The sequence below is a fragment of the Macaca fascicularis genome, chromosome 15 (assembly GCF_037993035.2).
Source record: "Macaca fascicularis isolate 582-1 chromosome 15, T2T-MFA8v1.1".
NCBI classification, from domain to species: domain Eukaryota; kingdom Metazoa; phylum Chordata; class Mammalia; order Primates; family Cercopithecidae; genus Macaca; species Macaca fascicularis.
The window spans coordinates 115,742,871-115,814,959 of NC_088389.1; the positions used below are offsets into that span (position 1 = coordinate 115,742,871).

Here is a 72,089-nt window from a genome sequence, read left to right on the forward strand (position 1 = left end):
AAATCATGTTAATTGAACCATATTCAGTGTGTGTAGTGAATTCTTACAATTTTATGTTGCCTCAGGATTCATTTTAAGTTGGACTTTCTCATACCAGAAGCAGGGCTCAGTCACCCTTGACACGGTCTCCAATTCTCCACCTCCTCTCAGTTCCTCAAGGTGGTCAGATACGTGCTTTATGTAACTACCTCCTGGTGACTATCCTTGTATGGGACAACTAGTTACAACCTACTTGACACCCACTGACCCCCATATTTCCCATGGACTGCATAGATATTTCACAGTGACCCCCTCTCAATCACAGCATGTCTCCCCAGAGCTCGTGCCCGCTTCCTTCCATCCCACCAGCAAGAACTCCTTAGAACTCCCTGTGAGAAACTTGCTTGAGTCATGCCCAGGACCCCAGTAAAGGCGTTCGCTCTCAGGTCCCTCACTCTCTCTCTCTCACTCCGCACCTGCCTGGTTGAGTGTACATATCCTGCCCAGCTCTTCCTGCCCTTGGCTCTGTAAGGTGTGCAGCCCTCTTATCTCTAGAATCTGTAAGTAGTTAAAAAAACAAAAAAACAAAAAAAACCCCAAAGAAACCCGCTTCTGTTTCTCCACATGTTTTGCTGTGCTGCCTCCTCTGTCTCACCTGACAAACACACCTGAACCCAATTTCTGTCCTGGACAGGGCTCTTCTAGCGAGTGGCTACCTTGGATGATGGCCACTCTCAAAAGAGAGACCTGAAGACCAAATTAGGGGAAAATCCAACATCATGCAAGTCCACACATTTTTGCTCCTGCCTTTGCTACGGTCCTTCGGATCTTGACCTGGCCTCTAGATCTAGCTTCTGAGGCTTAAATCTATGATGGCTCCTCCCCTTGGGTTTCCGTGAGGTCCCGTGTTGGTTTGCCTGAAATAAATTCTTCTTGACCTTCGCTAAGTGTGTCACTATTGCTGGCAGCTAAAACTAGCCAGTGGCTTCTTCAGGAGTCAGCTCAGCAGCTTTCCTTCTACTATGGACTACACTAGTGTTATCCAAACTGTCAGTCAGTTCAACTGGGGTAAGAAGCTTGCACCAGAATGTGAATCAACACGCTGCTTCCTTCATCAAGAAAGTTTTGTTGCGAATTTCAGCTGAGTCAAAATGTGTATTTAGTGATGTAATAATAGATTTACATTCCCTTGCAAGTTCTTTGTCTCGTTAACAGTAACCACCATTGTGAGGACTGACAGCTGATCCACAGATCTCACTTAAAGTAGCACTGGCTGTTAGCCCACTTCCAGCTATCCTGTCTCCCACCTTCACCTTTCCCAGCCTCTCGTAATCACTAACCTGCACTCTACTTCTACAAGATCAACTTTTTTATCTTCCACATGTAGGTGAGATTATGAGTATTTGTCTTTGTGCACCTGGCCTATTTCACTTAACATCGTCCTCCAAACTTGTCCATGTTCCTGCAAATAACAGGATTCCTTCTTTCTAATGGCCGAATAGTATTGCTTAGTGTATGTATTCCATGGTGTGTGTATATGTGCACCACATTTTCTTTATCCATTCATCTCTTGTTGGCCACTTACATTGATTCCATATCTTGGCTATTGTGAATAGTGCTGCAAATAAACTCAGAAGTGCAGATATCTCTATAATATATCAAGTTCCTTTCTTTTAGATATATGCCCATTAATAGGATTGCTGGATCACATAGTAGTTCTAGTTTTAGCTCTTTGAGAAACCTCCATACTGTTTTCCATAATGGCTGTACTAGTTTACACTCCAACCAACACTATATAGGAGTTCCCCTTACTCCACATCCTGTCCTGTACTTGCTATGTTTTGTCTTTTTGGTAATAGCCATTCTAGCTGGGGTGAGTTGACATTGCAATGTGGTTTTCATTGGCATCAGTCTGATGATTAATAATGTTGAGCTTTTTTTTTTTACCACATACCTGTTGGCCATTTCTATGTCTTCTTTTGAGAGATGCTTTTCAGATTCTTTGCCCACATTTCAGTTGGATTATTATTTGTTTTGTTTGAGTTCCTTGTATATTCTGGACATGAATTCCTTGTCAGATGAACAATTTACAAATATTTTATCTCGTTTTGCTGGTTGCCTCTTCACTCTGTTGATTGTTTCCTTTGCTGTGCAGAAGCTTTTTAGTTTCTTATAACCCCATTTATCTATTTTTGCTTAAGTTGCCTGTGTTTTTGAGATCTTCTCCATAAAATCTTTGCCCAGACCAATGTCTTGAAGCATTTCTCCAGTGTTTTCTTCTGAAAGTTTCATGGTTTGAGTCTTACATTTAAGTCTTTAATCCATTTTGAGTTGATTTTTGTACATGGTGAGAGATAGCAATCTAGTTTCATTCTTCTGCATGTGAATATCCAGTTTTTCCAGCACCATTTATTGCAAAGACTTTCCTTTCCCCAATGAATGTTCTTGGCGTCTTCATTAAAATTCAGTTGGCTGTAAATACGTGGATTTATTTCTGGGTTCTCTATTCTGTTCCAGAGTTCTAGTGTTCTATAGCACTGTAGGATGACTATAATTAACAACAATTTATTGTATATTTTCAGATACCTAGAAGAACAGCTTGTGCATGTTCACATCACAAAGAAATGAGAAATGTTTGAGATATGAATATGCCAATTACTCTGATTTGATCATTACACATTGTATACATGTATCGAAATATCATACTGTACCTCATAAACATGCATAATTAGTATGTGTCAATTAAAAATATTAATAAAAGCAAAAAAAAATGTAGTATTGGCCTAAAGTTTTCCTAGGCTAAGAGAACTCTAAGGATGTGACTGGTTCTGCTCTCTTCCATCTTTTCTTCACAGAATGCAGAAACAGAGCAGGAGAGAGGAACATTTTTTGCATTAGAATGATGGTGCTAGTCTATATACAATATACCACTTTCTTTTTAATCATAGGGAAATAGTTTTTTTTTCCCACTTTACCATTAATTTTGCCCTTTGAAGTCAAATCCTGTGCTAAGTCCAATTTGCCAGAATGGTCTTCTGAAATACTTTTCTTGGCCTATTTCTAATGCAAAACTGCCTCGGTCACTGAAATGAATCAATCACATGCACTTGTTTGCTACATTTACCAGAGGGAAACATTAAAAAAAAATGAAAAATCAGATTCATAAGACTTAAAGCAGAAACATAACACAGCTTTGCTGTGCTCCATCTTCCCGGGGACAGGGAATGGATAGATCTGGGAGTAGTTTTAAAATTGGGACATTTCTTTTAGGTAAAAGGAAGAAGTCTTCACTTCACTTGTTGGGTCTGTTAAAATTTTTCACAACAGTGTGCTGTCAAGTACCTCAAGGCATCTGCTAAAGACAGGAGGACACTTCTTACTCCAAATGAAACCGGGAATGGAAATGGCAATGAGTTAATTAAAAAGCATTAAGTTGAGGCCTTCCAGGGTTCATAACACTGTATCGGGCACATACGTATGAAAGGAGAGAGTCAATTCATTACAGGAATTAGAAATAAGCAGACAAAAATATATTCCAGAAACTCACCGAAATGAGACAGAAACTATATAAATGCCAAAAGTATATTTTCTTCAAACCCTGAAAATAGATGTGTTGACTTTTCTTGGAAACAGTTCTTTTAAACTGTTGGAAGACATACAAGTAAACCCAAAACTAATAAAGGGGCCTGTGTTGGAAATGAGGCCTAATAGTAAGCATTTTGGGGGGTTATTAAATTGTTCTGTGCTCCCAAATGCTTTATTAAAGTATGTGTTATTCATTAAAACTAAATGTGTACCACGAACTGGGCCAAAGAGAAGCATCCAAATTCTCAACGTGCACTTGAAAAGATTGGGTCCCTCTGCGATCTTTGCCAGTTTTGATTCACGCCACTCCAGGATTCTCCTCACTTCCAGCTTTCCTATGAACAGTTACTTTACATGGTATCTGCCTTCCTTATAGGACAGTAAGGGATGAGCCTTAAAGATAAAATGCTCTTCCACATATTCACTTAATAAGTTATTACGAAGGACTAATCGTTGCCATGTAATCATTGCTACATATCCCTTAATGGACACACAGACCAGGTCCCAGCTCCCGTAGAGCTTACACTGTGTATAACTGTGAAAGAAACCACATGGACAAAGGGAGAGTCCTGTTCACACAGCATTCTAAGGATAGAACTCACCTCCCACCTGATCTGAGTATTTCAGAATCTCAATGGCAATTTTAGTCGGAGACTATCTGGTTCAGATTTATCCCTGTAACCTCATCCACAGGTGTCATTTAAGTTTATTGTATTTTTATTTTCCGACATCATTCATTCATTCACAATGAGTCACAGCACGTAGCCAGCATGGGGCAGAGCATCTTGGAGGGCAAACAAGTGATGCCCTGGCTCTTCCTAACGTGTCCTTTCAATAACCTGTTGACATTCTGATATTCGTTCCTTTGTTTGTAATTTGTTTTGCCTTTTCCCCCGTGATGTATTTTTATTGTTGGTGTTTTGAAGTTTCACAATGATATCACTAAGTTTGAATCTTTTATTATTTATTAAGATAGACATTTGTTGGGCCTCTCTAGGAGGGGAGTGTGTCTTTGAGGTCTTATAAATGTTTTGATATTACTTATTTAATAAATATCTCTGCTCCATTGGGTTTTTCATTTTGTTCTTCTGGAATTTCTAATAGTCTGATGTTATATTTCCTAATGTAGTTCCCTAATTTAAAAATATATATATTTTTTCTTTCATATTTTTATATCACTGTCTTTGGTTATATTTTCCTGAAGATTGTCTGGGCTTTATTTTTCAAGACTTTCACTAAATTTTTAATTCAGTTTAATTTCACTTCAAAAATCATCTTATCGTGTTCCTTGTTTCTTCCTTCTGGTGTCCTATTTTGTTTTGTTAACATATATAAGGTCAAGCCAGTTTGCAGGGATAAATAGACAAGGGACCAGGATTAAGACAAGGCAAATGAGACAGTCTCCTCTCATGCCGAATTTAAGGTGGCACCAAAAAACTCAGCAATCAAGAAAAATACTGTTCTTAATATCTTATGTTTTTTTTTTTTTTTATTTTTTGAGACGGAGTCTTGCTCTGTTACCCAGGCTGGAGTGCAGTGGCACGATCTCGGCTCACTGCAAACTCGCCTCCCGAGTTCATGCCATTTTCCTGCCTCAGCGTCCCAAGTAGCTGGGACTACAGGCCCGCCACCACGCCTGGCTAATTTTTTTGTATTTTCAGTAGAGACGGGGTTTCACCGTGTTGGCCAGGATGGTCTCGATCTCCTGACCTCGTGATCTGCCCGCCTCGGCCTCCCAGTGCTGGGATTACAGGCGTGAGCCACCGCGCCTGGCCTAATATCTTATTTTTTAAATCAAAATTAATGTAAAAATGCATGATGAACAAAATTTCAAAATTTTCAGTAAGGGTAGCCCCAGTAAAAGTGATGTGCCAAGCCATACTAAAGGCAAAGTCAAAAGGAAACATCAGTATATTGATCCTGTCTTTATTTAAAATTGTGATATTTCGTTCAGTAGGTGTCTTTTGAAATTAATTTTTTTAATGTTATATTAAGGTATTATTTATCATGGTTACTGAGTTTTTTGGCACACTTTTACATTTAGGGCTGGAAATGAATGCCTCATTTGACTCATTCCCTTCATCATAGTCCCATCCCTAAATGGACACAAATATATAATGACTCAGCAGCTGCAGCTTCTCTTTCACAAAGCGGTTGAACTAGAATATGATTCAGCCATAAAAAAGAAGGGAGTGCTGAGGCGGCTCATGAATAAACCTTGAAAACATTATACTGTAATAGACATAAAATTATATGATTCCATTTATAGAGATATCTAGCATAGGCAAATCCATAGAGACAGAAAGTAGATTAGTGATTTCCAGGGACTAGGAAGAGGAAGAATGAAGAGTGACTGCTTAATGGGTACAGAGTTTCCTTTAGGGGTGATGAAAGTGTCCTACAACTAGGTTGTGGTAATGGTTGCACAATATTGTGAAGGCACTAGTTAATAATAATGGTAAATTTTATGTTATTTGTATTTTGCCACAGCAAAAAAAAAATTGGAGAGAGCAAAGGGAGCTAAGCAGAAGCAAGGTTTCTATACTTCACTTTTAAGTGGTTAAACATTGATACTAGCAGATAAGGAACATATTCCTTTGTACATATTACTAAGGTACAAAATTACCTTGTCTTCATTCTATCTATACTAATTCCTTTATCAAAGGGTTGCTTGGCCACACTCTTTTTTTGTTCTTTGTATGGCTAGGCTGCAAACTTTACATTCTGATTTCCTTTAAATTATGAATTCCATACTTAAGCACTGCTCTCCTTTCTCATTTTATTGTAAGCAGTTAAAAGAAGCCACACAGCTCCTTCAATATTTTATTTAGAAATTTCTTTCAGCAGATATTCTACTTCATTGCTCTTAAGTTCTGCCTTCTACAAAGCCCTCAAGCCTAAACACAATTAAGATAAGTTCTTTTCTGCTTTATAACATGGATGGCTTTGTTCCAATTTCCAATATCTTGTCCCTCATTTCCACTTAAGAATTCATCCAAATGGCCTTTACTGTCCATTTTTCCACCAACATTCTGGTCATGAACACTTTGTAATCCCTAAGAAGATTCAGGCTCTCCTTACACCTCTTGTTCTCCTTCTGAGTCATTACCAGAATCACCATGCCATGTATGGCAATCTAATCTAGGCATTTTATAGACTGCTCCTTGAAATTTTTCTTCCAGCTTCTACCCATTACTCAGTTCCAAAGCCAGTTGCACATTTTCAGGTATTTGTTACAGCAACAGCCGCACTTGTCTATGCCAATTTTCTATCTTAGTTTATTTTGTGCTGCTGTAACAGAGTATCACATACTGTGTAATTTCTAATAAACAGAAATTTATTTCTCATGATTCTGGAGGCTGGGAAATCTAACACTGAGGAGCTGGCATCTGGAAGGGCCTTCTTGCAGCATCATCCCATGGTGGAAGGTGGAAAGGCAAGACAGTGTTCACTCATGTGCATGAAGAGAGAGAGGAAGAGAGAGAGAGAGAGAGCAAGATGGGACTGAACTCGTTTTTATAAGAAACTGACTCTCAAGATAACATATCCACACTCATGATAATGACATTAATGAGGGAAGAGCCCTCAATACCTAACCACCTCTTTTTTTCTTCTTCTTCTTTTGAGATGGAGTCTTGCTCTTTTGCTAGGCTGGAGTGCAGTGGCATGATCTCAGCTCACTGCAACGTCTGCCTCCCAGATTCAAGCGATTCCCCTGTCTCAGCCTCCCGAGTAGCTGGGACTGCGTGCACCACCACGCCAGGCTAATTTTTTGTATTTTAGTAGAGACAGGGTTTCACCATGTTGGCCAGGATGGTCTTGATCTTCTGACCTCGTGATCCACCTGCTTCAGCATCCCAAAGTGCTGGGATTACAGGCGTGAGTCACCGCGCCCAGCCATCTAATCACCTCTTAAAGTTCCCACTCTCAATACTGTTGCAATGGAGATGAAGTTACCAACACACAAACTTTGAAGGGCACATTCAAACCATAGAGTAACTTCATTCATAATAGCTGAAATCTGGAAACTACCCAAATGTTCTTCAGTTTGTGAATGGTTAAACAAAATGGCACATTCACATCTGACATACAAGTCAGCAATAAAAGGGAACAAACTCCTTTTACATTCGACAACTTGTATAAACCTCAAGTTCATAACAGTTGTATAAACCTCAAGTGAGTGAAACTAGCTGATCTTAAATTTACATACTGTATGATTTTAAGGATAACAGTCTCAAAACAAAATTATTGAGGTGGAGAACAGATTAGTTAGCTACCAGAGGTTAAGATAGGGTGAAGATGGGGGGAATAAAAAAGTAGTACAAAGAAGCTTTACGGTGCTTGTGCAATTTTTATCTTGATTATGATGGTCCATACAAGAAACTATACACATGATAAAATTAGGTAAACCTATATGCATGCTCACAGTAATGAATGCGTATGTAATTGACAAAATCTGAGTAAGCTCTGTGGATTGTTCCTGGTTTTATATTATACTACACTTGTGTGAGATGTTACCACTGGAGAAGGCTGAGTGAAAGGTTCAGTGAATCACTTGTACATTTCTGCGTATCTATGAATCTATAACCATTTCAACATTTAAACATATATTAAGACATAAGTAAATGGACAGGAAAGGTATACCAGATATATATCTATATACCAAAAAAGTTGCCATAATATTAATATTGGAGAAGGTAGAATTTATGTCACAAAATTAAGACAAAGAAGAGAACTTCATTATGCTAAAATGAGTATTTACAATATGCAATTATGATTATGAACATATATCCTCCCAATAACATAGATTCAGCATTTATTAATTTAAAAGACTTCAAAAGACACAAAGAGAAAAAGAAATGCACACTTAGTTTGAACTTTAATTCACCTTTCGCAGTCGATGATGATCAGTGACAAAAAAAAAAAGCAAAATTTCAAAGGAACTAAATTATACAATAAAGTTGTTATATTTAAAATTACATACTCTGAAAATAGAGAAAAAGCTGGTTTTCTAGTGCCCACAGTCCAGTCTTAAAAATTGACCTTAAAAATTGAGACTACAAAGAAAACATTGACATATTCTAAAATGTCAAATAGTACAGATCATAGTGCAAAAAAACTAAAATTAGTTTTATTTTCATTATTAGTTTAATTATGATCTCTGATCATAGTGCAACAAAACTAAATATTAACAGCAAGATCATGAAACTCATAGATCAAAAAGGAAATGCCAACCAAAATGTTTTCTAATTCAAACATCACTTTAGAATAATTAGATAATGCTAAATAAACCTGCTCAAAGTTCACAGCCTTAAATAATGTCAGTAGATGAGAATGAAACGATTTAACTAGAAAATTTTGAAAAAAAAAAAAAAACAGAAAATTTAAACCAAATGAGAACAGAAGGAAAAATTAATGAAGATAGCAAAATTTGAAAACAGAAAAATACTAAAATTAATAAAAATTTTCAAAACCTAAAACTGTTTAAAAACTAATAAAACTGATAAATCAAAAGATAATCTAAAAAAGAAAAAAGTACAATTGTACAAAATAAGAGAAGAGAAAATTAGCTACATAAATTAGGATATTAAAGAAAAATCCTGGCCGGTCATGGTGGCTTACTCCTGTAATCCCAGCACTTCGGGAGGCCAAGGCAGACGGATCATCTGGCATCAGGAGTTTGAGATCAGCCTGGCCAACGTGTTGAAACCCTGTCTCTACAAAAACACAAATTAGCTGGGCATGATGGTGGGTGCTTGTAATCCAAGCTTCTTGGGAGACTGAGGCAGGAGAATCTCTTGAACCCGGGAAGCAGAGGATGCAGTAAGTCAAGACTGTGCCATTGCACTCCAGTCTGGGCAACACAGTGAGATTCTGTCTCAAAAAAAAAAAAAAAAAAAAAAACAGGAAAATCCTAAGATACAACTTTGTTCAACTCTATGCCATATGTTAAAACCTGGGTAAACAGACTAGCTCCAGAAAAAAATTGTTTAGCAAAATTGACCTCAGAAGAGACAGAAAATCTCAATAGACTGATTTTCATAGAATACGGTAAATTTGAAAAAAGTGCTATATCCAGATGGTACCACAGGAAATTAGCCAAGTCTATAAAAAGCAGATAATTTATTTAACATTCCAGAACATAGAAAAAGAAGTGAAAGTTTAAAATTCATGTTATGAGGCAAGCATAATTGTGATATCAAAATTGATGAGCAAAAACAATGAATTTCAAAAAAATCTAAAAGAAAATATTAGCAGGCAGAGGTAGCATCATAAAAGAATATAGTATGTCCACGTGGGATTTATTTCAAGATTTTAAGGATGTTTTCATATGAAGAGAACAATTAATTAAATTCAGGACATGTATTGATCTGAGGGAAAACATACATACATACACACATAGTTTTCTACAACAACTAAAAAGCATTTAACAAAATATAACATCTGTTTATAAAAGAAATAATCAACGATTACTTTTGAAAAGTGATTCTAAAATTGCTCATTCATTCCGTTTACCTCATTTTTTAATGGGACAACATTAGAAGCATTCCTACTGAAGTCGGGAATAAGACAAGAATACTCTGTAGTGGTTGTGATTTTTGTTTGCTGTGTTTTCAAACTAGACAGGTCAATCCTAACGTTCATGTGCCAAAATTAGTACAAGTAGGAATATTCTAAAAATAAAAAGTAATGATAGTGTACTTCAGGCATTAAAAGTTGCACTAAAGTTTTAGTAATTAAAAACAGAGTATTATTGATGCATGAATAGACCAATGGAACAGAATTTTAAAAATTTGGAAATACATTCTAATATAGGATACTTTAATATATAACAAAGGTTTCACCCAAATCAGTGTGGGAAAAAAATGATCCATGTTGTAAATAGAATGAATGGGCATGATGTGCGTGGGGAAAAAATTAATTTGATTCCATACCTCATATGATACCCAGAATGAATTATAAATGCATCAAAAATGATATGCAATAATCTAGCTCATAAAAACTATATGAACATATAGCATTGTATTTTACAAACTTATATTGGGAATGGTCCGTCTAATTATTACACTAATCCAGAAACTCTTAAGGAAAAGACTGTTAAATTGAGGATATAAAATTCCAAAACTTTATTATGGCAAAGAACACTAAAAGTAAAGTTAGAACACAAATGAAAATTTAGAAGCAAAAGACATATTACGGACAAAGAGCTAATCTCCTTAATATAAGAAATGATCCTAGAAATAGGAGGAAAAAAGACCACTAAAATGTAAATAAGTGGAAATAGGTACTAAAACTTCAAAAAAAATTTTTTTTTTGAGATGGAGTCTCACTCTGTCACCCAGGCTGGAGTGCAGTGGCACAATCTCGGCTCACCGCAAGCTCAGCCTCCCAGGTTCAAGCCATTCTCCTGCCTCAGCCTCACGAGTAGCTGGGACTACAGGCACCCGCCACCATGCCTGGCTAATTTTTTGTATTTTTAGTAGAGACGGGGGTTTCACCATGTTAGCCAGGATGGTCTTGATCTCCTGACCTCGTGATCCGCCTGCCTCAGCCTCCCGAAGTGCTGGGATTACAGGCATGAGCCACCGCACCCAGCCAACTTCAACTATTTTTTTAAAACATAACAAAACATAGAAAAGTGGGCATAAGATACAGCAGAGAATTTATGAGAAATGAAATAAAAATTGCAAGTAAAGGTATGAAATGACATTTCATCTCACTCACTGGCATTTCATGGTGAGATGGAAATGATAATGGTTATCAATATGAAGCTAGCTAATAAGAGAGAAACTAAGAAATGTTTAGAATTAGAATGCCCTGTGGATTTGTCAGAAGAAAGGAAGTTCCCCAGAAATCCACAGAAGTGTTAGGAAGATACAAATCACAAGGAATGAAATGGGATATTAAGATAAAAAGCAACCACTGAAAGTGAGAGGTGACTTTTGAATAGTAGACTGGGATGCCTTTGAATGGAGAATCTGTTTTCTTAAGCACATTTTGTGAAAACAACCATATGCAAACGCTTCTACAGCATTCTTTTGGTGCATGTGGGAAGGGAAGTCTTCTACTGCTTATGTATGAGTAGTAATTAGAGGGGAGGTCTTAAAAACAGCAATTGCTCAGTCCATTAGTAGAGTTTGCAGGCTTGCAAGGCTTAAAGTATACCAGCCACCAAATTCTATTTCTGGATGTGCCTCCAACTCCATGTAAGTTCTGAAAGAAAGTTATCCCTTTTCCTGCTCCTGTCTCCTATGTTAGATTGCAAGAAAGTGCTTCAGACATGACAAGTTCTTACCAGGGCAATGGCATTCACAGTTAAGAGGAAGCAGTTATCAGAAGCTTTAGCACAAGTGAAACAGGCATTTCAAAGGGTTTTCAGAACCTAACATTGAAGTGAAACATTAGTTTCTCCATCTATAGATTCTAAGCTCAGCAGCTGGAAAGCTGAATGGTAGGTGCTTTATCTTTAAGGACTATTTCCAACAATATAATTGAATCTCATAAAGCTATTGTTCAGCATAAGATGCCAGACCCACAAGAGTACATATAATGTGGTTTCATTTGTATGAAGCTTAAGAACAGTCAAATTAATCTATGACATTATCACACAGGAGATATGTTACTTGTGTACAGCAAAAATAAAATTCTAAGGCTCCCCAACCTTCTGAATGGACCCCTCCTCTCAGCCAAGGGCATTCCAAAGTTAACCTGAAAAGCTTGTTCTGTTCAGGCCATTGATATTGCTTGGCTGTGTCCCCACCCAAATCTCATCTTGAATTCCCACGTGTTGTGGGAGGGACCTAGTAAGAGGTAATTGAATCATGGGGCCAGGCCTTTCCCATACTGTTCTTGTGATTGATAGTGAATGAATCTCACGAGATCTGATGGTTTTAAAAAGAGGAGCTTCCCTGCAGAAACCTTTTTTTTTTTTTTTTTTGCCTGCTGCCATTCATGTAAGATGAGACTTGCTCCTCCTTGCCTTCCATTATGATTGTGAGGCCTCCCCAGCCATGTGAAACTGTAAGTCCAATAACCCTCTTTCTTTTGTAAATTGCCCAGTCTCGGGTATGTCTTTATCAGCAGCGTGAAAATGGACTAATACAGCCATAATGGAAGCGGGAGTTGGATGTGCCTCATTATGCCCTCCTCCCTTTTGGAATTCAGGAAGGGCCAATCAGCATTTACAATCTATTGTCTCTGAAGCTTGATACTTGGAGGCTTCATCTGCATGATAAAACCTTGGTCTCCACAACCCCTTATTGTAACCTAGGCATTCCTCTCTACTGGTAACTCTTTCAACCAATTGCCAATCAGAAAATTTTTAAATCTACCCGTGACCTGGAAGCCCATGCTTCAGGTTGTCCCACTGTTCCAGATCAAATCAACGTAAATCTTACATGTGTTTGATTGATGTTTCATGCTGCCCTAAAATGTATAAAAGCAGGCTGTGGCAGGACCATCTTGGGCATATGCTCTCAGAATCTCCTGAGGGCTGTGTCATGGGCCATGGTCACTCATATTTGGCACAGAATAAATCTCTTCAAATATTTTCAGAGTTTGAATCTTTTTATTGGCACTTGGGAGAGGAATATGACTGAACAGGTCATACACGGTCTTCTGGGTACTGTGTTTTAAAATATATGTGTCCTAGTCACATGTGTGTTCACTTTGAAAATTCATTTCCTACACACTTGTGATTTGTGCACTTTTCTATATGTGTGTTAGACTTGAAGAAAAAGGTTTTAAAATGAGATAACATTTTTTATTTTATCTGGCTGGCAATTATTCAAAATATTGGATAGCATGCATTGTTAGGCTACAGGGGAAGTGTGACTCTTAGACATTACTGGTCAGAGAATAAATTGCTATTAAGTCTGTGAAAGGAAAATAAATCTTGGGACCCCAAACACACTAAACCAAAAGGAAAGGCCAAGCTAGGAACTGGGTTGCACAAACGTGCTTCCATTTTGCTCCTAAATAAGATAGTTACAAAGATTTTTTTTTTAAGTTACATACCTTTCTCACGATTTGCCCAAGATCTTGTGGGCTCCATGATCTTTACCGTAAAACAGTTCTGCTGAATTCCACCCTGGCAATGTAAAGTGATAGCTTATCTTCACAGGTACAGGACAAAGGACAGGACTCAAAGTCATACCTCTCCTCACCTGAGACAAATGCGTATCTGATTGCTTCCTTTGTCCTATGCTTCCTTTATATTACGTAAAAATGCAGATTCACTGAGCTAGGGGAAGGCACAAGGGAGTATTCCTCTACCCACCTTGCACATGTAAATTGTGTATTCAGTGAAAGGCTGACCAAAGACTCAAAAGGATACAGTGGCTTGCCTCTAGAAAAAGCGTGGGCCACCACTTTTCCTGTGGATGTATGATCTTTCCTGGGTGTGTCCTTAACCTTGGCAAATAAACCTCCTAAAATGAGTGAGACTCACCTTGATAATTTTATTTGATTTATAAGCCCAACAAAGATGATTTGGGAAAGTATCCAGCATCCAGCAATTTTACTTCCAGAAATTTATCCTAAGGCTATTCTTGCACACATGTGAAATTCTGTATCTATCAGGTTATTCATTATAGCATAATATATACTAGCAAAAGATCAAAAACAATTTGAATTTTCTTCAATGCAAAAAAAAGATGAATCAACTGTGGCTCATCTACGTATCGAACCGCTATGCAGCTGTTAACAAAGAATAAGGAGGCCAGGCCTGGTGGCTCACGTCTGTAATCCCAGCACTCTGGGAGGCCGAAGCAGGTGAATCACCTGATGTCAGGAGTTCGAGACCAGACTGGCCAAAATGGTGAAAACCCTTCTCTACTAAAAATACAAAAATTAGCCAGGTGTGGTGGAGCATGCCGGAAACCGCAGCTACTTGGGAGGCTAAGGCAGGAGAATCGCTTGAACCTGGGAGGCAGAGGTTGCAGTGAACTGAGATTGCAACACTGCACTCTAGCCTGGGTGACAGAGTAAGACTCTGCCTCAAGAAAGAAAGAGAGAAAGAAAGAACGAAAGAAAGAAAAAAAGAAAGGAAGGAGGAAGGAAGGAAGGAAGGGGGGGAGGGAGGGAAGGAGGGAGGGAGGGAGGGAAGGAAAGGGAGGAAAGAATAAGGAAGATACTATGCATTAATAACAAAAGTCCTTTAAGATATATTTTAACTGGAAAGAGCAAGCTACTAAAATCCACATAGTATGTTCCCATTTGCATGAGAAAGTGGCATTGATAATATGTATCTGTATTAAGTTGCATAAACATGAAATTCTTGGGAAGGGTAAACAAGAAACATAATCGTTGTCACCTGGCTGGGAGTGGAGGATGGGAACTAAGAAGATGAAGGTCTTTCTGTATTTATTGTACCATTTTATAGTTTTGATGCTCAAAACATGTAAATGATTTATCTGTTCCAATGACTACATTGTAAAAAATTATTTGAGGGGGAATAAAAATTTTTTAAATGTGTGACATATGTCCAAGTTTCCAGAGAGTTGGGACTCACACCTGTGTCTTTTTGATGTCATTTCAGGTAGCCATCAGACAGCTGGTGGGGCTGTCTACTGTCCTAACCTGTCCCTAACCTATTTTACTGCTGAAATAGGCTAAACAGGCTGAAGAGTGAAAAAGGCTAGGGACAGGCTAAAGGGTAAGGCTGAAACAGGTTAGGAATAGGCTGAAGACCACTCTTCTCCCTGTGCTAGGAGCAGGATAGAGAGGTGAGTAGGCTGATGAAATCCTTTTTTATCTTTGGAACCATAGATTGTTACCTTTGGAAATCCTTGAAGTCAGGATTGCCTTAGCTTTCCAGCGGGGTACCAGAGGACAAGGAAACCTGATGCTGGTTAAGATGAAGCAGTTCACCTTGGCCCCTGGACCACTGTTTAGAGTCATGCCACTGCCTCTCTCAGCTGCCCGCAACCCACCTACCCCCCTCCCCACTTCAGAGCTGGGCTTTTTACCTAGAAGCCATTTTATATGCACAGCTTCTCTGCCTTCCCTTCCCACCTCCCCCCACAATTCACTGTTCACTGCACTGCCCACTACTCTCCCTCGGGCCACAGAAAAGCATGGCCTGCTCAGCCCATGGCTTAATTTTTCATAATTTTTAAAGTTTATTTTTATTTTTATAGATTCAGGGCTATATTCACAGGTTTGTTACATGTATATATTACTTAGTGATGGGGTTTGGGCTTCTAGTGTACCTACCACCCAAGTGGTGAACATTATACCCAATAGGTAATTTTTCAACCTTTACTTCCTCCCACCATCTCCACCTTTTGGAGTCCCCAGTATCTGTTAAGTCCCTAGACACGTGTTTCTGAGCTGCTCTTCCAGCCCTGTGATTCTGGGATCCACAATTTCACAACCAGGTCTTTCTATATAATTGTGAAACACTTGATTTCTTCTTAAGAGCATAAATGTGAATGAAGTCTATATCCATACATTCAAAAATATCTGTAATTCTCATTCACTATTGCACAGATATTTTCCTTTTTGCAAATAAGCCTGTCTCATCTCACCCTTACAAGGTTTTGATGGGACTAATTCCATGTTCCTTAGAACCATGCCACTCCAAGTGTGGCCTGTAAAGGGATCAGCAGAATTAGCATTGCCTGTGAGCATGTTAGAAATGCAAATTCTTGGACCCCATTCTAGACCTTCTGAATTAGAATCTGCATTTTAACAAGATGCCCAGGTGATTTGCATGCACTTAGCAGCTTGAGAAGCCTGCCCTAAAAAAACATGTTGTATGCTTAAAAGATCCAATTAGGGGAAAAGGCTGGGGAGCAGGGGAGAAGGGAAGACTATTCATGTATCTGTTTCTGCAAAATACTCTTCACTCTTGAAAACAGGTGCTGCACATGGATGCCTTGACTCGCTTATAATGAAAGGTAAGCAGGCCATGGGAAATCATTCCCAGGTACTCCATATGGAGTGTTATGGAGAAAGTATGACTGAGCCAATCTAAGGATCCAAGGGAGACTGTCAGGAATTCAGCTTGTCAAAACTCTGGATCAAATGGAGATGGGGGTTGCCCACGAGAGCACAGCTGGGAGGAAAACATATTTCCTTTAAGAAAGAAATTTCCAGTATTCAGGTAAATCCACAGGAGATGGAGACTTTGGGATGCATAATGATGTTACCATCGGAAAGACAAACTGCAAAACCACTCAGCGTCTTTCCCAACAGCCTCCTGGAGGAAGGGGGAGTTTACTGAGAATCTCTAACAATAAGAGGCTATCCGTGCTGAAACTTATTCCAAGTACTGGGCTAGTCAAAGAGAGCCTGACCCAGGAATCTTGTGTCAGAAGTATTAAAGGAAGTAATGAAACAGAAGAGGAGATGCCCTCTAATGATGTTTGTGGTTGAAAGAATGAGAAAGGAAGTCAGAGTGATTGAAATACATTATGTCATCTTGCTTTCTTACATCTTCAGAAAGGAAGGAGTGAAACTATATTAATCTGAATAAATGTTTTGTCTGATTACAAAATAAAATATATATATTCATTGTAAAAAATTTGGAAAATAACAGGTCAAACGAAACCCAAAGTATTCATAATCTTATTACACAGATTATATTTTGAGATGGAGCTATTTAGTTCTTTTATCTTTGTTTTTCTTAACTATTTTAAAGGTTTTTTTTTTTTTTTTTTGTAACTGCACAACATAGGGATGCAAATATTCAAAAGTTCAAACAGTTTAGGAGTATACAGGATAAAAAAAGAAAGTCTTTCTTCACCCTCATTCTCCCTAGCCCTCTCTTCTACTCAGGCGATGCTATAAAAAGCCTTTATCTATTTGCATTCTTATATATACATACACAAACATATTGCCTGGGATAGTTTATTCGATACATATGTGGATTCATACTCTTCTCATATTGTTCTGCATCTTGCTTTCATCCTTTTAACCATATGTTTTGAAGAGTTTTCCATGCTGGCACATAGAAACCATCATACTCATTAAACTGCTGCATAGTATTCCATCATATATATATATATATATGTGATATATATATTTATATATCTATCACAATTTACTTAATCCTTTTCCTACTGTTACTTGGTTTAATTATTCCCCTTCTTCAATATTATCGTTCAAAAGGCAATGACATCTATAGAGATGCCTCCATGCACATATGTGAATATTTGTGTAAGATAAAACCCTAAAAGAATAATTCCCAGCACAGTCTCTGTTTACATTTTTGATAATGCCTTCCAACTTTCCCTCCAGTCAATGACAATTTATAATCACATTAATTGAGTATTCATGGAGAGTATTCCCAATTCCCAGACTCTCAAACAAGTGATTGAAAGTATTCATTTCCCACATTCTGTCCTGCGACGCAGTGAAGGACATGCCATCCCGAAATAAGCCAAATTGATATATTGGTTATTTCAAGTTGACAGCATTAGAGAAATTGCAGTTTCATAAAAGGCTAGGGGACCTGTCTCTTTCTACACGCAGCAAGCTGTAAAGATTCCTCTAAGAGGGATACCCTTCATGTTCCAGAATGAGAAAATAACCCTAATTACCGGCAACTGGGAATTGAGGGCTGCAATGGACCTGAATAAAAATATTTACTGAAGTAACCCTTAGCTTCCACTAGTTTTACACCTCTTCCCATATGTCCTAGTGATACTTCTGGAAATATACTTCCCTAGCCAGATCACCTTTATCCTATCATTTTTTTCTCCAATTAATTGTTCTTGGTCTAAAAAGTATAAAAACATCTATTAAACTAAAGAGCTTCGGCACAGCAAGAGAAACTACCATCAGAGTGAACAGGCAACCTACAGAATGGGAGAAAATTTTTGCAATCTACCTATCTGACAAAGGGCTAATATCCAGAATCCACAAAGAACTTAAACAAATTTACAAGAAAAAAACAAACAACCCCATCAAAAACTGGGCAAAGCATATGAACAGACACTTCCCAAAAGAAGACATTTATGCAGCCAACAGACACATGAAAAAAAACTCACCATCACTGGTCATCAGAGAAATGCAAATCAAAGCCAGAATGAGATACCATCTCACAGCGGTTAGAATGGCAATCATTAAAAAGTCAGGAAACAACAGAAGCTGGAGAGGATGTGGAGAAATAGGAACGCTTTTACACTGTCAGTGGGAGTATAAACTAGTTCAACCATTGGGGAAGACAGTGTGATGATTCCTCGGGGATCTGGAACTAGGAATACCATTTGACCCAGCAATCCCATTACTGGGTAGATACCCCAAGGATTATAAATCATGCTACTATAAAGACACATGCACACATATGTTTATTGCGGCACTATTCACAATAGCAAAAACTTGGAACCAACCCAAATGTCCATTAATAATAGACTGGATTAAGAAAATGTGGCACATATATACCATGGAATACTATGCAGTCATCAAAAAGGATGAGTTCATGTCCTTTGCAGGGACGTGGTTGAAGCTGGAAACCATCATTCTGAGCAAACTATCACAAGGACAGAAGACCAAACACTGCATGTTCTCATGCATAGGTGGGAAGTGAACAATGAGAACACTTGGACACAGAGTGGGAACATCACGCACATAGGGGCCTGTTGTGGGGTGGGGGACAAGGGGAGGGATAGCATTAGGAGAAATACCTAATGTAAATGGCGAGTTACTGGGTACAGCAAACCAACATGGCACATGTAACAAACCTGCACGTTGTGCACATGTATCCTAGAACTTAAAGTATATATACAAAAAAATCTTGCTTTGGCCCCTTCCTCAGACTTCACTCTCTTATGAAGAGACAATTTAAATAAAAACAATTTCTTTGTTTTTCACTTGTTAATCTGCCTGGTGTCAATTTGGTTTGTAGATCCAGTCGAAGAGTCCACGTAACAACTAAGGGGAGTTGGAGGTAACCTCTGGCTCCCCTATGTTACTTTTCCTAAAACATTGCCAATCTAGTCAGTCAAATTGTATCTTCAGTCATCTAATTTGCTTGTCCTCCATTTTGAATGAGGTTGACCAGAATTTTTTTGTACATTTGTGGTCATTTTTAGTCCTGCAAATTGCTGGTTCAATCCAATGCCATTTTTCTAATGGGTTGTCTTTTTGTATGGATTTGTAGGAGCTCTTTATATATTACAAAAAAAGTGTCTTTTTTTTACCTTAATAATAGTTCTACCACCAAAAAATAGTAGAACTTGAGAGAATCACAATCTATTGAAGGTTAGAACAGATCATACTTGAAAGGCCATTTCATTCAAGAGAGCTCAGTCAAGTAAATGAGCTCCAATAAAAGGATAATGGGCTGGTCGCAGTGGCTCACGCCTATAATCCCAGCACTTTGGGACGCTAAGGTGGGCGAATCACGAGGTCAGGAGTTCAAGACTAGCCTGGCCAATATAGCAAAACCCCATCTCCACTAAAAATACAAAAAATTAGCCAGGCATGGTTGTGGGTGACTATAATCCCAGCTACTCAAGAGGCTGAGGCAGGAGGATCACTTGAACCCAGGAGGCGGAGGTTGCAGTGAGCTGAGATCGCACCATTGCACCCCAGCCTGGGCAACAAGAGCAAAACTCTGCCTCAAAAATAAATAAATAAATAAATAAAATAGCCAGGCATGGTGGAATGTGCCCATAGTCCCAGCTATTCAGGAGGTTGAGGTGGAAGGATCACTTGAGGCCAGTAGTTCAAGACCAGCTTGACCAATGTGGCAAAATCCTGTCTCTACAACCAATACAAAAATTAGCAGGGCATGGTGGTGCACATCTATAGTTCCAGCTACTTGGGAGGCTGAGGCACAAGAACCACTTGAGCCCAGGAGGCAGAGGTTGCAGTGAGCCAAGATTGCACCACTGCATTGCAATGTTTAAAATAAAAGAGAATTTAAAAAGAGACAGGAAAAAGAAATTAAGGACAACTATAACACTCTGAAATGAGTGCCCAAAGGTTTAGCACAACAGCTAGAAGTTGATTGCAAATTTAGTCTAAGTGTCCTCAAGCTAAAGTAAAGAGGCAAACACAATCAGAGCAAGATTCACATTATTTGCACAATTGAAAGAGATCAGTTACTCAAGTCAAGCATAGTTTCCCCAGCACTGAAGCCTCATAGAGGAAATACTGTGGGATAGGAAGAATATCATTTTGAGAGTAAATCTTATGGAGAAATTTGTACAGTTTTGTCTCCCTCAGTACTAATGTTGAAACAATAGAAAAGTCAAGTAAAACAATTTTTTAAAGTGCAGAACATTTTCTAAATTGAACGATGAAAGTACGTTTGAAAATCCCCACAATAAAATGTTAGCAACAATAATAAACAACGGACAGATAGGTACAAATTTAATTGCTTCACGTGAAGCAGACCTTATAAATGAGAATATGACTATATAAAATGTATGATTCAAAGGGAAAGGGTATATCTTAGTCTGTTTTGTGCTGCTGTGACAGAATACCAGAGACTGAGTAATTAACAAAGAAAAGATATATTTGGCTAACTGTTCTGGAGGCCAGGAAATCCAAAATCAGTTGGTGATGGCCACTGTGCTGTCATCCCATAGTGGAAGATGGAAGCAAAAGAAAGCACTTGATATGGTTTGGCTATGTCCCCACTGAAATCTCATCTTCAATTGTAGCTCCCATAGTCCCCACATGTCATATGTCATGGGAGGAAGCCAGTGGGAGGTAATTTAAACAGCAGGGTGGGTTTTTCCTGTGCTCATCTCATGATAGTGAATAAATCTCATGAAATCTGATGGTTTTGTAAAGGACCGATACCCTGCATACACTCTCTTGCCTGCTGCCATGTAAAACATGCCTCTGCTCCTCTTTTACCTTCTACCATGATTGTGAGGCCTCCCGAGTCATGTGAAACTGTGAGTCCATTAAACCTCTTTTTCTTTATAAATTACTCAGTCTCAGGTATTTCTTCGTAGCAGTGTGAAATAGACTAATACAGCAAGTGTTCAAGACAGAGGGGGAAAAGGGCCAAATTAATCCTTTTTATCAGAAACCCACTCCCATGATAACTAATCCACTCCTATGATAATGGCATTAATACATTTGTAAAGGCAAAGCCTTTATCACTTCATCACCTCTTAAAGGTCCCATTTCTCAACACACACATTGGAAACAAGTTTCCAACACATAAACTTTTGGGGATACAGTAAAACTATAGCAGGGTATATTTGGCAAAAATACTCATAGGAATTTTTTAAATGATATTTTCTGCAAATGCATGTGGAATTTGAGTCTGTTTTCAGAGATAAGTGTGCAACTTTCTGGCATACCTCTGCTATTTATATAGAAGCACAGGTGCAGAGAGGATTCATTGGCTCAGGTGGGCCATGAAATGTACAGGAGTTATCTCAGGCTAAGGCTTATCAAAGGAAGCTAGCTAATGAAGGAAGACCTGGAGATATAATTTTCTCTTCTAAAAGGAGAAAGTTTGGAGCCCTCCTCTGCTCTTGCTCCTTGAGGCTTCTCATGCAGAAAGGGGACTGAGCCAATCAGTCAGGTACCATCACCTGGATTGTGGGCCACATTCTGAAGAACAGAGCTTCTGAAAGACAGTCAAGGACGGTGGATGAGGAAACAGCACTGTCTATTTCTCCTCTTCTACTCTTGAAGTCCAGTAGTGAACTTTTCTCAACTACCAGGCAGACTTGGAACTATGTAAATGCTATGAGATGACCAGGATGCTGGGCTGGGACCAGCTCAAAGCTAGGCACTGAGGGGGGATGTCTTAGATCCATAAGGATAAGGTAAAATAAAAAAAACTTGGGTGCAGGTTTTGAGATGGTATAGGCAAGTCGGACCTTATGTTTTTCGTTTTTTTGTTTATCTTGAGCTAATGAAGATCTAACTCAGTACATTTCAAAGTGGGGTGTTCAGAGCAGCCACAGCAATCCACCCTGGAAATGTGAGAAATGCAAATTTGAAGGCCCTGCCCTAGATCTACTACTCTGACGATGTGTCCAGAAATCTGTATTTTAATCAGGTTTCCAGATGATTCTGATGCATGCTCAAGTTTGAGAACCATGGATATAACTTGTAGAAGAAAAAGGTGCTTTCTCATGACCCACTCCACCTTATTCAAGTTTTTCATCAGAATGGGGCCAGCTAAAAATAGTGTTACTTTGTCTTCTATTTGCAGATTGTCACGCTGTGGTTACATCTGCTTCTCAGGCGTATTTCATGGAAGGGTGAGTGCTCTAGAAGTTTGATTTGGGGAATTGTGGCCCCTTGACCATAATATAATCTAATAGGACCCTGATCTTACCCTGGTTTTCCCAAAATTTATAAATGATTTGTCTCTAAAACAGCCAGGCTGGAGTATTTATAGCCTGAGGAAGCTAGCCACAGCACAGTTCTAAAAAAAAAAAATCCGCAGTTTGCATCAGTAAATGCTGAAAAAATGTAAAGGCTCATCTGTTGCTAGAGGGGGAAAAAAAGGAAGAGAAAGAAAAGGGCAGAGAACTTCTCAGAATGAGATGTTCGATTTATTCAAGCTTGTAAATATAGAAATCCAGACTGCTGGTGAAACTCGAAATAGTAATTCTGCTCCCATCTAGCAAGGATGGAAGAAAGCATTTAGATCCACACTCTACCTATGTGGAAAAATCGTGAGACTGTGTGCTCCTAGCAGGTACCTGGAATTGGTGCTTGCATTTGGAGAATGCTGTGGCCAACTTCTCATTATACCGTGGTCAATCAAACACGCTTTGTCCCCGATGTTCAAGAGTTTGGCTCTGTGGGCAAATCTGTACCATTAAAGCCAGAGTTCATAAAGCAACTAGGGAAAGCTTCCATCTTAGTGCTCCCAACTGAAAAAGAGTGACTGATGGTTTAAGTATTTTTATAACTAAAGAAAAAGTGATTAGTGGATTGAGTCAGAGTCGCATAAAAGAAAATTTGAGCTCTGGACCGCTTGCTTGTGATTTATTTATTTCTATCATGCAGTTGCCAGTGCTATTAAAATAATGTCAAAGACATAATGATGAATTTAATAAGATATTGATGGTAGATCTGACAATGGGTTAGTGCCTATAGTGAAACATCAGGGCAAAGTGCATTAAAGCGTTGAAGTGACTCCAGGCAAACCGAGAAGCAGCCGTGAGACTTCCTTCAGATGCACTAAATGGCTGCTCTTCCGCTAAAAGCTCCCCAGCTCTTATCCTGGGATGATGGATCAGAACTGAAACATCTACGTCTAAGAGGGAACAAGGGAGTGCCCCAACAGGTCTAAACTAGATCAAACACATTACCGCCAATGTGCACACATCCTTAACAAAGCCAAGCTAATTATTAAAATGTGAAATATGGCCCAAAATGCATGCCAAGCAGAAATTCTACAAAGGACCAAACCAAGCCCCCCGTTTACTTAATTCCTAACTAAGTCTTCAAGTGAGCTGGTCTTTTCGTTTCATTATCAGGCTTTGTTCAATGCAGTCAATATCTAATTATGTTTTTAAAAGTTAAGTTTGGGATCTAAATTACCTGTAAATACAGGGATATTCTTAGGGATTTCTTTGAGATATAGTCCCATTATTTCTCATTCCTTTGCCTTGAGCTATGAGAAAAACAAATGGAAGCTTTAAAAGTTGTCTCAAAACACAATTTCTTCTAGACTATCTTTGGTCTTTGAGTTTTGAGAGTTCTCACAGTGGGTTTGATGTGCTAGCTGTCTGTATTCATAACACTAAATGAGTAATTGGCAAGTGTCTCTTTTGCTTTGTGCTGTGGGTAGAGGAGAAGGGAAATGAAAGGGGCAATGGGGGAGAAGGTAGAAGGGAAAGAAGAAAATAGAAAGGGAGTAAGAGAGAAAAAGGTGGTGATAATTGAGTGGAAAAGTGAAACAAGAAAGAAAAGAAAAAACAGAAAAAAAGGCAAAAAGATTAATTTCAACAGGTCTTGAAACAACCATTTCAAGAGGAGATAAGGAACCTGAGTGTTCCATAATTTCTTGTCCCGTTAACCAAACTCACCAATTACTCAACTTCTACCTTATTTTGACTATGAGGCTGAAACAAATTAAATGCATTCAATTCTGAGTTTAAAACCTAAATCTTGAATTTTGGATTTATGGAACCAAAAATGACCTGTAGCTAGACTACATACTTCCAAAGTTAGCTGTTGTTCAGTGGCATGTCAAGGGTGCCCATGAAGATACAAAACTTTTCACTGGTTGTTTCACAATACTCGATGGGGGCTTGAAATGAAAGCAATGTTGTTAAAACTTTTGAATTAGGTAAATGTTCTGCACTTAGCAGTGTACAGTTGATTCTCATTATTCACGGTAATTATGTTCTGTAAAGTTGCCTCAAACACAAAATTAGCTGATACTGAACTATTGTTTCTAAGAGGAAGAGTTAAGTTCTTGCAAGCCAGTAGTCACAACATTTTCATCAACTGAAGTACACATAAGCTTGTTTTATGTTTCTATTTAAACACCTTATTTTGTGTGTGTATGTGTGTGTGTGTGATTCATTAACATTTAACTCATAGCCAACAGTAATATAACTCACGTCTGAATGAAGCTCATATAGTATACATACTTTCTCTATAAGGCATATCATATTCTACTTGCACTTAGGAACACTGGAAAACACTGCGATACTATGTTTGAGGATCAGTTTAAACTATGAAAGCACCAATAAAGAGCACAAGAGATGTGACAGACTACACAAAGGACACTTGTTTACAGCATGACAACTGAAACAAGAAGGCAGTGCGTCATTTTGTTTGACCTCGGCTAAGAACATGTGCATTGTGATGACTCAAAGTTTTTGCCACTTTGCATGTCTTCAAATGACTATAAAATCACCCGCCAGGCACGGTGGCTCACACCTATAATCCCAGCACTTTGGGAGGCTGAAGCAGGCAGATCACCTGAGGTCAGGAGTTCGAGACCAGCCTGGCCAACATGGTGAAACCCCATCTCTACTAAAACCACAAAAATTAGCTGGGCATGGTGGCAGGTGCCTGTAATCCCAGCCAATAAGGAGGCTGAGGCAGGAGAATCGCTTGAACCCAGGAGGCGGAGGCTGCAGTGATCCAAGATCGTGTGCCATTGTACTCCAGCATGGGCAACAAGAGTGAAACTCTGTCTCAGGAAAGAAAAAAAAAAAAGCACCAGGAATATCCATTTTGGAGTTATAAGTAAATTTTAGTGAGTAGGTGAATTAGCAAAAATGGAATCTACAAATAAGGAGGAAACACAGTATTTGGTTTTCTATTCAATTTTGCCATAGCCTTTCAACTTTTAATCTGCCTTGGCACCTGGACTCTCTGTAAGTCTACTTGTTCTTGAATTTCTTTGACTGTATAAGAGGAAGATTATTCCTGTTCCTTCTACATGTCTAGAACTGTATTTGAGTTCTTGGCTTCTTTTTCTCTTTTTTTGCGGGAGTGGGGGCAGGGATGGAGTTTCACTCTTGCACTCATGTCGCCCAGGCTGGAGTGCAATGGCGCGATCTCAGCTCACTGCAGCCTCTGCCTCCTGTGTTCAAGCGATTCTCCTGCCTCAGCCTCCCAAGTAACAGGGATTACACGTGCGCACCATCAAGTCTGGCTAATTTTTGTATTTTTAGTAGAAATAGGGTTTCACCATGTTGGCCAGGCTGGTCTCAAACTCCTGACCTCAGGTGATCCACTCGCCTCAGCCTCCCAAAGTGCTGAGATTACAGGCATGAGCCACTGCAACCGGCTGACTTCTTTTTCTTAAGCAAAACAAAATAAAGTAAAATAAAAATAGAGGATACTGAATCATTAAAAATTTAGAAAAAATGTAAAGCAACAAAACTTGAAAGACAGTCAAACTGGAAACTGAATTAGTGTTTAATCCCTTCATAAACTTTATCTCACTTACTCATGTCAACCTTTGTACTGAGTATTTTATGAGTGCAACAAGAGGTTAAGAGATGTATCCATGGTCAGATAATTAACAAGTCCTAGGACCAAGACTTCAAATGAAACTTTTAGATTATAAATTCCATCCACCTTCTATAAATAGAATTAAAAGAGAAGACACAATCATTCATGAAGCTTTTATTAAAATGTGCAAAATGAAAATATTTCTTATATTTATTTATAAAGCCCACACCAGACAGTCCCCACAATATTTGAGTATAAAATATTAACCTTACAGGGATCTATTAAGGCCATTCTCACAACGGGGGAATATAGAGTCATTGAGAGAAATGTAAAGCAACGCTTTTAGGGAAACATGCATTGGTTGTAACTTTGGTTGTAAAATAGATTACCCTGGCTTGTCAAGAATGACTTAGGAAAAGGCTCCTGAAATCACTATAAACTATATTCTCAAGTCATCAGGCCCCAAAAGTGGAATGTTAAAAGGTAAGTAAGGCACACTGGAAACTGAGTCCTCTGATGACAGGGGGCAGCTGAGAAGCTCCAGTGGATCTTGCCCAACAGAAAGTTGGGCTAAGTTTGCTGCATTTGATTTTCCAAGAGAAGTTGGAAATTCTTGTTTGTACATGAAATTTCCATGGCAGAGACAGTCAATGCTCACTTTAAGTCCATGAGCTCCCTGTATTTCCCAGCCTCCTTCCACTGCAGTCAGGTGTGGGGCCATGTGACCATTCTATCCCATAGTTAATGGCCTGTAAGCAGAAGTGAATGAGATATAAATCACCAAGGCCTTTACAAGTCTTCTTCCTCTCTCTCTTTCCAATCTGTCTCTCTCTCTTTCTCTAGGAGTATGACTTGGCTGTACCTCAGATTCCTATTATCCTTAATCAGTTCTCTGCAGGATGCCCCAGCTGCCTTTTAATTTAAAGTATAACACTTCTTTCCATTCTGAAAGTCAAATTGGCCATTAAGGCATGTGGCAAAGACCGAGAGTTGTGCCCCAATATCCATTCTTGCCTTCCATGCTCTGGTAGTAGACTTTAGACATTCACATAAATGCTCAGAGTAAAGGCTAATTTTCAAGCTACCCTTATTGCTATGCATGGCCCTATGACTAAGTGTTGGTCAATTGGATGTGAGTGGAAGTTGTGTCTGCTATTTTAGGGGTGTGCCCTGTCTTGCCCTGTTTTTCTTTGTCTGTCCCGGAAACAGACATCCTAAAGAGCCATATTGGACCACACGGATGAGAAGGGAACTGTAGTGCCTACTTGACAATGTGGAGCTGCCATGTTAGTCTTGAATTGTTTTGGCTCAGACTGAGAAAAAATAAACTTGTAATGTGTATAAGCTACTCTTGGATCCTAATGCAGTCACACTGTATCCTACATAATCCAGGCACTTAGATGCTATGCCTACTGCTGTAACTCCTATCAAAACTCTTGGAAAATAAAGCTAAACAGGTTTGGGAAGTGTCATGACATATCTATGAAGTTCGTGCACTTTGAAGTAAGACAGAACTGACCCTGAATTTCACTTGGTCACTTCCTAGCTGTGTCTCCATGGCCAAGGTAATCAAGATATCTGAGCTAGGTTTCCTTTGCTTAAAAATTGAGTGAGTAATACATCATTGGATTGTTGTAAAGGTTAAATGAGGCAGTGCATACACAGTTCCTGGCATCTAAAAAATAGTAAACAAAGGCATCTAATAATATTAAACAAATGCTTTTTGCTATTTCTCAGGAGTCAGACATACTAAGGAAGTTGGACGATAGGCTTCATCTGCCCCCGTTGCTTCTGAACCAGAGGGACTTGCAAACACTCTTCTTTCAGTTTCTGTAGCTCGTGGATAGAAGACATCATCCTATGGCTGATAGACATCTGGATATTCTGTGCTGTGCTTGTTCACTGAACTTAATCATGACCTCACTTTCTTTGCCTGAGTGAGTACAGGCTCCTTCTCCCTCCTTGGGTACAGGTGTTGATGGAGTGAGAAGCACTCACTGAGAAAAGATGTACTATGACCCCTCCCAAGCCTGAGTCAATGCAAAAAGGCTTAAAACTGTGCCAAGTGCCAGAGTCCACCGGAAATTTCTGAATCCAGTTGCACACCCAGATGTGCATGTTGACAGGATGCCAAGCCATTCCAAAGGCTTGAGCGATGTGCAGTTCCAGGGCCCAGTGAGCTGGTGCCAAGCCTTCGACTGCCACTCCAGGAAGCCAGCAGCGGAGCAAGTGGGGGAAAGAATGCTCATTGAAAGAAGAAATTCTTTTATGCATGGTTTCCCTCCTGACCAATGATATCTCTACTTTGCTAGTGTCCCACCTGTCCTCCAAAGTGACTGACCCCACTGGGGATTGTTGCAGGCTGCAGCCATCTTGATGATGAGAATTGGCGTGATCTGGAAGGAATTCTCACTTTGTAACACTTTCCTTGAAAGCCATACTGCCTAAAACTGACTGCAGAGATGCAAACTTTCTTGTTGGAAGCATTGGCCTATGAAGGTATTAAAGAGTCATAGGGAGAAAAACAAATTGGTGGAGGAAAAAGTCACCTATACTGCCATCTGTCTGGAAGAGCATAGGTGACTCAGTTCATTTCACGTTTACTTTTCTTTAGCATTCAGCTAAGGTAAAGAAAAAATGGAGGGAAATAACTTGGGTCAAATGTCTGTCAGCCCCACCCCTCAGCTTCTCAGTTCTTTCATTCCTCCTACTCCAGCCCAAACACGTCTTTCTCTCACATCTTGATACAGGCATTTCCCATCTCTTTGCAAAACCTCACATTCCTGCCATAGCAAGTCGGAACTCAGAATATTAATACCCATTCTCTCTCTACTACTGTGTTCAAAACTGTCACCATCACAGGGGACATCAGGCCTTGGTGAACTTGTCTTGAAATCCAGCTTCCAAGCACAACATTGTTTCAATGGGAAGGGAACCCATTCTGGGTCCAAACAAAACACTGGCAGGTGACCTTAACGAATACAAGCACGACATGTTTAAGACTGTTGCACATGAAAATCAGCACACATCAAAGATAGCATTGCACAATACAGAGTGTGGCACATCCAGAAAGCTGAGGGGAAAAGAAATTGCAAATGTAAGGGATAGAGTTAAAGACTGCATTCAAAGTGTATTTCCACCCAAACTGGTTCCTCCTCTGCCATGGAATAAGGCATAACTCAGCAAAGGGAGAGAAAGAAAGCAAAGCGATGAGGAGCTTCACCAGCCAGTTCCTTCAGGGGGAAGCTGGCGTGCGCTTTTCCCAAACCCAGGCATGTGCAGAAAACCAGAGGTGAGGTTGCTTCATCAGGAAAAAGAGACGCAGACAGACCAAGTTACTCAAATCCCTGAGCCTTGTCTGCACGAGGGTGTTTCATTTCATGTGGCTGCTCAGTATGTAAGGGATGAAAGTCTCATTTTAAGTAAATAGTGACATTGACTGTGGTGTTGATTAATAACCCACCATGTCTCAAGTCCAGCTCTCTCCAGCGAAAAGCACCAAGAAAATACAATCTTCAGAAGAAAGGACCTGACAGAAACCACAGGCGTGGAGTTGCATGGCCAGTTCCTGTTTGGGAGGAGCAACAGCACATTTGGACTCTGTGAATTTGTGCATTTGGCTGGCCATGTGGTTTCCAAAGTGGCTGTTTTTCTGAAGTCTCCATTGCACATGGACAGACACACTCAGGCTTGCCTTCTTTCTGATGCTCTTTTTGAGTGATGGCAAGAGCTCTGGGAATTCTCAGGGTGAGCTCTTTGTATATAGGTTTGGTGTAAATAAGCGTTCAGGTGAGCAAAGGCAGTTCTTACCAAGCCCTTGGCCATCACAAGAGCACCTGTGCTGGAGCAGGCTGGGGCTGAGGAAAGGTTGGGAGTGAGTCTCCAGCTTCCCAAGAAGGAGTGACATGGTCCCTGCTGAGGAGTCATTTTGTTCATTCCTAGTCTCTCTCCTTCAAATTTTCAACCTCATTCCCACTTACGTGAGCAGGATTTTGGTTGCATGGAGCTCTCAGAGTGCCTCATTCCTATAGTTTCCAAAGGCCCTTCTCAGTCCTCCTGTTTTCCGTAAATGTAAGATGTGTTTCCAAGATCAGCAGCTGCCTGTGAGCAGGAAAGACCAAGGTGATCAATAAAGCACAGCAAGACCTTCCTTGTAAGCCACCCCAGCATGTTGCATTTCTAGAGCAAAGGAAGGAGTGGGACTGAAGGCACAGCTTTGTTTGTGGGCTTTCATGTGCACCAGAATATACATTAAGGGACATGCTACACAATGTGTCTGCTTTTAAAACGTTCATTCTAGGCCGGACACAGTGGTTCACACCTGTAATCCGAGCACTTTGGGAGGCCAAGGCTGGTGGATCACTTGAGGCCAGGAGTTTGAGACCAGCTTGGCCAACGTGGTGAAACCCCATCTCTACTAAAAATACAAAAAAATTAGCATGGTGGCAGGTGTCTGTAATCCCAGCTACCCGGGAAGCTGAGGCATGAGCCTCTCATTTGAAGCTGGGAGGCGGAGGTTGCAGTGAGCTGAGATTGTGCCACTGTGCTTCAGCCTGGGCAACAGAGCAAGACTGTCTCAAAAATACAATAAAATAAAATAAAATAATGTTCCCTCTAAAATGATTTGATTAACACACTGCTGACAACTGAGTTACCTTCTATGAACAATAGAAAAAAACTGAGTTAAAGACAGACCATTGTCTTGAACTACTGCTCTCTGAATGGTGGTCTCGATTTGTACAGAGCTCAACCTGCAAACACTGGAGCTCTCATCCCCTGGGGGGCTCTTAAATGCCCTGGAGGGTTTCAGTAAGTGGGCCTAGAGTTCAATAAGTGGGCCTAAAGTTCAAAGCCAATTTTCAAAATGAAGCAATGTTCTCCCCAGGCTCTGGATACACCTTGCAAATAGGAAAGTGGACCTATTCTGATGATGATGCAAAAGTAAGTCTTGTGACTGGCCATTCTACAACTCCAAATGCCTTTGGCTTTGAAACTTCCTCCCAGGGTGCCTGACCAGCATGTAGAAACTTCATTTAGCATAGCGCAGGTGGTCTTTTGCTGGCCAAGGGCTTGGTAAAACTCCTTTTGCTCACCAGAACCTTTATTTACACCAAACCTGTACAAAGAGAGCACCCTGAGAATTCACACAGCTCTTGCTATCATTCAAAAACAGCATCAGAAGAGCAAGAGAAGATGGCGATCACCTGAGGTCGTGAGTTCGAGACCAGCCTGACCAGCATGAAGAAACCCTGTCTCTACTAAAAATACAAAAAATTAGCCGGGTGTGGTGGCACATGCTTGTAATCTCAGCTACATGGGAGACTGAGGTAGGAGAATCACTTGAACCCAGGAGGCAGAGGTTGCAGTGAGCCAAGATTTCATCATTGCACTCCAGCCTGGGCAACAAGAGCGAAATTCCATCTTAAAAAAAAAAAAAAAGTTTTGAGGTGGGCTATGTTCAGAATCTCAAAAATATTTTCTTAGAAAATAGAACAGTTGCCCTAAATTATGTTTCTTATGTTTTATGTTTTTTCTTATTTTTTGATTTGTCTTAAATTTTTTAACGAAGGAAATAATGTGAGTAAGCAAAACACATTTTTTTGAGAATATTGGAAAAATACCTAAATGAACAAACAGGTGAGAAAAACTGTAAGTTACCTATGCAAAGGAAGCCACAATTTACCTTTTGCATCTTTTTTTCCAGTCTTTCTGTTATATATGTTTTGTGTAATTGAAACCGTACTGTAGATTTATTTTAGATTCTGCTTTTTACACTTAAAAGTGTGAAAAGGTCAGTGTGGCTGGAGCAGAAATAACAAAAGCGCTTCTCTGGGATATTAAAAAATTGTTCCATGTTAGAGAGCACACATGACTCCCAGATAGAATGAAGGGATAGATTTAAAAGGGATTTAGTGACCGTCATATTTGGAACTACAGGGATTGCCATAGAAAGCTTAAGGTGAACCCACGGACAGGTCTAGCTACAATCACAGGGACTGAGGAAAGGGATAGAGTCCAGATTCTCAGAAAGAGAGGCATTCAGCATGAGTTGAAAGAAACACATTGGAGGTCATAAAACTGGAACTTTACACCCAGCTTCCAGAAAGCAGAAGACTTAAAACTATTCGATACAAGTTCAACCTCATTATTTTATAAACAAGAAGAAACTGGATCCATAATGATAAAGCGACTCATGTTAAGCCCCACGGAGTGGAAGTTTGTGAAAGACTCAAAATGTTCTGACATTGGATCCAACATTCTTTGGTCTGCATCTTCCTGCCTTTTTATCCACTTGCCTTCTCCCACACCCCACGTGGGTGTAGAAGCGGGAATCAACATGTGTTATAACCGTCTCACAGGGAGATGAGCTCAGATGGTTAATGGATGTGAAAACTCTTTGTCAGTGGAAAAATGACAAAAACCTAAAGCTTTATTGCTGCTGCTGCTGCTGCTGCTGCTGCTGATAGTTTCCTACCTACTGAGGATAAAGATGAATGCAACCACCTTTGCCTCATTTAATGTATTCATTCAACAAGTATTACTGAGTGTGCCAGGCACTGGGTGTAGGCATTAGGGATACAGCAGGGAACAAACAGATAAAACACCTATGGAGTTTATATTCTAGGTAAGACACCAAAGATGAACAATAAATTAAGTTACAGCGTATGATAGTTGAAGATAAGTGATAAGGAGGAAAAAGTAGGCAGAGATAAGATACGCAATGTTCTGGAAGGATGTTAGATAAGGCCATCAGGGAAGGAAGCCATGTGTCTATTTGGGAAAGAGCATCTTGGGACAGAGAACAGCGGGGGCCAATGCCCTGAATCGGGAGTGTGTCTGTGCTTTTAAGGACCCGGGAAGAGGTCAGTGTGGCTGGAACAGAGATGACATAAACAAAGGCATGATAGGGGCCAGATCATGTGGAGTCGTGGAGATGAATTTACTGAGCGAAGATAGTAGATGGTTCTGAACAGAGGAGTGATGTGGTCTGACTTCAATTTTAAAGAGGATCTCTCTGGCTGTATAAAGAATAGACGCAAGGGAAGTGAGAGGGTGGACGGGAGAAGGTTAATTCAGCAGGCCTGGTTTGCTCAAACCCTGCACGCTCCAAAAAAAAAAAAAAAAAAGCAAAAAAAGCCCGGAGGTGGTCTTAACTCCCTAAGCCCCTCACCTCCTCTTCCCCTACCCACCCACCCACGCACAGTGAGGGCCAGGAGACAAGCTAGGAGGCAGATGCACTCATCCAGGTGGCAGGGCAGGGTGGCATCTGCCATGATTTTGTCCCATCAATATCCTGGAATTTCTACTGAATCTTTTGAAACTCCTTGGCAAGAGAAAGATACCTTTCATGAATGTCAATTGATGAAGTACAGAATCTCTTTATTAAACAGCTAATTCTGCTCTGATCTGTCAGAGAACCATTTATGCTTTTTCCCCAGCAAAGAAGTTCTTGAGAAACCTGGTATCTCTAAGATGCTAAGCAAAGAGACCAAGGTTTCTTGTTTCTCTGTTGATGTGAGCCAGCAGGTCCGCATCAGGCAATGGATGCAAGCGTCATCGGAAGTGCCCAGGAACAAGGAGAAACCCACAGCATTCAGATTCCACCTCCCCAACATGGCCACTAGTAACCTCATCATTACTTCAGATGGGCAGACAAGCCACCGGCCTTGTGACCCTCCCAAGGATGGAGTTTGGCTTGACTTTCCTGCAAGTCTCCCAAGTGTAGGAAACTTGGGAGAGCAGGAGAAAATAGATCAACTTCTATTTGAGGTTGGAAATTATTCCATTTCTATATTCTAGATCATTTTATTTTTATTTATTTACTTTTTTGAGACAAAGTCTCGTTCTGTCTTCCAGGCTGAAGTGCAGTGGAGTGATCTTGGCTCACTGCAAACCCTGCTTCCCAGATTCAAGTGATTCTCCTGCCTCAGCCTCCTGAGTAGCTGGGATTCTAGGCACCCGCCACCATGCCCAGCTAATTTTTGTATTTTTAGTAAAGACAGGATTTCACCCTGTTGGTCAGGCAGGTCTCAAACTCCTGACCTCATGATCCTCCCTCCTCGGCCTCCTAAAGTGCTGAGATTATAGGCATGAGCCACCGTGCCCAGCCCCATTTTCTTTATTATAATTTTCGCCTGGAATATTCACAACGATGGGGGTATATTAATGAATGGTGCTGATGGGTGCTTGGGATAAAATACAATGAGTGTTTGTAGAACAAGTGCAAGCCTATATGAAGTGCCTGTGCCACAGCAGGATTTGGGGAGGAGAGCATAATGTGCTTCACACAGCTGTGAAGGGCTTTTATAAACAGAAGAGTAAACTTTTTCTCTATGGAGTTCAGCACGTGTTTGGAAAAAGGAAGGTGGCGCAGACCCTACCAGGAGCCATCGGCTTCTTAAGTTCTTCAGCTGCTGGGATTACAATCTCTGCCTACCCAAAAGGCAAGAGAAAAGCACAGACTGAGAACTCAGCCAGACCTTGGATCAAATCTCAGCCCCATCTCTTATCAGGAGAGTTACCTTGGGCAAGTTACTTAGCGTCTTGGGGTCTTTGAGCCTCCCATTCTCCCTTCATTAAATGTGGATTATATTACCTGCCTCCAAGCATTGGGGTATGGGATTTAAATAATAATGTTTGGCACTCAGGCTATGTAGGCACCTAATGCATGCTCACTTTCCACTTCTAGGTATTCCATGGACTAATCAACAATAACAATAATACCAGTGTAATTGGGAGGTGAAAAGAAAACAGGAGGCTTCCCCTGGCCGGTGGGAAAGTACAGCTTTCAACTCTTCTTGTGCTTGCAGAGCCTGCTGAAGTATCATAGAATCTCCTGCCTAGGAAAACCACAATTTCATAATCTTTGCTCAGGCTTTTTGCCCCAGAGTTGATTTTCAATGGTCTGCCACGTGGAGGTTTATGGCCAGCACTCTGATTGGTCACGGCCATGCTGTATCAGTGGTTTATTACTATTTTAAGATGCCCTCTGATTTGTGCCAACAAAATATGGATAGCTGGAAGGAGTAGAATATTCTTTGCTTTTCTGAACAACTCAATGAGTTTTCGGCTACCAGAGGCATCTGTAAACTTACGTGAACTAGAAAGTTATGACTGACATATGAAGAATTTATGTTTTAAAGACAGAAAGCAGAGAGGAAAAGAAGCTATCCAGAGAGGAGGAGGCCCCAAAAGATTGTGACAAAGTGGGGACACTATGGCCACTGATAAGTCACCTCTGGTGAGCAATGGCTTATGGAATCTCCAGAAAGTTATGTCTAATATCCAAGGTGAAATTTGTACCTGTACAGAGCTATGCCATAGCTTCTATTATTTCAAACTTTCTGCAAAAGTGTTGGTAGCCCTTTGAGGCAAGAAAGGTTTTGTAGTGGTTGCAATGTGGGCTGAAGGAAGCCTATGTGATAAAACCTAAAGCCATGTTATCAAGCTAGATGCTATGCAGACTTCCCAGTCTAGAAGTCTGGACCAGGAAATCTCCTGGAATATTGAAAGGAGTAGCACATAGAAGGTGGGGTGGGGACTTGTGTCACTGTACTTGAGTACTAAGATAAATGGCCACCCCAGACGTTTGAGACATTTGGATGGAGAGCTCTGGAGTCTATTTGAATTGAGTATTTTGTTTTCTTAAGTGCATTTGGTCAAAACAATAAAATCACTTGCAAATGCACTTTTCCATGCATCTGTCTGTGTGAACGTATGAGATATACCTGCTCCCAACTCCAGAGAGAACACTGGGATAACCCAACAGCTTCAGAGGCCAGAAGGCAGCCATCCTAGTGCCTCGGGGGCCCTTGAGGGGATCTGAGAGCTGAAGTACAAACAGCATCTGTTTGGTGCACAAAGAGCAGGTCTTCCCTGCTCTTTTATGAGTAGTTGGATGAGAGGTCTTAAAAACGATGACCGTGGAGTACATTAACGGAGGCTTCAGGCTCTTGAAGTCCTTCCATGACTGAGCCAGTGAATTCTAGCTCTGAATTTGCCTTCAACTCCAAATAAAAATTTTTAATTCAGGGGATCATATCCTGCCCCTCAGGTTCCCCCCTCAAATTTCAGGAAAGCATTTCAGTTAGAAATGTCAGTTAGCCAGGGGAGAAGCATTCACAGGAAAAGGGTACGGTGTCATTCGTGATTTTAGAACAAGTAAAAGAGGAATTTCAAAAAAGTTCCAGCATTGACATCGAGGCAGGAATATGTTTAGCCATTCTCAGACTCCAATTCTGGCAACTGGAGCCCAAATTGTAGGTGCTTTGTCCTCGAGGGCTCAATGAAATATGAACTACTTAAAATGTTGCTCAGATGAAGAAATATATGCATTTATTAAGTATAAATGATCAGAGGATTCTTTACTTCATGAATTCTTGTCTAAAACTTCACTGGCACATACATGAGACATAGGTGTCAAGGATATTTTTGAATTTTTCCTTGGCTCACACTCATCAATAACATAAATTTCTGTGAAGGAAGTACCATATTTTGCTCAAACGCCATATCCTTCTGTTCCAAGAAAAAATAAAAAAGGATATAAACCAAGAAGCAGCTTCTATTTGGGCCTCTTTGGCAGGGAAATAAAGGGGAAAGAAATCAGGAAATATATTCCTTTGCTCAGAGTAGGGAATGGGAAGGATTCCTTAATAAACATATGTGCTACTAAATCCTGCCTGGAAACAAAGAATGATATAAACAAGCCCTGGCTTATGGTTTCAAAATCCAGTAAATTATATTTATGGTTGTGCATTTGTCAAGATAAGTAGCTAATGGTAATCCAATAAGCAGATAAGGGTAATAAAATGCAGTGAGGTAGGCCAGAAGTCAGACCTCCTGATGGGGACAACCTTTCACATTTGTGGTCCTAAAAGACCTCATCAAATATCTTAGGACAGGAATGATGGTCAGGCCAGGGGCAAAGGGTTGGGGAGAAAGTGGGGAAGAAAGGTCATTTTTGTCAGTAGCCCTTCAATAGTGACAGAGCATTTACTATTCCCTAGTTTTATAATAGCTGAAGTGATACATTTCGTACGAAGAAATATATAGCAATATAGAGAAGAGACATATTTCTGCCTCCAAGAGATTTTAGGAAAGAAAAACTAGGGCAAGAACCAGCATTCTTTGGGGGATTACTGTACCTAGGCAGCAGAATAAGCACTAAACACATTTTCAGACTCTAGACTAAAATAGAAACCCTAGCAATTGTCGAATTCCTAAAATTTGCCGGGGACTGATTCTAACAGACTCCTTTAGATCTACATCTGTTGTGTTGTGACTGAGTATGCGGGAATAGATACAGCTTCAACCCCCCTTTCCAAGCTATCCTGTTCTCCAGGTGGCTTCTGAAATCTTTGTCTGCTGGAGTTCTGTGGACATAGCAAGATGGGGGGAAGTGTCACTGTGAAAGCAGCTCTCCGTAGTCATCTTCTAGTCACTGGAAACAGAAACCAACAGTCTGGCTGTCCTTAATAAAGAAAGTTCCATCAAATTAAGGCTAATCTCTGACTTGTGAGGGCCTGGGGGTAAGGAACAAATGTATTCATGCCTTCATATCTGGGCCTCAAGCTGACACGTGCAACCCCACCCAGCGAAGCATCACTGTTTATATCTGACATGAAGAGCCGGCCTCATAGCAAGGCCACAGCAGGGCTACAATCCCTGCATGAGCCCCTGTGCCCATCTATGCAGAGGGCATGGGTAGAGGTGCTCTCACAAAGACCGCCCAGAGCAGCCAGTGACATGTTCTCGCTTCCCAATTATCTCTTGCTCAGATAGAATTATTTTAGAAAATTTAAAAAATGTGCGTACTAGAGGTTGTTGTTTTGGCAAATTTAGTTTGGCTGTCAGAGGTCATTCGGGGCAAGGAGAAAGCACTTCTTGTTTGCTGTCAAACCTACCCTGATTCAAATTCTTGCTCAGTCACTGTAATCTTGTTTGAGCTTTAAATTCTTTTTCTCTGAAAGGGAAGACATAATACTTACGGTGTAGCAATAATCACGTGTGGTAAATACTTGGCATACGAAACACATTCATTTAACAGTAGCTACAATTAAGCGCTAATGTCATCAGCTGTAAATATTGAAGTAGATGACAATTATCCTGTGCTGAAAGTTTTCCTGAAATGCTCATTTAGGGTCCAATTTGCTGAACTTTATCATGAGTAATATCTTATAAATATATATATAAATGTATATAAATATAAATACCTTATAAATATCTAGAACTACAGTTCACAAATTGTTTTCACATTTATTGTCTCATATAATTCTCACAACTGTCAGAAAGTTTGATATTATTCTACTCATTTTGTTTTTTAATTTTTATTATTTATTTGTTTTTTGAGATGGAGTTTCACTCTCATTGCCCAGGCTGGAGTGCAGTGGCGTGATCTTGGCTCACTGCAACCTCTATCTCCCGGGTTCAAGCAATTCTCCTGCCTCAGCCTCCCAAGTAGCTGGGATTACAGGCATGTGCCACCAAGCCCTGCTAATTCTTTTATTTTTAGTAGAGATGGGGTTTCACCATGTTGGCCAGGCTGGTCTTGAACTCCTGACCTCAGGTGATCCACCTGCCTCACCTCCCAAAGTGCTGGAATTACAGGTGTGAGCCATTGTGACTGGACTTATTATATTCACTTGAGAGATGAGGACACTGAGACTTGAAGAGGCTAAATAAGTCACTCATGGCTGCAAAGTTAGCAAATTGGCCAATATCAGTATCAACAGTGCTAGGCTGACTGCTTCACAGAGCAGTGTTCAAGTTTATGCACATACGTGTTCTTTTGTTAAACAAACTCTTGTACCCTTGTGGCCTGGAGCTAGGTGCAGACAGCACAGCAGTAATACAAAAGGCATCAGCTTTGCATTCAAGGGATTTATATTTCTTCAGGGAACACAGACATTAAACAACTACATTGGAAAAGCGCAACTGATTAAAAATTGGGCAGAAAGTCTAAACAGACACCTCATTAAAGAAGATATACAGATTGCAAGTAAGCCATCTCAATTGAAAAGTAAAGTAAGATGCAAAGTAAGAAAAGTAAAGGAAAATAAAAAGATGCTCCATATCATATAGCATTAGGGAATTTTACATTAAAATAGGATACCAGATACACTTATTAGAATGGCCAGAATCCAGATCACTGACACCAAATGCCGGTCAGGGTGTGGACCAACAGAAACTCTCATTCAATGCTGGTGAGAATCCAAAATGATACAGCCACTTTGGAAGACAGTTGGTGGTTTCTTACAAAACTAAACATAATCGTACCATACGATCCAGCAATTATGCTCCTCAGTGTTTACCCAAAGGTGTTGAAAACCTACGTCCACACAGAAACCTGCGCATGGATACTTATAGCAGCTTTATACATAACTGCCAAAACTTTGATGCAACCAAGAAGCCCTTCAGAAGGTGTCTTAGTCCATTCTCTGTTACTAGGACAGAGTACCTGAGACTGGGTCATTTCTACAGAAAAGAGGTTCACCTAGGCTCATGGTTCTGCAGGCTGAGAAGTCTGAGATTGGGGGGCCACATCCGGCCAGCCTCTGGTGAAGGCCTCATGCTGCTCATAATATGGTGAGGCAGAAGGGGGAGTGGACACGTGTGAAATGGACAAATCAAGAGGGGCACGTTGAGAGCCAGAACTCACTCACTCCCACAACAATTAAACCCATCCCACGAGAGCGGCATTCATTCCTGTTAATGACCTAATTCCCTCTTAAAGACTCTACCTCCCAAAACCACCCCACTGGGGACCAAATTCCCAAACATGCATTCTGGGGGCACACTCAACCCATAGCAATAGGTGAATAGGTAAACAAACTGTGGTACATAAACACAATTGAATATTATTTAGCACAAAAAAATCAAGTGAGCTATTAAGCCATGGGAAGACATGGAGGAATCTTAAATGAATATTACTAAGTAAAAGAAGCCAATATGAAAATGCCACATATTGTGTGACATTCTTGGAAAAGCGAACTTCTTGGAAGTTCTATGACATTCTTGGAAAAGCGAAACTATGAAGACAGTAAAAAGATCAGTGGTTTCCAGGGGTTGGGGAAGGGAGAGATTATAGGCAGAGCACAGATGATTTTCAGGGCAGTGAAGCTACTCTGTGTGATACTATGATGATGGACACATATCATTATACATACGTCAAAACCCATAGAAAGTACAACAGGAGTGAACCCTACTGTATAAGCTATGGACTTTCGGTGATGGTGTATCAGTGTAGGTTCATCAGTTGTAACAAATATACCTTTGTGGTGGGTGATGTCAATAGTGGGAGAGGTTGTGCCTACATAGGGGCAGAGCATATATGGGAGTTCTCTGTACCTTCTGCTCAATTTTGGTGTGAACCTAAAACTGCTGTAAAAACTAAAGCTATTTAAAAAGCAACAAAATAAAACTACTCTGATTGCAGAAAATGCAATGAAAGAGATTATGCAGGGAACTCAGCAGTCTGGTGTAGTCTTGGAGAATCAGAAAAGCGGTTTGAAGTTAGTGATCTTTGAGCTGAAATCTGCACCATGAATAGTTGAAATATCAACTGCACTAAGTGCCATAACTTGGTGAACTGAAGTAAATATACGGGCAACAGGACCATAATAATGAACAATAAATTAAATCCACTTAAAACTGTTATCATACATGGTGAATACTACTTGTAACGATCAGTCTACTTGTATGAAGTGTGCCTCAGATCTGGAAAAACTAAGTATGAGAAGGGGCCAAATATTGTCATGGTAACAGAAACAGAAAGAACCCATGCTAAAGGGTTTTCAATAAGCAAGAACAGCCAGTATTCCGTAAGTAGCCTTCCATGGGAGCTGACATCTGTTACTCATTTGTTGATTTTAGGCTTGAAGAAAAGCAGGATAATTGGAAATACTTCTATGTTCTGGGAAAATACGGAATGGAAGAGCTCTTAGTGTTTCTTAAATGGTGATCCATTACTTTTAACACTTACTACAAGCCTGCCCTCTCCCGTTAAAGAATGAACAAGAGAACTGGATAACATCTAGATTCAATCATGTCAAAGCTATGGAAGATCAAAGACAGGTTCTTGCTTAAGTCAGGAGAAAAGAGGGCTTCCATCATGAAAAGCATCTTTTGGGTGCTTGGGAAGAAATGAGAAAAAGTGTATTAAGAAGGAAGTGGAAAATATTTAGCAGATGATTGCAACTGTGCTACCTGTCTCAGAGGAAAAACAGCAAGGAAAAGAACAAACTCAGCTACCTACATAGCATAATAGTTCAAAGCAAAGATATTTATATCAAACAGACTTGGATTTAAGCCCCAGTTCTACCACCGATTAGCTATAAGACGTTAGGCAACTTTCTGAAAGTCTCTATAATCCAGTCTTCTCATCTGTGAAATGGGAACATTACCAGAAGATTGTGCATTCAGTTATTATTTGACAACATCTAGCATATGATAACCACAAGCTAAATATTAGTTTTATTTTTTAATGGGGTGAGTAGCTCTCCCAGCACAATAGTTTTGCAATTCTGTTCATCTTTAATTCCTGTTGGACTGAAAACATTTTAGGAAAACGCTAGGGGAAAAATCCTTTGGTGAGTTGTCAGAGAGCTGACAGTACAAGGGCAAATGCCCGCCTACTGTAGTGGTGGTTTCCAAAGCAATTACCAGACTTGGGCCCATATCTCTGAGGGGCTCCATTTCGGCCTCCGGTGTCTAGAGGAGCCCATAGTGCTGAGGTGCACTGATGCCTCATCCCTCTGCTTATTATCCCTTTGAGGCAGGGTGGGTGACGGGACATGGGAAGCACCAGAGATCTGACCAGCACACCTGCCTTCCTCACCTGGATTCCTAAGCCCACCTAAATTGTCATCAAGTCCCCTGTTAGAACCCTTGTAGCCACAGCTGTGTTCTATAACTACAGCAATGTCTGGGGATACTTTGCTGTGTGTGCATAAAGGAGAGAGCACAATTTCAACAATTATTCTCTGTATGCACTCAACCCAGTTACTTCATTAATCTGAATTTTCAATTCTTCGTGTCTACAAATGGGGCCAAGGATACTGTCTCCATCAGGGCCTAAGCAGGTATCAGGTGACACACTCAAGCTGGGTGATGGGGAGATTTCAATAAAGGGATACCAGGTGTGAGCAAGGTTTGGGGAAGCCAGCAAGCGCTGATAGCATCCTTGGACCTGCAGGGCAGAATCATTAGCAGTCAGGCTCACCTAAAGGGCTGAGGGAGGGAATGGTTTCCAGGAACCAGAGAGCATCACTCTGCAGGAACGGACCAGAGAGTCAACTAACTACTTTTCCCTGCTCTCTGATTTTCTACTGATGCTAAACTACTGACTGTGTCCAAATGGAAGTGCTAGAACAAGGAGCCGGTTGATGCAGTTCACACAGGTCAGTCTCCTGGGGGGACAGAAAAAGGTAACAGTGGGTCTAGGGTAGGGGGGTGGGAGAGGATATAGAAGATACTCAGCATAGATACCACCAAGGAAGGTAAGAGCACGAATTAAGTTAGTTTGTAAAAACCTGCCCGTGCCTGACACACAGTAGGAGTGCAGTAAACATTAATTCCTCTAAACCCTCCCCACTCCCCACCTCTCACAGAGAAACCCACAATCTTGCAGCCACAGTCCCTGCCCCACATTCAGTAGAGATTTCCAAATACAAACTTGCACAAGCGCATAATGTTCGCTTTCTATGTCAGGCTTTCTATTTATGTGTGGTTGATTTTTAGGTTTTGGCTTAAGTGTTTATTCACTCTACATTCCTTAGTGGAGCTTTTAGCAATCCAACTCCAGCCTGTTCTTTCCAAACTTTACCTGGCCCTTCGGACACTGGCACTAAATTAGTGGTTAATTTCTAATTAATTTGCCTGCTTTGAGGGATAGAGGTATTAGCATCAAGTTTTGACAATTCCCAAAAAGAATTAAATACCCTTAGAGAAAAAGGAAGGGAAGATTCAGAAACTGCAGTTTCTGAAAGGATTTGAACGCCACTTACAATGGAGCAAATTTCCAGATAGCTCCAGGAGCTTAATCCTTGGAAGGAGGAGTTTCTTTGTTTACAAACAAGCAGGCGTTTCTCAGCCAGTGCAACAAGAAACCTCTGCTCTCTGGTCAGCCATTGTCATTAAATGATTCTTAAAGACCACCAATAAAAGGTGCCAATCATTCTACTTAACTATGTGGCTAACCATCTATTATTAACCAGAGCACATACTTCTGGAATAACAAATGGGGTCACAAAGATCTGAGCTCGATAAGCCCTATAATGAGATAACTCCCGGGCCTGGTATCGTGTGATAAATGGGATGATTGATCAGAACTGCACAAGAGAGACTGACGTCCTCTCTGCGCTCTCCCTCCTCTTTCCCTCCCTCCCTGTGGTTTAGCTCTACTAAAAAATGCTAAATGGAGATATATACATTTCATATAAGAAATACGCTAACATGGTGAAACCCCGTCTCTACTACAAAATACAAAAAAAAAACTAGCCGGGCGAGGTGGCGGGCGCCTGTAGTCCCAGCTACTCGGGAGGCTGAGGCAGGAGAATGGCGTAAACCCGGGAAGCGGAGCTTGCAGTGAGCTGAGATCCAGCCACTGCACTCCAGCCTGGGCGACAGAGCGAGACTCCGTCTCAAAAAAAAAAAAAAAAAAAAAAGAAATACGCAAATAAGCCTTTGTTTTTAAATGCATATTTGCTGGAGGTTAAACCCCGGTATCCTGCAAAAATCAAGAGAAGAAAACTTGCCGAGTGTTTCTGCCGTGTCATTTTCCAGCCTTATTTAACAGAGAGAGATTTCTGGCAGGACTAAGTGCGGCAATTAGATTGGAAATTTAGGTCATCTTTATAATTATGTTCAGATGTGATTGGAAACATGTCTCGGGAGCCATAGATGTTTTGGTTAAAAGCATATTTCAGAATGCAGGTGAAAAGGCAAAGTCTGGTCTCCTATTTAACTAAATCCCTGTATATCCTGGATGAGACATTTTACGGGCTAAAGTAGCAGCAGCAAAGATGCTTGATTTGAACACACCCCAACAGAAGAAATTACCTTATCTTTTTTCCCCTGTCTAATAGCAAACTACATATAGCACAGCTTTCTTAGCATAATCTCTTGGTCATTTGGTGCAGAGACCCCAGTGTTCTTTATCAACATTAGCCTGCTAATCCCAGCAGAAGCCTGAGGGGGTTGGCAGGCTGCCCATTCATATCATTTCAGGTGAATTCATAGATAACTACAAATTTTAGTCTCTGCTTTAGAGCCAAAGAAAGGAAGTTCTCACCCCCTCTTCAAACAGTGGGTATCCATGTATTATCACTAGGACATCAGTGATGTTCCTGCCTGTTATCTGGGCCTAGAAAAAATGGAAGGCTTAGTGTCCAGGTGTCTCTGACCCCATAAGGAAGAGGCGTGAGCTGGAGTAGGGATGGGCTGATTCTTCCAAGGGTACTTTTTTTGAGGAGTGCGTCTATCTAGAAAACAACTGTCTCCCAGTAGACCAGTGGGTCACAGCTTTGCCTGCACATTGAAATCGCTTGAGATACTCTAGCAATCACCGGGTCTCACCTTGAGGAATTTCCATTTAATTGGCCTGGGGTGTTGGCTTTAGGCTGGGGAGTTTCTAAAACACAAGAAGTGATTCTAATACAGAGCCAAGGTTGAAAACCACTACTAAAGTCAGGAGTTCCACTAGGAACCACTACTTTCAGGTGCTTTTTTTGCCTTGGAAAGACCCAGTTTTGCTAGTGAATGCAAAGTTATTTGATCCAGCCTTTATGGTGGAATCATTTACTCCTGACTACCTTGGGCCTTGCACACTGATGTTTTTCAGACTGTGGGTGGTGACTTACTGGGAGGTGGTGAAATAGATTTAGATCATTGCAACTGACACATTTTTGTTTTAAAAATAAATACAATAGAATTGGAAACATCTGAGTCCATTATAGAGAATTATTTTGTAATAATTGCTTTGTAATATTACAGAATATTATTTTGTAAAATATTTATTTGTGTGTGTGCATACGTTGTGAACTTGTACTGGATCTTGATGTAAAATGTTTATCTTAATGAAGATCACGGTTTAAAAAAAGTATAAAACTGACTTTACTAATGCGAATACTTTAGAATGTATCTCTTCTGTTTTATATAAGAAATCTGGGGCTCCGGATGCTACTTTGGGCTCAGACAATTTATGAAAACAGAATACATAGTGTTAAAATAGAACGTAGACCTAAACACCCAGAAACACTCACCTTTGTAAGATTGTAACAAAAATTAATACAGATGGAGCTGATAGCTCTAATGTAGTGGTGGACCCAAAAGCCATATTAGTCCTACCAAAGGGACAGAATTCACACAGTATCACAGTTGTTCTGCAAGAGCTTCCGTACCTAGTCATATCCAAAGCAAATTTAAAACTCCCTCGGCCACCGGAAGGACAAGTACAGCAATTCATCAAAAAGAAAAAGCACAGGCCCTTCTTTCCTTCCATTCGATTGAACTGGTCTTCATCTTCCAGAGCAGTAAATGTTCTAGATGCCTCGTGTAGACCTTAAAGTATTGGAAAGGAAGCTTCTATTCAAAGGCTATTTATCTTAAGATACTATAAATGATGCTAATTTTTAGTCCATTTGAAATACGTAAGTTGTGCTATTGAGGGAAGAGAGAGACCCTCTCATATTGTTTTATATTGTTTTATACTCAGAAAACGAGAGAGAAGCGAAACTAAAGGCAGGTAGCCCAGTGCCTAGGAACCAGACCCGAAAACCAGGCCTGGGCCTGCCTGACCTAAGCCTGGTAGTTAAAATTTGACCCCTGACCTAGCAACTGATGTTATCTATAGATTCCAAACATTATATGAAGGACATTTTGAAACTTCCCGTTCTGTTCTGTTTCACTCTGACCACCGGTGCTCGCAGCCCCTGTCACGTACCCCCTGACTTGCTCAATCGATCACGACCCTCTCACGCGGACCCCCTTAGAGTTGTGAGCCCTTAAAAGGGACAGAAGTTGAGCACCTGACGAGCTCGGATTTTAAGATGCTAGCCTGCCGACGCTCCCAGCTGATTAAAGCCACTCCCTTCACTATCTTGGTGTCTGAGGGGTTTTGTCCGCAGCTCGTTCTGCTATGCTGTAACAAATCATTCCATCACATGTGACCACTGTCCATGTAGTTGAACTGATGGAGAAAGTATATTTGAATTGATTCCCATCATAACCAGTGAGGCGTATCTGACTCAATGGTGAAAAGGTACATCACACAATTGCCTGGCTGCTGGTTATGTGGCCTGGGGTCTCCGCCTTCTCCACGTTTTCCTCCCCCACCTGCTACCCTCCCTACAGCAGCCCTCAAGCCTGGGGGCTTGTTAGAGTAGATGTGAAGGTTTCAGCCTATGGACCTGCTGCATGTGGAGGTGCTTTACCTGCACCCGTTGTTCTTAAGTCTTAAATGATGCCTTTGTCCAAGCCCATAGCCCTGTCTCTACACTCCTCCACTCCCGCCCTGGGCCGAGGCACCGATGATAAACCCTGAGATTGGCCTTTGGTGAGGAATTCGGGGCTTTCCCCATATCTTCACTCTGCACCTTTATCAAGGGGTGCTGCTTTTTCCTCTTTCCTTCTCAAGTTCCCTTTTGCGTTGTCACCACCCAACACTTTCCATGACACTTCCTTGCTGTGGTCAGAAGCCCACCAGGCAAGGTTGGGAAGAGCCTCTGACTTCTCTTGTTTAGTTCTGGAACCACATTTATTCACTCTTGCCCAGGCTGGAAAGCGAATATTGGGCCCTGCCACCCTCTGCCGGCATCATCACCCAATTTTTTTTTTTTTTAATATAACAGGCACTGTTTTTGAATAAACAAATCACTTTGCAAATGCTGTTTTCTGTTTTTTTTAATTATTATTATACTTTAAGTTCTGGGATACATGTGCAGAACAGGCAAGTTTGTTACACAGGTATACACATGCCATGGTGGTTTGCTGCACCCATCAACCTGTCACCTACATTAGGTATTTCTCCTAATGCTCTCCCTCCCCTATCCCCCCACACTCCAACAGGCCCCAGTGTGTGATGTTCCTCTCCCTGTGTCCATGTGTTCTCAGTGTGCAACTCCCATTTACGAGTGAGAACATGCAGTGTTTGGTTTTCTGTTCTTGTGTTAGTTTGCTGAGAATGATGGTTCCAGTGTCATCCATGTTCCTGCAAAGGACAGGAACTCACCCTTTTTTATGGCTGCATAGTATTCCATAGTATATATGTGATATATGTGCCACATTTTCTTTATCCAGTCTATCATTGATGGGCATTTGGGTTGGTTCCAAGTCTTTGCTATTGTGAACAGTGCTGCAATCAACATACATGTGCATGTGTCTTTATAGTAGAATGATTTATAATCCTTTGGGTATATACTTAGTAATAGGATTGCTGGGTCAAATGATATTTCTGGTTCCAGATCCTTGAGAAATTGCCACACTGTTTTCCACAATGGTTGAAATAACTTACACTCCCACCAACAGTGTAGAAGTGTTCCTATTTCTCCACATCCTCTCTAGCATCTGTTGTTTCCTGACTTTTTAATGATTACCATTCTAACTGGCGTGGGATGGTATCTCATTGTGGTTTTGATTTGCATTTCTCTAATGACCAGTGATGATGAGCTTTCCTTCATATGTTTCTTGGCTGCATAAATATCTTCTTTTGAGAAGTGGCTGTTTATATCTTTCTCCCCCTTTTTGATGGGGTTGTTTTTTTTCTTGTAAATTTAAGTTCCTTGTAGATTCTGGATATTAGCCCTTTGTCAGATGAAGAGATTGCAAAAATTTTCTCCCATTCTGTAGGTTGCCTGTTCACTCTGATGATAGTTTCTTTTGCTGTGCAAAAGCTCTTTAGTTTAATTAGATCCCATTTGTCAATTTTGGCTTTTGTTGCAATTGCTTTTGGTGTTTTCGTCATGAAATCTTTGCCCATGTCTATGTCCTGAATTGTATTGCCTAGGTTTCCTTCTAGAGTTTTTATGGTTTTAGGTCTTACATTTCAGTCTTTAATCTATCTTGAGTTAATTTTTGTATAAGATATAAGGAAGGGGTCCAGTTTCAGTTTTCCACATATGGCTAGCCAGTTTTCCCAACACCATTTATTAACTAGTGAATCCTTTCCCCATTGCTTGTTTTTGTCAGGTTTGTCAAACATCAGATGGTTGTAGATGTGTGGGGTTATTTCTGAGGCCTCTGTTCTGTTCCATTGGTCTATATATCTGTTTTGGTACCAGTACCATGCTGTTTTGGTTACTGTAGCCTTGTAGTACAGTTTGAGGTCAGGTAGCAGGATACCTCCAGCTTTGTTCTTTTTGCTTGGGATTGTCTTGGCTATATGGACTCTTTTTGTTTGCAAGTCTTTGTGTGGCCTTTTCCAGGTTTAGCCACCAGAGACTCAGAGAGCCGACAAGTCTGAGTAACCCGGTGACTCTGCTTTCCTTTCATCACAACATGAGCTAAAAAACACATTGGTTCCATGTTTAAACCATATTTAAACCATTGTGGTTTTTAGCTCATGTTGTGATAAAGGGAAAGCAGAGTCACCGGGTTACTCAGACTTGCCAGCTCTCAGAGTCTCTGATGGCTAAACCTGGAAAAGGCCACACAAAGACACTTGTAAACACACACAACCTTTCTGAACTGCTTTCATTGCCTATCATTGCTTTTGCTTTTAGAAATTGAAGAAGTTTTAAACAGGACTCTAAGTTGGTTGTTCTTGCAATCCATTTGGGTCCATTCAGAATCTGACAACTGGCACAAAAAGAACCTTGAATTCAGCACATACTCTACTTTGGTTTTGGTACTGCTGCTTCTCACAGTTTCAGCAGGGATTAAGAAAGAACTTAGTGTGCCCAGCCGATCCCCAAAATTGGCCAGCTTGACTTCCCAGCAAATTGCTGAAGTTTTTCACTTTCTGTTCAGGACCACTAAATGCTGAAATATGAATGTGTATCAAAATGACAGCAATTCATTGTATTCTAAAACAAAACAAAAAAAAAAGTAAAGAAATCTGGGACCCTGAAAGATTTTACAGCCTTCTCCATGTTCACCCAGATACACCAAGTGATGACTCTCAGTCAAATCAGGTCCCTGTGTCTCCAAGGCCCAAGCTCCCTCTGTTACCCATGATGTGTTTCTATCATCCAAGACCCAGGCTTACACCAATGTCATTGGCATAGCCTCAAGTCTTCACTCTCCTTAATGCACCAACTAGAAAGACAGCCAGCTAAGAGAACAAAGTAAAGTTCAAAAAAGAAAAAGAAAGAAAAGAAAGCAGAAAGGAAAAGAAAGGAAAGAAAGCAAGAAGGAAAGAAAGAAGGAAATAAAGAAAGAAGGGAGGGAGGGAGGAAGGGGGGAAGGGAAGGGAATGGAAGGGAAGGGAAGGGAAGGGAAGGGAAGGGAAGGGAAGGGAAGGGAAGGGAAGGGAAGGGAAGGGAAGGGGAAACCTAAAGGCCTCTTCCCTTTACACATCTACCAAAGTGAAGAAGGCTCACTTGCTCCCCTTTCAGAGTTTCTTAGACTTCAACCTGTAATGCTTTCTCTGCTGCAACCTAGCCCTTCCTCTGCCTATCAACAAGATGTTGAAGAGAAGTTATATTGTCCTGCTTGTAATGACCATGTATGTTCTTGTAGAGGCTTCTTGGGTCATACTCAAAGTGAACAGATTCATTGCGTATCAAAGTGGTAACAGCACACTCCCTCTGCAGAAGCCTCCTACAACACATTCAAACCCAAATGAAGAACCCTTAGTGTACTAAGGAGTGCTTAGATGTTTTTAAGTAAATGCTATTGAAGTATCACCTACGTGCAGGAAACAGCATAAACCAAAAGGGCACCATGCAATGAATTTTCACAAACCGAATGTACCCTATTAACATTACCCACATCGAGAGAGAAATACAGTAGCAGCAGCCCCAGAAACCCCTCGCTCCCATTCTCTTTCCTTGTCACTACCTCCCAGCAAAAGTAAACACCACCCTGACTTCTAACCGTACTTCTGCCTACATAAAATTGAATGATTTTATGTGTGTAAGTTATATGTATTTAAGTTAAATTATGCTATTTTTACTCTTTTGTGTTGAGTCCTTACATTCAATATTATATTTGAGAGATTCATTCACACTATTGTGTGTACATGTAGTTTATTCAATTCCATTAATGTTTAGTATTCTATTGTATTAATGTACAGCAACTGATTGACCCACTTTCCTATTATGGCCACTTGGATATTTTCCAATTTGAGGCTATAAGCATTCCATTTCTACTATGAATATTCGACTACACATCTTTTAGCAAATGTAAGTTCACATTTCTGTCAGTTATTTACTAGGAACAGAACTGTTGGGTCAAAGGCATGCATCTGTTTTTCAGCTTTAACAGGACCTGCAAAAGAGGTTTCCAATGTTGTACATTTTACCTTCCTACCAGCAGTATAAAAAGAATTGAGTTGTTTCACATCTTCACCAAAGTTAGTATTTATTATCTTTTTCATTGTAGCTATCCTGTGTGTGTGTGTGTGAGAGAGAGAAGCCTGTTTAGTGTTTATCATAGTTTTAAAATCAGATTTATTGAGGTATATGATTGGATGAGTTTTGAGAGATGTACACACCCATAAAGTCACTGCCACAATCAACCAGATAGTTCCGTATCTCAAAAGTTTTCTCATGTTCCTTCTGTATTTTCCGAGAGAGGCTCTGGAAGAAGAAAGAGCTTCTTTCCCTGGTCCCAGGGGACCTCACTTACCAGTCTCCAGCCAAGCATGTCTCTGAAATTCTTCACTGCTAGACAATGCAGATTCTCCAATGATAGGCTCCTGTAGGGCATAATTTTCCCCAGTTCTCGATGAAGGCAGCGTTAGCAAGAGACCCAGATAGCATAGCATTAATTGTATTTCATTTTAATTGATTAAAACTTAAAAGTACTCACATATAGCTAGTGGCTACCTTATTATACAATGCAGGCTTAGATTTTACTAGAAATTTCTTTCAGGACTGGGGCATGCTAGAGTCATGTGGATGTGTCACCCCCGTGACACAAATGACTTTCACGGACCCCACGTTTCTCAGGAGCAGATTCTTGACTTATTCAGGACTTTTCACTGTACTGTTTTAATCCGGAAAACAAACTCTGCATCCAAATAATCTGTGGACCATCCCTCTCCCTGCCAAATCTTATTAGTAATGCACTTGTGGCAAGTCCTTGGTTCTGTCTGTACTTTGGGTTTAAGCTTCGAGGTCTGGGAATCAAAAAGACTAGATGAATTTCCTCGGCGGCTCTCCTCATCTGTGTTAACTGTGAGCAGGGCCCTCATCCCGCTCAGATCTAACTTCCTCGTCTGCAAGACAGGGGTCATAATATCTATTTCATGAGTGTCTGACACATCCTAAACCCTCAATAAATGTGTCATTGCCCACACTTCTTGATCTGTTGAGTGGTGCTAAGAAACACCTGCATCCTACAGGGTTTTATTGTCATACAAACCCTTTGGGAAGTGCAGAGCATTACAAAAAAATGGCAAGTGTTGTTCCCCGAGTTAAAAAGACCAGGAAAAGCAAGAGCAACTTCCACCAGTCAAGGCCACTGAAATAAAACACACGTCAACCTTGGGTAAGCTTTATCTTTCCAAAGCCGCTGAGAAATACTTTTGCTAAGAGCCATCAGCAGAGTGTCTGCTCTCTTGCCAGGAGGAGAGACAAAGACTTTGCTCTGATCCATGATAGAACACGTTCCTTTCTGTTTTGACTCTTCATTTGCAGGAGGCCCAGGACAGGGATGCTGTTTGCTCAGATCTCATGGTAAGTTCCCTCCCACAGGGGCAGATGGAGTTTACATTGAGGAGAAGAGGTCTGAGAGCTGTGTCTACCTTAAAACTTTCTCCCTGTACAGCAGGTCCTAATCAGGTGTTGGGGGAGGAGGAGGGAGGAATCCCAAGGAATGGGAGATGGCAGATAGATGCCCTGAGTATCGGCTATTGGCCAGTCATTGGTCAGGAGCTTTATTAATGATACTGCTCACTGCTCGGTGGAACACAGGCCAGAAACTGTTACAGCATTTAACTTCCACAAGAAATGACATTATTATGCCTATTTACAGACAATGAATCTAAGATTTAAAAAGGAAAAGAAACTTACCCAAGGTGTCATCGCTAGCTGAGATTAGTACCTATGTCATTATGGCTCCATAATGTATGCCCTTGACTATGATGTAACATGACCCCTGTAGCCATACGCTTTTCTACTGAATGCTCATAGATACTCCATGAGGTAGATGCTCTTGCCTTTCATAGATGGCAAACAGACTTAAGAGTTGAAATAAATTTTCCCAGATTTACAGATCTAGAATCCTGGTAGTAGAACTAAAACTCGTACTCAGGTACGTTGATTTTTTCAAAACATTCCATAACAAGACACTTTCCAGCATTTTACATAGTAACAACCAAGATAATAGTACTAACATTATCATGTGTCAGTCATAGTTCTATGCATTTTATATGCTGTAAATGCATTTTATCCTCACACAAAACCATGGAATATTTTTGCAGTATCATCCTCATTTACAGACAATAAAACTGAAGCACAGAATAATTAAGTACTTTCCAAAGTTGCAAAGTAAATAAGTAGGGAAGTTGGGATTTGAACCTGAGCAATGTGTCTGCAGAGCTAGTTTTTAACCACTTTGTTAGAGGCAACCCCAATGTCAAGACATCTCTGCCCCAGGTGGGTGGCCTTTGGGACCTACCCTATTGCATCTGGGCAGGATGAAAAGCCACCGGGTGAAACAAACACCAGAAGAAAGGCATAGAAAAAAAAGACAATTTCAAGTGACAGAGGTTTGAGAAGAGCAGCAAGTTAGCTAAGAAGGATTGTCATGGTTGTTTATGGTCCACAAAATTGCTTTGATTCTAACATACAAGAAGACTGGCCTTGCTCTATCCACAGTGAAATCACCCGAGTCTAGAATTGACATGAGAAGTTGATTTATTTTCATTGTTTGTTACAGCAATTCAGTGCAATTTATTTAGGACCACTGTCTCTCACTCAGAGGGAAACTCATAATGCAAACACATTAATCTTGTGAGACAGTATCTTGGATACCAGCAGTTAGGATAATTAGATTGTTACTCTCAGCATGCAGTGCCTGTTCATAAGCAACAAAGAAGCTTATCAGATTCTAATAATCCTTAGTGTATATTATACAAACTACTGAACACAATGACATTCAAATTTGCAAAGAAAATTCCGCAACCTAGGCTCTCCTTTGCTATGTGAAAGTCCAATCTGTATTTTCCTTTCATAACTGAAAGCTATTTATCTCAGCAGCAGCCTGACTAGAACATTTTCTATTGATTCTCTAAAGGCTCTTCATTAAGAAAAATCTGAAAATGAAAACCAGGGCACTGTGACCTTGAGATAATCAGGCTTGGACCCAAAGTCATGACCCATCAAATACAGTGGGTATGTTTCTACTGGTTAATGTTAGCTGAACCCTTCAGAAACCTAGTAACTTTCAACCAATAGTGTTCTTTGTCAAGATTCTGAGTTAAGAGACCTCAAGCTCCTCAGAAAAGGATGGTTCAGATGATAAGGAGGCTGTGGTGCAAACCCTCAAGCTTAAACCACTGTCCTAGTTCAATGTGATGAATTCCCTGGGATTGGTGGCTCTCCTACTACATCCCCTTGTGAATTCCAAGATGTAACTCTGTCTCTGACATGGACAGTAGACTACATGTTCAGATAGAGATGCTCAGAGAAAGTTACTAAGCCAGATGGTCAAGCTGTCATGGGTATAAAAATCATCAGATGCCCACAAACAGCTATTGCAACTCGAAGATTCTGGAAGTGATGCCCCATTCTTTGGTACTTCTGCCCCCAACCTGGATTCTACATTGTTGAACTCCAGGCTACCACCTTGATTGAATGGTTCTGACCCACACTTTTTGTGCTGTGAGTTACATCACTCTCTTCCCTGAGGTCTGAAATCATTGCCTTTACCACCATTAATATCACCTATCTTCGACCTCAGACAGGCATCACAAGGGTATAAAATTCCAGGCTGCTTTTTGATCAATTGTCATTTTTATCCAACTCCATGGCTTTTTGCACAATGTTTCATTGAATCTTCTATGAACCAGAAAGCTCTGGAAAATTCTGTGGCCCCAAAGACTTGCCTCAACTGCTGTCTTTGGACAAGTACAGGCAAGGAAGGCAAAGTGGGCAAGACTCCAGGCCCCAACCCAGTCTCCATCAGGGGTCCATTTTCAACTGAATTGTCTCAGGTCGTGTTTGAACAAAAGGCCTTGCTGCTATAATGAAATGCTTGACAACACGGATCTAAGGGAAATGGCAAGGCTTGAGGGAGTTAAAGCTGTTTTACAAGCTCATTCTGAGAGCACTACTCTCAGGCTTCAGCTCCTTCTCCTTGTGCATTTGCATCCAAATGTGAAGTTATTATTAGTCTTTCCTCTCTCTTGTCATTGTTACACGTGTTAATTGGCCTTCTCCTCCGTGCTGTCTCAGAACAAGGTACATTCATCTCTGCTCTGAGCACAGAACCCATTATTCTTAGCCCAAGATTGGTCAGTTCTGCGGGCCTCCTTTTCCTAAACTTTAAGAAGACTATAATAATATTTAACTTATACATTTGTCCTAAGAATTGGGGGAGATAATATGTATAAAAGTGTTAGATTGACCCTTCACTTTACAGGCATTTTAACTCACCTAGTGCCTTGTCCCTGTGTAACAGGTATCTCCCCTCTTGACCGAGCTGTTTTAGGGCAAGAAATGGACCTCAGTAACAGTTTAATGGACATAAGTAACATTTATTGAGTACTACGTGCAGGGTATGGGCTGCAGCATTTTACATTTCCTATCTCATTTAATCCTCATGAAAAATCTATGAGATAGGATTATTAGCCCTGTTTTGAAAATGAGCAAATCAAGGTACAGAAAGGAGATATAACATGCCCACGATAACACAGATTATTAAATAAAGTTGGGATTCAACCCAGGTTGGGTGGCTCCTGAACCCAAGTCCTTGTCTTAATACCGTATTGCCTGCAAAAACCATCAATTTAATTGATCCCTAAATATTTGTTGTGTGCTGGAGGTCCAGCTCACAGTGCCCTTCTTATCTAAGATTTTTCCATCCCACAATAGTTTCTCCTCCCTCTGGACTCCCACATGCACTGCCAGTGTTTCTCATTAAGTAGCTGATCACTTTCATATTCCCAAGCTTTGTGTGCCTCCCACCCACCCCACCACTGACTAACTCGTAAAGCTCCTGGCCTGGCACATAGTAGCAAGTAAATAAATATCTATCAACCAGATAATGATTGAATGATGCCATTTGTTATGGACTCTATAAGTTTGAATACTGATGATGAAAACAGTAGCATTCATTCATTCTTTTATTTAACCTTATAAAGTACTTACAACATCTCAGACAATCCAGGAAAATGTTTGAATTTTGAAATGGGAAAACAGTTTTGATTTCTAGATGTCTCCTCTAGCACACCCTTTGGGGTCTTCTCTGCATTTTGTAGACTGAGCTGTTTTCCAATGCTGTAAATTGGAGAATTTACAATAATTGATAAAGCAAATTATTCTTGTCCATAGAAATGCAAATAAATTATGTCCTGTGAGTTGTGGTTGATTATTGTCCTGAGGACAGACCAGTTTTACATTTACTTGGAAGTTCATTTTACCATTCCTTTTTGCCCATATATTTCTCAGTCTTTGACTTTCCCTTTGAACTTGTATCATCTTACTAGTTCCCTCATTAATCGATGAATTAAATAAAGCCTCTGTATGTGTTCATTTTATATTTGTATAAGGTTTATAATTTTGCCTTTTTCAAAAAGTACCCTTTTATATACATCATAGAGTGCTCAAAATCAAACATGTCTAGCCAAGGTGCAAACAAAGTATATAAATTTCTAAACACAAATCTAAATTCTATGCCTTAGCTATAAATTTCTAGAATGTTTTCTCACATTCCCACCCTCCATTTCTTGGCAAACAATTTCTACTTTTCGACTGTATATATCTGTCTCTTCTGAACATTTCATTTAAATGGAATCATACACTATGGGGCCTGTTGTATTTGGCCTCTATCACTTCACGTAATGTTTCCACATTTCATCCATGTTTTATCCTGTATCAACTTCATTCCTTTCGATGGCTGAATGATATTTCATTGTGTGGGTAAACATTTTGTTTATCTGTTCATCTGTTAGAGCTTTGGGCTGTCCTTTTTTTTTTTTTTTTTTTGGCTACTATGAATAAGGTTTTTACAAGCTTTCATGTACATGTTTTTTTGTGGACATATGTTTTCAATTCCCTTGTGTATATACCTAGGAGTAAAGTTCTGGGTCATATGGTAACTCTATATTTAACTTTTTAAGGAACTGCTGGGATGTTTTCAAAGTATCTTCTTCACCAGCCATGTAGAAGGGTTTCAATTTCCCCTCATCCTCACAAAGGAGGTTTTTATGTTTGCAAAACATAAAAAGAAAACATCTGTGAAAGCAAAGCATAGTTACCATGTCACACATCTCATAGGTCACTGAGAAAACACTGTCCTACATCGATGACACTGGGCTCTGCTGGTACTTTCTCAAGCAGCACTGTTTTGCCTGCACTCTGCAGCCCCACATGTAACACCAATTTCCAGCCGAATATCAGAACTTGCTTTTTCTCATTGATCTTTTAGCCTGGCTCGTGGGAGGAGGCTGGGATGATTTCATACCTGCAATAAGTCCAACTTTCATATCCAGGCCTGGCTCCTTGGGAACTGAGACATTTGGCAACCCTCCTGTCCTTCACACCGCCATGCCCTGGGGCCAACCTGATTGACTACTGTTATTCTCCTTTCACTTAAATAATATACCTCTTGAAGCCAGCACATAGCTTAAGCCCAGACCAGGTATCGAGAAAAATTTGAGTCTTGAGAGAGTAAGAAACCTTCTAACCTGCACGCAGATCTTTCTCTAGGCAATTTGCCAATGGCTGTGTCACCACTGACAATGGGTAAGTGTGGGAAGTGAAGGGAGAGAAACATGTTGTGGGCTGGTCAGAATATTTGTGTGCCCAGAGATTGTATTTTTTGGCTTCCTCTTCTAGGGCTTAAGCAGTGAGTGACATGAGTAACGGGCATGTCAGGCTTCTCACACCCACCTAGTGGATCTTTTCAGTTCTGAACGTGTTTCAGCCAGCCTGTGGGGGATAGTAATCGGGTTTGCTGTTTGAAGGCTGGGCTTTGGGGTGGTTTCACACCAGGCCTCTCCACTGTGTCTTTTTAAAGTTTCATCACTCCCAACCAGCTGTTATTTCACTGCCTGTGGTTTTTCTGTCTCACAGTCTATAAGAAGATTAATAGTACTACGACTAATGGGATCATGATTTTAACAGGAGATTGCAACCAGCTCCAAGTAGTCACCGACAGAATTCTCTTGCAGCCTGAGGGGTGCACAGGACTTTGGAAAACAGACACTGGACTTCTCAGAATGGGAGTTCAGTTTCTTTCTGAGATGAGGATAACAAGGGTGACTGGTTCCCCTGCGTAGGTCCTCTTAGCACAACAATAACCAGTTCTGGCAGATCCAGTCCCCTCCTGCCTTTGGAGCTGGGGTCTTTTGAGCTGAAGAAATGAAAGAATTTGTTGAGCAGTGCTTTTTGTGTGTAAAAAGCAAAGGACAGCCATTTGCACATTGGTCTTTCTAATCACTGCTATGGCCTGAACGTATGCCCCAAAATTCGTCTGTTGAAACTTAATTGCCAGTGTGGTAGTATTCAGAGGTGGGGCTTTAGCAGGTGATTAGGTCATGAGGGTGGCACCCCCATGGGTGGAAGTAGAGCCCTTGTAAAAGGGATCGAGAGAGTGAGCGCTCCCCTTCCATCTCCCTTTACGCTGTCACCTTTGGCCATGTGGGGACACAATGTTTATCCCTTCTACCACATGTGGGCAAGAAAGTCCTCACCAGACACTGAATGCCAGTGCCTTGGTCGTGGACTTCCCAGCCCTCATATCTGGGAGAAATAAATGTCTATTATTTATAAATGACACAGTCTGTGATATTTTTCTATAGCAGGACAGACTAAGGCAGCCATACACATTCTTCATTATTTTACGATTCTCATACACACCAGCCCCTTTGCAGAGGAGTCTGATGGACACATATAGTGACCCCTGTGTATATCCCCATCTCTGGACGGCATAATCCTTCAAGCCCAGAGACTGTTCCCTCTCGCTCTGGAGTCCTGTCCTGACATCCCTTCCACTGGACTCTGCTGCTATTATCTGTGGAGCCCCTTTATACACTTGGAGCTGCTGTTCGGGGCCATAAGTTCCCTCATTGCGCATGTTCAGCCTCCTCAGCTAACTTATAAAAGAAGGAAAGAACGTGATATTTGTTGGATATAAGCCTGTGTATCAGATCTCATTCAGTCTTGAGGAATGGGTACTATAATCCCCATTTTAGAGATGAGGAGCCTGAGGATTCAGAGGGCTTAGGTCATTGGCCAAAGCCACACAGCTTATGGCCAAGCTTGGCTTCAAACCCTAGGTTGAGTAATTCCAAATCTCATGCTTGCTCTACTGAACTGCACTTGGGGATAAATACTTCAGAAATGATCTCTTATATGTCTTAGTTTGCTCACATCGTTGCACAGTATTTTGCTCTGTTAAACACTTGAGGTTTGAGCTGCTGATGAAGGTTCTCTGACAGATATATGGACATATCCTTGGCTACTAGAAGCCATGCATAATATATCAGGTCATGTCAGGTCAACATGAGATCAGTACAACAAGATCATAAACAAAGACATAATTTTAAAGCCTAAACTAGCTTGTCATGAACACATCTTTCCATTTCCAACTAGATTCTAACCAAACCATATTAGGTTACATTAAGCCCTGTATATACAGGGAAACCCATTTTCCCCTAAGCCAATTAACTGGGTCTTCTTTCCCAATTATTGCTGTAATCAAGCTAATGTGTTATTAAGAAGACTGAAATAATTGTTTATCATCTGGTTACTTTGCCCAATGAATAATTGAATTGAACGGCCATTAAAGAAAATCTAATCGATGGCTATGCACTGAGTCAGTCCACAAATCGCCAGTGTGGTGGAACATGAAGCTATATGCACTGAATTTTAGGGCTAAGCGGAGAGTTGTGATGTCATCTACTTCAGTCTTACACATAAGATCAATTCAAATGCTAGCTCGCTCTGCTTTTCTTTACACTTTCCAAAATGCTCTAACCTTGGTGACCTTTTTCCTTCCCTAGAATGCCCCACTCTCCCTCCCAACTTTGTACACGCTGGTCCCAATTATCTCTTACTTAGCCTTTGGATCTACACTCAGTTTTAATTTCCAGAGAGAAAGCTTACCTGAAGCCCCTAATAAGTATAGCATCGTAAAAAGGCCTACATACCCACTGTCACAGTTATAATTATTTCGTGTCTAATTAACATCTGCCTCCTCTAATTTAAATGCCACCAGGGCAAGAATCTTGGGGTTGCGGGGTTTGCTTCTGCTTTGTTTTTCATTGTATCTTTAGCACCTACCAGGATACAGATGCAGACTGGATGCTCAGCAAATATGTGTGTATTGAATAATTATAGAGAAGTATGAATAAATGAAGGGGGGGAACAAATAACATTTATTGGGAGCCTGCTGTGTGTTAAATCTTTTATAACAATATTATGAGAAAGGCATTCCCCCAGCCACCTCTTTTTTCAGAAGAGGAAACCAATTTTAAAAGACTGATTTCTTTATGGCGAAAACTTGAACTCAGACCTATCATAACATAATTCTCTAAGAGTACAAATCTGCTGCTTTTTCCACCAAAGCCTTCCATTGTGGCGGTGCTGTTTTAGTAGAAGTGCATCATGAATTTTACTTCGGGGAGCTGAACTCAGGTTGGTGAGTTGCCTCTAGGGCATCTTCTACACTCCTACTTAGTGCAACTTCAGATTCTTCCTCAGTAACCATCCCATTGTTGAAGCACTGTTGCTACCTGGAGTGCTGGCCTAGTTCTGCCAGCAATCCCACTTGCTGCTGCTATTCCTTATCACCTGTCCGAAAGGTAACCTGTAGGCAAGAGAACAGTCTTCAGATTTAGCTAATTACACTCATGCGCCACCATGGATGGACATAGAGCCCTTGCAAAAGGGCTGGATACAGCAACATGCTTCTTGGTGTAAAATGAAAACAAGGGACTGGGCGTGGTGGCTCATGCCTGTAATCCCAGCACTTTGGGAGGTCAAGGCAGGTGGATCACCTGAGGTCAGGAGTTCAAGACCAGCCTGGCCAATATGGTAAAACCCCTTCTCTACTAAAAATACAAAAATTAGCCAGGCTTGGTGGCGTGTGCCTGTAATCCCAGCAACTCGGGAGGCTGGAGCAGGAGAATTGCTTGAACCGGGGAGGTGGAGATTGCAGTGAGCCGAGATTATACCATTGTCCTGCAGCCCGGGCAACACAGCAAGACACCATCTCAAAATAAATAAATAAATAAACAAAAGATAAAAAACAAAAGAAAATCCCTTGAACCGGGGAGTCGGAGGTTGCAGTGAGCCGTGATCGTGCCACTGCACTCCAGCCTAGGCGACAGAGTGAGACTCCCGTCTCAAAAATAAAATAAAATAAAATATATTAAAAAAAAAAAAAGAAAAGAAAAAGGAAAAAGAAAACAATGACAGAAAATGTAAATATTTTTTGAGAGGCCATTACAAGAAGTGTTTTAGGAAAAAAGAAAAACCCCAGAGAATATTTGTATGAACGAAGTTTACCTTCTAACTAGGAAATATGTTAATGGAAGTGCTGCTGCTACTTAAGAAACACTAAGAATGAAACCCAGAGTCTTCTAACCACACCCAGGGATGGGCGGGCCTTGGGCACATGGATTACACCTTCTGTGGTGCTCAAAGCAAACCAAACTCCTCTGAGGGAAGCATCTTCAAGGGGTCAGTGTTACTTTTGTCTGTAGTTGGCAAGAACCACTAGTGACTTTTATGTAAACGGTCATTTTTAATAACAACTTGCAAAGTATTGAGAGATTTGTACAACAAATGGATTGACTGTCTTTCTGTGCGTCTTTCCAGCTGTTAGGCTATTGACGCAGGGCTGAATTAGTGATGGGATTTCTTCTCTTGGCTCTAGGCAATCTCTAGGATTTCAGGATCTACCTGAGGAACCTATATTTACCACGGATATTTTCCTCTTTAGTTTATGGTCTGCTTGTGTGAAAGACTGGCTCCTAAGTGTCAGGCCTCTGAGCCCAAGCTAAGCCATCATATCCCCAGTGACCTGCACATATACATCCAGAAGGCCTGAGGCCACTGAAGATCCTTGGAAGTGAAAGTAGCTTAACTGATGACATTCCACCATTGTGATTTGTTTCTGCCCCACCCTAACTGATCAGTGTTCTTTATAATCTCCCCCACCCTTAAGAAGTTTCTCTGTAATTCTCCCCACCCTTGAGAAGGTACTTTGTGAGATCCACCGCCTATCCCAAAACCTATAAGAACTAATGATAATCCCACCACCCTTTGCTGACTCTCTTTTTGGACTCAGCCCGCCTGCCCCTAGGTGACATAAACAGCCATGTTGCTCACACAAAGCCTGTTTGGTGATCTCTTCACACGGACACGTGAAACGCTAAGTAAATTAGTCAGCTTTGGAAGGTCCTGGATCATCTTTTACTTGACCCCTAGATAGGTTTGTCAGATTACACAAATAAAAATGTGAAGACACCCAGGTACGTTTGAATTATTTTGAATTGCTTATGCATTGCAGATTAAAATTTTAAAAAGTATTAGATATTATATATTATACTAAAAATTACCTGATGCTTATCCGAAATAGCTCATAAAAATCTAAATGGCATGCCTCTTAAAAATTGTATTCCCTTGATGATTTGGCTGTCCCCAGCAGCTGCTTGTTTTGCAGAATTTGCTTACCAAATTTCTTGCAATTATAGTCTATGTTTCCATTACATTGTAACATAGCTTCAACAGTGGTCACATCCAACTTATATTGTTCTTTTGTTCATTGAATATTCATTAATGAGAAGCCACTCTCAGTACTGACATTATGAGCTGATATACTGAACACATACTGGCATAAAGTTAACAACTCTAAAAATTGCTCTTTAAATTTTATTTGTTGCCACACAAAATGCCATCTTTCATGGCATAACTTGCTTTTCCATTCTTCAGCATTGCAATAACTCTCTTGATCAACAATTTTTAAATTGCGAAACAAAAAAAGAAAGCATGGTCATCAATTTTAAATCCTTTCTTCTTCAACCCTACACATGCTGAAAGAGTATTTAGTAGCATGCCCATAAAACAAATTCTTCAAGGGATAAAATCCATTTATGAAAAATAGTCATGACAAGTGATGTAATACTTATCCTCTTCAGTTTGGTATTTATTTTCCCGTTCATAGTGAATTTGTCCTTTGAAGAACAGACATGACACTTAAAGGGATAAATTTTCTATCATTTCTTTCTCTAAAACATTCCACAGCTTTCTTCAAGAAATAGTCTTCAATAATACTTTTGGGTTCTGTTTCAATTTACATAATCATATTGCTGAAGATATATTGAAAACTATGAGTGATAAGAAATAAAAAATGAAGTAGGCTTTCATTCATTAGATTACTTAAAATTTGGGGGCCTTTCCATTAGAATTAAAATATAAGTTCAGTGTTTCAAATGAACTAAGGAGTCTCTCAACTGCGTTTGTTAAGGAGATCCAGTGGACTTTGGAATCCAAGAGAACTGAAGAATACCAAATGCCAATTACAAAAATCCTTTAATTGCACAAATAATATAAATGCCAAAGTACAAGAATTTCATGACAGTTACTTCAGTGTCAATAGAAAGGACATCAGATGCTGTGTGAGCAGCTTTATGCAGAATATGAACAGGACAGCCAACACTTTCCATAGAATCATTCATACTTTGCTTCAACATTTAATAAGTACTGTTTATATTTATAAAGGTGCACAAGCAAATTCACTAAAAGTTGTATTTGTATTGCTTTCCCCAAAAGCAGTAGAATTTTTCTCATTAAGTCCTAACTCAACCAGGGAGTCTCTGCAAAAAAGTTGCTGTTATTTTTGAGTTCTCATCTGGAAGGGCTCTTATTCACAGTAGCCTTATAAGCAAGCTTTTTTAAAGTAACAAAAAAAATTGCCCAATCAAAGTGATATTTTTTTCTGTATCATGATTACTTGCATCAGTGGCTACACCTTAAAAAAGATCTTTGATAATCTGGGTAATAATAAATGGAGCTAGTATATTTTCGTTACTGCGGTTGATTTCATCTCGGCACTTGAAAATTTGCTTGCAATTTTGGAATCTGGAAATACTGCGGTAGCAGTACATTCAGACACTTTTGAGAGGAGAAGACTAATGATGATATAGAGTGTGGAAGGAGCTACTTACTACAAGGCCATCTCTAACTTGCCTCCGTATCTTCTTAAAAAGCTGTCAGGAGACAGTTGTTATTGCCTCCTGGAGTCTGACAAGGCAGGAGGCTCTCTGTCGCACTCCCACTTAGGGTGCAGCTGCAGGCTATAAAACTGCTTGCTTCAGCATGGCATGGGCTCTTCAGCAACAGGATGTTCCACCACTCACATTGCAGTCATCCTGCCCCTTTTGTTCTGGTGCTATCCTGTGGAACAAAGGACCCAAAGGGCTGGTACTCTTGCTTTTGCTGTCTATGTGAGTAATAAACTGTTGAAATCAAATAAGAGCCCATTGTTTCTTTCCCAGCCAAATCTGTCAGTCATGCTTGATAACCCCAATGCAAAGTCTCTTTCTAGCACAGAGCACACATCTGATCCACAGGAAACATTCAGGTGTGTGTTTGCCTGGACAAACTCAGAGGGCTGATTCCAATACAGCAAGTAGCAGTTCTCCTTTTCTCTGCCATCAAAGCAGTTAGCCAACAATATCCATCAGCGATGACCACAATGATACTGCATAATAATCCCCCCCAGGTCTCAGTGGACTAAAATAATAATAGATTATTCTCATACCTGTGGGCTGGTTGGAACAGCAGATCTATTCTGAGAGTCTGTTATTCTCCTTGGACAGGGGGTCCAGCTAGGCATTTCTTCACATAACAACGGCAGAGGCACAAACTCAGAGGTCATACTCACCGCGTAAGCACATTCCAAGCCCCTGCTTGAATCACATCTACTACCATCCCACTGGCAAATCAAGTCGCACGTAGGGTAACAAGTCAAGGGCATCTCTACTCCCATAGAGACGGAGAGGGAAGGACTGATTATTTTTTGACAATCTAATCTTTTACATCCAAGAACCACTGTGTTCCCTCAATTCAGAGGACATAAGCTCTCCAAGGAACATTCCTGCCCCTCCTTTTGGGAAAAGGATGGTGAGTGGGACTCACAGCACAGCTCTCTTCAAAGAAATCCTTGTCGTAGGTGCTCGCTTCATTTCTACCTATCTAGTCTCTTTTATATTCCTGATAAACGTTAGGGGAGTAATTGACTTTTCATTCTCTTCTCTAAAAGAAAGGCGATCTGCTTTGCAACTCAATTAAATATCTAATATCTCTTGCATAAGGGTCTCTGCCAAATCTTCCATTTTAACATCTTTTTACATAACCAAAACCTGGAAATGCACACAGCAATGACCAACTTTGGGGCTTTAAAAAGAAATTTTAATTTTAGTGAAACAGGGAATTTGCCATCCATCCTCATAATCTCTTGTTGGTTCAGTTTTGAAAAACCAAGAAGTTGCATACTTAGGAATCCTAGAAAAAGTCTTAGACAGAATGAATTTTCAGTGACAGAGCCTCCCAGTTTTTGTTTGTTTGCTTGTTTTTATTTTGTTTTTTGTTTTTTGTTTTTTTCTTTTTTTACCATTGAGAGCTCATGACTCCTCTCTGTTCAGGCACCCAGAGCCCAGAACTGCTGCTGCAAGGCAATTATGAAAAGCAGATTAACTTTTACTTGGTTTTATTATTGGTGTTAAATTCTCTACGGACAATACATTGCTTTATTGCCAGCATCCGTGGCAGATTGCTCTCACTGCCCTGCCTCTGATAAGTCATTGTCTGACCTGCTCCTACAGATCTCAGCCCACAGTGGTCTTGTTGTGCCGCAGGTATATAGTACAAGTGAAAGACATTTCACTGTACTTTCTACTCAAAAGTTAACTTCTAATGCTTCTTGTACATATTTGAACAAAATTTTTCCTCCTCCTCCCTCTAGTTCTTTTTCTCAAACTGAGAAAAAAAATGTGTAGCTGTGAGTAGAGGAGGCTTTAACAAGGGCAAGAATGAAAAGGGAAGAAGAGGTAGAAATAATGTCCACACAAGAAATATCAGTGTCTCTATCAACCAGACTTTGGAACACTGAGAATTACAGTGGAAATAAGCCACATACTCTAAAAATTGGGATGTAGCTTGAGCCATAACCTTCTACTGCTGATTGGTGCATTTTGATGGGTGATAAAGATGTTAACTCATTAATGATGGACCCACATAGATGGTAAATTTGATTAAAATAACATTTCAAAGAACTGGACTTTACAGACATTTAAGGAAGAAAGAATAAGAATACAAGGTTAATGGCTTAAGGGGTTGTCTTTTATAGTGCACAAAACTATTTGCATCTCTGGACAAAACCTACAAGTTAACCTACAACCTCATGATGGAGTTGGAGTCTTTAATAATAAATAGCTGAGCCATAAACAATACACTCCCATAGACAGTTAAGTAATCCTTGGGTGGGCTTTTTAAATCGTACCCCAGCTTGTCTTTGAGAGGCTGTGTTGCAGTCTCTTGGCCTTTATGCAAGTTTTGAATAATTTTTTTCTTAACAAGCATATCTGGGCATGTTTGCTCATTTGTGGATGAGCTTGGTGAAATTCTATTTGCATAGGGATTGAGGAGCCTTCTGGGAAATAATGTATGCTATTCCCACTGTGGGCTGAGATCTATAGGGGTAGGTCAGACAATGGCTTATCCAAGTCAGGGCAGTGAGAGCAATCTGCCCTGGATGCTGGCAATAAAGCAATGTATTATCTGTAGAAAATTTAACACCAATAATAAAACCAAGTAAAAGTTAGTCTGCTTTTCATAATTGCCTTTCACCAGCAGTTCTGAACAACATGAGTGATAAAAATCTTCATCCCTTCTAGGGCAGAACACTCCCATCTAATTCCACATTGGAGGAGATGTCTGAGAACCAAAGGGAAGGTGGCACAGAGGCCTGCTGGCAGTGGGCTAGAAGAGAGATAATACCCTTAGGAAAGATGAGTTAGGTTAACCCAGAAACAATGCTTTGCCTCTCTTTAATCAGATCAGGCAAGGGATTCTGGGTACATCGGTGTTATGGGTCAAACTGTGCCCCCCACAAAGTTAATATGTTGAAGTTCTAACTCCAGAATCTCAGAGCATCACCTTATTTGGAACTGAGTTGTTCCAGATGTAATTTATTAAGATGAGATCATTAGAGTTGTTCCATCCCTGTTGTGACTGGTGTTCTTATAAAAAAGGGGAAATTTGAACATAGAGACACATGCATGAAGAACAGCACGTGAAGATGAAGGCAGAGATCAGGGTGATGCTTCAGGAAGCCAAGCAACACCAAAGATTGCCAGAAAACCATCAGGAGTCAGGGGAGAGGTGTGGAGCAGGTTCTCTACGCAGCTCTCAGAAGCCAAGGCTGCAAACACCTTGATCTCGGACTTCTCCCCTCCAGAACTTTGAGACAATAAATTTCTGTTGTTTAAGTCACTGGGTTGTGGCACTTTGTTATGAGAGCACTATTAAATGAATCCATCAGCTTTAAGGTCTGTTGTAGCACTAAGCACACTGACAGTCATTGCCTAAGCACAGGGAACCATAGCTGGTAAGACTACAGCAGCTGGGCACAAGAGCTAGGGCATATTTCACTTAATTTTAAAAGCTCTTTATAGCTTGATAAGCCATTTCGCATAGAGTAAGTCATTTGCTCCTTAGAACACCCTCGTATGGTAAGTTGACCAACTATTGTTCCCCTTTTCAAAGGAAAAAATCTGAGTTTCAGAAAGATTAAACAATTTTCTCAAGAACACAGAGTTTGTAAGAAACAAAGGCAGGATTTGAACCCAGACTATTTGATTCCAGGGCCAATTTTCTGTCTATAACATGGTTCTTGGAAATGCCTCCTGTCCTCTTCACCTCTCATTGCATGATGACTGAGTCATTTCCTAATCCTTCAGTGTCTAAAATAGAATTGTGACAACTTAAATATTCATTTCCTATCTCATCAGAAAGCAAACGTATTTATCTTCAAAGCCCGGGCAGATTTATGTTAACTGAACAGACGAGGCATTTGGAATGACTTCCACAGGATTCAGGTACCAATTAAAACTGATTTGGCTGGTTCATGTACCCCACACCTGATGTGCTAGCACAGAAGACCCTAAGAGGAAAACGTAGCAGCAAACACCAGGTGAGTTTATGGGTACTTGTTATTAGTCACAAGGCTACTAGGTTGAAGAAGCTTAATAGATATTGCCTCCGCTGCACAAATGGTCCTCCTTGCCATCAGAAATCAGTCATATGGTTCTCTTGTTCTATCATTTCTCATTAATTAGGAACTGTCCTAAGTGATGTCAGAGAAGAAATATATTTATGTAAATTGCACTAATGGAACAAATCTTTCTGGAAAATTTGGGGCATGAACTTGGAGTTGAAGATTAATATAATTAAGAAATATCATTAGGATATTCCAGGTGGGAAGAATTAAAAAAACAAGTTCACGTAAGTAGATTGTAATATATAGTTAGGGTATGATGTCATACACTATTATCCTTATAACTCTTAGGATTTTATCCATCCATTCATTTATTCATTCTTCAAGAATTTATTGAATGCCCATTAGGTGTCAGGCACTGTTCTATGCACTGGGACTCAATGGTGAACAATGCCTTCAAGAAACAAACATAAAACCTTTCATTTATTGAGCTCTATCCCTGTGTCTGACCCTACTCTAAGGCCATTACAGATATTAGCTCATTAATTTATTTTTAACTTTTACTTTAGGTTTGGGGGAACATGTGAAAGTTTGTTACATGGGTAAACACATGTCATAGGGGTTTGTTGGACTTTTTTTTTCTTTTTTGAGACAGAGACTTGCTCTGTCACCCAAGCTGGAGTGCAGTGGCGCAATCTCGGCTCACTGCAACCTCTTCTTCCCAAGTTCAAGCGATTCTCCTGCCTCAACCTCCCAAGTAGCTGGGACTACAAGTGTGCACCACCATGCCTGGCTAAGTTTTGTAGTTTTAGTAGAGACAGGGTTTCTCCATGTTGGCCAAGCTGGTCTGAAACTCCTGACCTCAAGTGATCTGCCTGCCTCAGCCTCCCAAAGTGCTGGGATTACGGGTTGTTGGACATATTATTTCATCACCCTGTTCTTAAGCCCAGTACCCAATAGTTATCTTTTCTGCTCCTCTTCTTCCTCCCAGCCTCCCCTCTCAAGTAGACCTCAGTGTCTGACATTTCCTTCATAAGTTCTTATTTAGCTCCCACTTACAAGTGAGCACATGTGGTATTTGGTTTTCTGCTCCTGCATTAGTTTGCCAAGGATAATAGCCTCAGGTTCCATCCATGTTCCCATAAAAGACATGATCTCTTCTTTTTCAGATATCATTTAATTTTTATAACAACACTTAGCGGTAAGAATTATTATCCTCACTTTATAGATAAGAAAACTGAAGTTAAAAATTTAAATGACTTTCTTAAGTTTCTGAAACTAGGAAGGTATAATAAGGATTCAGTAAGGTCTGCCTGATTTCAAAACCTTGGTCCCTAAACACAAAACTTGCCCTCTCTCCATATGTCTTATAGGTCAAATTTCATCTCAAAAGAATCTAAAGCTTGTAGTCCCAACTACTCAGGAGGCTGAGGTGAAAGGATCACATGAGCCTAGAAGTTCAAATCCAGCAACACAGCAAGACCCTATCTCAAAAAACAAACAAACAAACAAACAAACAACAACAAAAAAACCAACCAACGAACCAACCAAACAAACAAAAAACAACGAAAAAAACTAAAGCTGTGCAACTTTCCCTCCTATTCCCAAGCTGGAGCACATAACTTATTAGATCTATACAAAATACATTTATATAATGAAGGGGCTTTCTCACCCCTCCTTTACCCTTATTTGGATTTGTTTGTTCATATACTCATTAAACTGTGTTGACCTCCTACTATGGGTCTAGGCACTCTGCTGGGAGCAAAAATGAAAATGATGTGACCCTGCCCCTCACAAGACCCCTATAAGCAAAGGCCCAACATTGTGGGGGTCTCAAGAAGACCTGGAAGGATGCTGCCAGCAAAAAGAGAGAGAGAGAGGTGATACTCTCAAATTAAGCAGGTCAAGGAGAGATTAATAGAGCACCTATTTACAAAGGTATAGGCAAAGTAAAGAGAAATCTCAAGGGGTAGTACAAGACCCTGAGGTGCTAAGGAAGAATAATCTTCTTACAATAGGTATAGGCATTCCTTATTCTTGCTAGGGTAATCAAAGTAGGTTTGAATTAAGCTTTCCTATTTTGAAAATGTTTACTGCCAAATCCATACATGTGAATGCCCCAAGATTCTGTTTTTAGTAAGTGCTAGGGAAGGGCATTTTCACAGTGTCTTATTTTTCCCTTGGTTCCTTTTCCATCAACATCAAACACTTCTTGTTAACAGTAGCCTTCTTTATTGATTTCAGTTACCTTCACTGGAAAATTCTCAAATGCTTTTTACTCCTGTTTGCAGCTTCCCCAAGGACTTCATTTTTATGCAACCACTTCTCTTCTTAAAGCGATGAAACCATCTATTGCTTGCAATGAACACCTTTTCCTTCATATTATCAAGAGGTTCTCATTTTCAATGTTTCAGAGACATCCAGAAAGTATCCCTTGGCTCAGAAGTGTGTTAATTATCTATTGCTGCATAACAACTTACCCTCAGAACTTAAGAGACTTCTTAACAATTATTATCTCATAGTTTCTGTGGGGCAGGAAATCAAAAAAAGTTTAGCTGGAGACTTCTGGCTCTGAGTCTCTCATGACATTATAGTCAAAATGTTGGATGGGACTGCAGTAATCTGAATTATACTTGAATGGGGTTGCTTCCCAGATGGCTCACTTACATGGCTTTTGACAGAAAGACCGAGTGCCTCACCCTGCAGGCCCTTCCACAGCTGCTTGATGCCATTATGCTGTCTTCCTCAGGGGGAATGACCTGAGAAAGAAAGGTTGAAGTTGCAGTGCCTTTTATGAAGTTACCCACCATGTGTCCAACATGTGCTATTCATTGGAAGTGAGTCACTAATTCCCCATACTCAAAAGAGAGCAGAATTAAACTCCACTTCTTGAAAGAAGGAGTATCATAGAATTTGTGGACATTCTTTAAAGCCATCATTAGTAGTATGTGGATTCACTGCTCAGGCATTCATTGCATCAAAAGACTTACTGTCTCGTAAGTCAGTTCATTATGTTTTCTCATCTCTTAATTTCAACTGATTGCATTGACCTGGTGCCCATCACCTCACCACCAGCCTTGGAGGTCTTTTGATTACTAGAGGAATATCTTTCATAATGAGAAAGCACATAAAAGCAAGTAATAAAAATAGAGCCATATTAAGGGTAAGAGGCTATATTTATCTGTTATAAAGCCAAATAGTAGTATCAACAAAGGACTTTACCAAGTGCCCTGCTGAATAAGAATTTCAAATGCCAGTTTCTTCAGAACTAAGCCCAACCTCTTGGAGGGTTCACTGAATTAGTCAGTCCCTCTAGGCTATGTTTAATAAAAGATTTATCAACAGATACATAAGATAACACAAATGAGTTGTGATAAACTTTAGGAAATCGACAGTCAATGCCACATATTTGCAGAATTCTAGAACCTGGTCCTTTGCAAAGGTAAAAGATGAGATGGGGCAGAATGAAAGAGAAGCACTCATATTGACCAATGACCTAGTAGGAAGGAGTGAGGCACTTATACTCCTACATTCTACTTTGCATTCATGACAGGTTGTGGTGATTGTCACACTCTCACCACCACCCAGAGCATTGCAGCTGTTAAGTAGAATAGTAATATGCCTATGTTGACATGGACTGTAATGAGGTGTAGGCTGATGAAATAAACCACTGGTGGAATGAGATTGTGGGTTGGTTTTAGTACTTTTTTCATTGCCTTGCACAGTGGAAAGAGCATCCTTGCTTTACTCTCTGTCTGTAGGATCACAACTAAAATAGCTCTGACTATTTGGTTTTCCAGGGAGAAAGTAAGAATAAAACTACAGAAACATGACATGATTATGAAGATTTGACAGACTGTCCTGTGGGCCTTCTGATGAAGGAAGGAAAGTTTAAATTAGCAGTAAATACAAATCATAGATCTCTAACAGATGTCCAATCAATAACTGCCTTTCTCAATCCATGTATCTATTGTTTGGGCAGAAAGTACCAATTCTGTATTCTGTGTTTGCAGCTACAGGATAGAGACTCTCTAACATTTCTGATCAGTGGGGCCCTACCAAGCCTCAACTTACAAATTGAAACCAAGGGCAATATCAGTTTATTGATAAAAGAGGAT

The 72,089-nt window shown here is 40.4% G+C and overlaps 1 pseudogene; it reads left to right on the forward strand.

The window, feature by feature from the left end:
* The first annotated feature begins 45,426 nt into the window (after window positions 1–45,426).
* On the forward strand, window positions 45,427–45,983 carry LOC107127573 (ubiquitin-conjugating enzyme E2 variant 1 pseudogene; annotated as a pseudogene).
* The last annotated feature ends 26,106 nt before the right edge of the window (window positions 45,984–72,089 follow it).